Source organism: Cucumis sativus, chromosome 7 (genome assembly GCF_000004075.3).
Source record: "Cucumis sativus cultivar 9930 chromosome 7, Cucumber_9930_V3, whole genome shotgun sequence".
In the NCBI taxonomy this organism is placed as follows: domain Eukaryota; kingdom Viridiplantae; phylum Streptophyta; class Magnoliopsida; order Cucurbitales; family Cucurbitaceae; genus Cucumis; species Cucumis sativus.
This window is the reverse complement of record NC_026661.2, coordinates 17,547,507-17,610,224: the sequence shown is the minus strand read 5'-3', so window position 1 is coordinate 17,610,224 and position 62,718 is coordinate 17,547,507. Positions and strand designations below refer to the sequence as shown.

The window sequence follows — 62,718 nt, the reverse complement described above, 5'->3', positions numbered from 1 at the left end:
TATTATTTTAGATTTAGACATTGTTTTTTATAAAGATTATTGAGTCTTTAATTGCTCTATTTATGCAAGAAATCTCGTTAAAATTTCACTAATTAAGAACTAAATTGTTACAAAATTAAAAGTTTAGAAACTAAATTGTTTAAAACAATAAAGTGTTCTAGATTATGGGTGAGCAAACTGAAGTGAATTGGTTTGGAAAACAAGAAAGATGTTAGTTTCGAAAATTTTCAAATTCAGAATTTCTAGAAAATATTTCTAAGTGTTAAATCGACCTAACTAGACAAAAACCAATTGACCGACCTTGTTGATGTTGAGATTGGTTTGAACATTTACTAAATCGACTATGGTTGGTTCAGAGTCAGGTTTGTCCAAAAGAAAAATCGACTTCAATCGATCGCCGACTATAACCCTATTTTTTACAAAACAACCACAATTTTTTGGAAACATTAAAAAATATATTTATAAGTGTTAAATCGACCTAATCGGACAAAAATCAACCGACCGACCTCGTTGATGTCGAGGTTGGTTTGAACGAGGTCAGTCAGTTGATTTGAACATTTATGTTCAAATTGAATGTGGTCGGCCTAGGGTCAGGTTTGTCCAAAAGAAAAATCGATTTCAATCGACCCCGACCAACAATAACCCCTATTTTTTACAAAAACAACCAAATAGTTGTTCAAAATGAATAAGTTTAATTGAATTTTTGGAAACGTTAAAAAATATATAAGTTTATATGACCAAAACTCAATAAATACACTATTTCTATTAAAAAGTGAAAGGATTAATAATCTCACGTCTCACCAACTATTCCTATAAAAAAATGTTAGCATATAGGTCACAAAAATTTCCATGATTGACATATCAACATCTCATTATTCAATTTTTTACTGTGTTCATTATATTATAGGCAAAATTTGAATATGAATTAGTTTATATTGAGGGAGTAAAAAGTCACAAATCCAATCTTCATATGATGGACCAATTCACCAAATTTATATATTTTTTTCCATTGGCTTTAAAAGGTTAGACTTTACACCAATAAATATATCCATATATATTCCATTTAATTGAACTATTGCATCAGCAGAGAAAAAAAAAAAAAAAAACTCTTCTGCATGAAGCTATATGAATATTATTATTAAACTTTTAGTTGAAATTTCACATCTTTTGTAGCTTGAAACACAAGAATAAACCTAAGTAAAAGAAACATTCTTCATCATATATTTCAAAATGAAATGTTTTACTTTGTTCTTTTTTTTTTTTCTTTTTTGTTACCGTGTTAAATCGATCCATAAATATAAATTATTAGATTTGAATGAACTATAACGACCTTAACGACTTAAATTTATTTATTATGTTATCAAATATGATCAAATATAGATGTCAACATAAATGTTGAAAATTTCAAGAACATATTGATGAATTTATTTTAAGAAAAATATTATATCAACAACTCAAATTAAACAACAATGTATCTTATTCATTAAACTCTATTGACCACCTTTCGTGATGAATACTTTAAATTTATGTTCATATCAATAACATTTTTGTCATCAATCTTTTTAATATAGATTGAAGATATCGATTAATCTCTAACGTTTGATGTTTGTCAATCCCTCCATTCATAAAACATGATTAAAAGAAAGTTGATGAATATTATATTTTGGATTGAAGTACATTATAGTAGAGATATGTATATATAGACAATAGATGGCTTGATGACTTAGATAAATAAATTGATTTCTTTAGTATATTGATAAATTGATTAAACAAATGAAGCTTGTAAGAGACTATTAGAAAGAAAATCCAAAGTTTTTTTGGATATTTTATTATACTGTACTATATATGGTGTGTTGTGCTATCTATACCCATTTGTTTTTCTACAAAATTAGGTTAGATATATATATATATATATATACACACACATACAATCTTTGATGAAGACACAAGACCAAAATTATTTGCTCGTTTTCTTGCAAGAATAATGCATGAAATTGTTAGAAAGAAAAATCATTGTTAAGAGTACAAGCTTCAAATAGAGCCATTTTGGTAAAATGTTACTATCTATTCAAAACATTAGTAAAAATTTAGGTATTTTTTGTAAGTAAAAATACTTTCTTCGGTTGATTCGACGATAGAAAATCTTGAGCTCGGTTTGATTCGTGATTCAAAAATAGTTTTAGAAAACAAAAACAAATTCTTCTTTTTTTCTATATGTATTAGGTTCCAAAGTAAAACTTTAAAATGGTACTTTTTAAAAATCAATTACACTGAACATGTTTTATTTGTTTTTCTTGTATTTTTTTTTTTTTGAAAACACAAAACCGAAAATGAATCAAGAATCAAACACGATCAGTAAAGCTTTTTTTTAAAACTCTTGTGGTAATATATTTCTCCAAGCAAACATGATAATTTTAATTATGGAAACTTTCTAATTTTATATTGAATAAAGTGTTGTGTAAATTTAGTGCCATTTTTGTAAAATGATGCTTCTAATTTTATTTTATTTTCTTCTATTCTTAATAGAGGGAATGAGAATTATAAAAATATAGCCATTTCTTGTTTTATCTTTTTAATAATGTTCCTTTTAATCTCTCTTGTTAATTACTAAAGAAAAGAGCTAAAATTATCCATTAATTCTCTAAAAACTTAAAAAACAAAGTCAAAGTTAACTTTGAATTTTTAGATATCAATTAATGGATATAATTTCATGTTTTTTTCTTTAAACCTTTTATTCTTAATATTAGTTTGCATGTTAAATAATTTAAAACATTATAAGAAATAGGGTAAAGTTTATTGGTGTTCTAGAAGAGATTAGGATAACAAGAAACCTAATTTATTATATTAAAATGTTGATATCCATATAAAATTTTATGGACAGATATTCTTATCAACATGAAAAGATTTTTTAAAAAATTAACTAAATTAATAATTAGATTAATTTAACAATCAAATTTAAGTTACAGAGATCTTCATTATTAATGTTCATATATCTCTCTATTTTGAAATTTATAATAGATATTTATTTGTAAAAGATACAAATTGATCTTTAATATAAAAATTGAATCCCACTGTATAACATTTCAACATATAATAGTATACGTTTTTTATCTTAGAAAAATTTTAAACCCAAAATCTTAACGTATAAACATAAAAATATTCCTTAAATAATTCGCACTATTTGAATTACAAAATAAAATATTGGTTTTGAAAAATAGATTTTAGATTGTTTTATGACATAAAAACATGATCCAAATTTACAACCAAAATTACTATTCTTCAATTATTAACTCATATTATTACTATTAAATATAGAAAAAAGAATTAATTGTGAGAAATGTTAAAGTAGAAAAAGAAAAATGAAAATAGAAACATAGCACCCGTTATTGCTACGAAAATATAAAAGTAGGGGATGGATCTTAATTACCACAAATATATTAAATTGTGTAGTGCAATTATATTAATCAATAGATACCATTTTGGTTGTATCTAAATCTAATGCAATAATAATAATACACACATCCTTACACCCATTTAATAAATGAAATAAATTATTGGTACTATCATCCCCAAACTTCTCTTCACAAAATTTAATTGTCTCACGTGGTTCATTCTCCTACAACCAATTCCTTGTATGCTATTACATAGTTTAGATTTAAATTGATGCTAATTTTAATATAATTGATCATATGATCATATCATTTTAATTATAATAATGTAACCGACAATTTTACCTTGTTTATTATATGTTTTAGGAAAAATGACTTGATACTCGATTTAAATCATATCCTTCTGTTGTTGATATGTGCATTTGTTTCTAAGTTTTCAAAATGTATCTTTTTAGTTCTCGATTTTAGGTTTGTAAAATTAGGGTTAATATTTATTTAGAGTTCTAAATTAATAAACTAATAAGTTAATTTGATATTAATATTTTTATAAAATACAAAGTCTAAATTATCATAAAATAATATTTATTAAATTTGACATATGATTTTTTTAAGTTAGGGGCTAAGTAGGTCACAAATTCAAGAATATTGTGACACACTAAAGTTCAAAGACTAAATTGCTACAAAATTGAAACTACATTGACCAAATCATTGCAACACAAAGTTCAGAGATTAAATTATTACTTTTATGAAAGCGTATCGAGATAAAGTGCTTTTTCAACCTAATTTTTATTGTTTTAAATTATGATTTCATAAAATTTTAAAATAGACCTTCTGAAAGTTGAAGGATGAAAAATATAAATTTTTATTAATTTAGAGACTAAAAATATACAATTTGAAAGCGGAAAAACAAGGAGTTATAAAGAAAGATAAATTTTCTAATATTTAAATGCTCAACAATTGGTCATTGAAGACTCCACATAATACATATAAAACGTCCCATTTAATAATTGAATTAGGGCATCATACATAATTTCCTCATAATCATTATATATCAATAATATCTCTTGCACAAAAAGTCATTTTGAATTTAGTTCCCCCATTCAAAGGACTAAAGATACGAGTTTTCTAATATTTATGTTAAAATATTTGTAAGATTCTTTTGAAGACTAAAAATAGTATAGCATAAAATAGGTGTGTATCACGATCAATCCTTTAAACAACCATAAACAATTTTGTTGATATAGGTTTTATCAACGATATATTACCTTTAATAGATTTTATATATATTTGAAAATTTTTAATAATGGTGCAATACACTTGAGTATTTTTCTTAAACGTGATGCATGTTGTGATTACCTTTTCTTTTTTTAGTATATAATAGAAATAGGTAGAAGATTCAAACCACATTTCTCTCCATTGTTAACACATTTGTAGATCAATTAAAATATGCTCATTTTGACATATGATCTCGACCAGATAAATTAGATTATTCCAGTTCCAACTCTTCACTCGTGGAACTAAAAAGGAAAATAAAATAGTGTACATTTATCCAACAAATTTTTGTTTTAAACTTGTCAAGTTAGATGTATTTATATATTTTAATAAGGGTAAATTTGTTAATTTTACAAAATAGGGAAGAAATGAAAGAAGACATTCCAAATGTTATTTATCATATAAAATCTTTAATTTAAGATAAACTAAAAGAAGGGAAGAAGAAATAAAAAAAAAAAAAAGCAATTGTACTCTTTCTTCTAATTTCTTGATTATCCCTAATTAGTATATACCTCCAAACAAAACTTTCATAGACTTCTTTTTTTTTTCATACAACTTTTCTCGTCATGAATATAAATTCATATAAATATTTAAAATAACAGTAATGATTGATATTTTAGATATTTAGAACCAATTGTTACAAACTATTAAATCGATACATTTTGAAAACTTAAAGACCATGTATATCTAATCTTCCAAACTTAAAACTAAAAAAAAAATATCTTTTCTATTTTTTTGAAATTTTTTTCTCTTTCCTCTTTTATAGGTCAAACCTCTTGATATATACATGCATATATATACTCAATAATAAAAGTTAAAATGTCCCAATTTCTTGATACTACTTTTGTTACATTGATTTAAAATGCCACCATATTATTGGACATGGAGATTAAAAAATGTGAATAATGAAAATCATGTGTCCTTATAATATATATATATATATGGATTACATTAAAGCTAAATCCTAAGCCCCTAAGCAAACTCTCACCATACATTAGTAGTTTTGAAGCTCTTTTTTTTTTCTTTCTAAAACCTCTTTCTCTTTGTTTTTCTTTTCCTTTAATTTTCTCATCTTCTTCACCAACCATGAACCAAACCTAATTGCTAGCTTTCAGAGATTCATATCCCACAGCCCCAAATCTCTTGTTCTCTTCCTCAAATGGGATGGTTCAAATCCTTCCTCATTTCACCTTTCAAGAAGCTTTGGGATCGTCTTCACTCCCCTCACAAATCAAACCGTAATCGTCTACTTTGACCCCTAATTCATCATCTGCATCAGTTTTTGTTCTATATTTTTTTGTCATCGACATTGATTGATTCAAACCTAACTATTTTGTGATGATTTCTTTTTCAATAATGTAATGCTTCGGAGGTCGTTGTTCGTATTTGTTGGTTGAGTTGAACTTTTATTTTCTTTCAAAGACACAACTTGGTATGAATAATTTGTTTTAGTTGGATTTATTTCGAGAGCTTAAAAATAAAATCTTTTCTTTTTCATTTCAATACTTTTTAAGCGTAGAAATTCAATCCAAACAAAATCCTACATTGTTAGTTATGGGAAGTTATTCCTCCCAAAGTCTTGTGTTCATATGTGTAATGTGTTTTGCTTTTTATTTTTATTCTCGTCTCTTTATCAATTCAAATAATTGGCAATTTAGCCATTCCATAGTTTGCTTTTTTTTAGAAAAATTAAATCTATTTATTCTCCAATTTTTACCATAATTTCTATTTTTTTTCTTTAAATATAAAAATAAGTTGTTCTCGAGCCAACTTATAAAAAAAAAAAAAAAAATTAAAAGCTACTTGTTTTTCTTCAAAACTTGCTATGATTTTTAAGATCGTAAAGTTTAAGTTGATAAAGGAGAAAGAAACTAAGAGCTAAAATGAATGTTTATAGGTGCGATTTTTTGTTTTTTTAGTAAATAACACTTAAAATTGTGTATTGTTGGTGAAGATTTTGATTTTTACAGTGACATTGCTTAAATTACGCAAAAAAAAATCTATTTTTCCAAATGTTAGGTAAACTACTTGTGATTAACTAGCCACATTTATAAATGATTTCTAGCCACAGTGGTAATAGAATCAATTTAACATAAATTAAAACATGGGAGAATACTAAATTTGAAACTTTTGAAATAATAGAAGTTTAATCTTCAAAAATACCCTAATTACGTATTTGATTGACAAACAAATTAGAGAAAGAATGTTCAAATTTTATCTAATCTCAATGCAAACTCACCATGAATTGAAGTTTTGGTAATCTTTTTGTTATTTATTTACGTAGGAAAAGGAATCTACATTTTGTATAAAGATGTGAAGTCTTGCCCTTGTGAAGATGTTCAAATGCTTTGGTCCATTCTCGTGCAGTCTGCCTCTCCTCCTAATTCACCATTACCATCATGAAGTCGAGCTTTTCTCCGTTGCCAAAAGATGGCGATCCTTCGTATAGAGAACACCGATCGACTTATCATACTACGTATGCTTTGATGCATTTTGTAAATTCTTTCAACTTCTTTTCTGCTTCTTCTTCTCTTCCCCTTTCTATTAACCATATGGAAATATACATAATTTTACAATTCACACCAGAAAAATGGTGGATTAATCGATACAAACCAAGCGTTAAAGAGTCTAAATTGATATTTTTCCTTAAAAGTTATTATACGTAAGAAAAATACAATTTTATCTTATGTCTTATTTTTAAACTATAAATTAAATATATAAGTATATGGATCTTCAAAAAAATGTTGAAAGTGCTAGTATTGCTATTGAAAAAATTGACCTTTTCAATTTAGTGTAATGTCACTCTTTGATATGTGTGGTCATCACAAATGGTTATATACAATATGTATATAAGGCAATAATCTAATTGATATCTTAGACTTTATTTTTTGGCTACCAATTAGGGATGCAATCTAACAAAATTACGTAGGATTCAAGAATGAATCAATAGGAGGGGAGCATTCTAAACTTAAGGACTGATCGAGCACTTGTCCTACTACTTTTCAAGCGGATTAATAATCTAATTAATTAAGATAATTATTTGATTTGTTAAAATTAAGCAAGTAAATAATATCGTCCTCATAAATTTCTTTCGTTTATCGACTACCTCTAACGATGTCTTCAAAATTCATACCATTTTTTATATAAAAAATATTTTTAAAAGATCGTAAATATAGCAAAAGATTTTGTTATATTTACGACTTTCTTTAAAATATTAATGTATCATTAATTATAGTTTCTAAAATTGTTATTTATTTTAGTACGTTGAATAAAATAGTTTAGTCCAATTTGGTATTAATAATTGGACTCAAGTTTAATTAAGCGTAAAAAAGGACTTAATTTAGGCCCGACGTCAATCAAACCCAATATTCAATTAATTGGGCCCATGATTCAACCCACAAAGTCCACATGAAAATTTAAAGAATAGAGCACCTTTTCTCATTAAGCTTAATCATATTGCTTGAGCTCTTCTATTTTGTTGAGGTGTTATTTGATTGTGTATTAAAAAAAAAATTAAAAATTCATTTAGATTTAATAAACGATCCATATAAATAGTGTAGCCAAATCGAGCAGTGGACAAAGAATCTAAATTATACAAATAATTTAAATGATCGTGTCCAAAAAATCTTTTAAAATAATCGTTCAAATATAAACAATCGTCTACCGAAAAAATATTTTATTTGGGCACTCAAATCTAAACCATATTCTCCAAATATATTATGTGACCAATTAATGACAGATCTTTTTTTTGTATTTTTCGTTTTCAAAATTGTTCTACATATTTTGTCGATTTATTATATTGAAAAACTTATAGATTAAATTGAGACAATCCCAAAAGTTTATAATTTAAACTAATACAATTATTAGTTTTAAGTCTAAATTAGATGTTTTTAAAAAAAATAAAAAATGCAGATAAAACCACTAAAAACAAAATCTATTATAACTGGTCGTAAATATAAATATTTTGTAAAGTTTCTTTAAACGGATATAATCTCATAATTTAGTTGTTAAAGTGATATTTGCCTTAAAAATTTTAAAACTTCCATGTTTACAAGAAACAAATGAAAGTCATACAAAATTAAAACTATATATAACAAAAACACTATTGAGCTATTTTCTTATAAAAAGCAATATTGACGTATTTTGGAATTATTTTTTGGCAAAGTCAAAAACTTTTTTATGGCTGGAAAACCATTCCTTAAAGTTTCATAGTTTAGAAATGCTATACATAGAACGTTTTGATAAAGGTCAAAATAACCATTATTTTTTTAGGAAGTTTTTGTATGGAAATTAAATACTTTCTTAAATTTAATGCTTTATGGAGAAGCATTTCAAGCATTTCAAGAGTCATACTTTTAAAAAATGTAAGAATCAAAATGTCAAAGTGATTTAGTATGAAGCATATTTTTACTACAACTCAAGGACATTCTCAAAAAAGTAATTTACTTATTTCACTTCCTATATTGTTTAAATTTGGCCAAAATAATCATAAACAAAGTCTAATTAGCAGTTATTGTCTAATTTGTGATATGAGTCATATGAGTAAGGCAACAAATAATTTGATAGAGACCAAATTGGAACACTTTTACTCGTGACTTTCTTTGTTTGTGTTAACGTCATAAATGAAAAAGTTGATTTTTTCAGCTTCTAAATTTACAAATAAAACTACATTATTTGATATCCATCAACTTTTGAATTATAAAATTTAATCAAATATTTACATCTTATAGAACAAACCTGATTTTTTTAAAAATGATTTTTCATGGGCTTTTTCATTTTGTTAGCCGAGTCGTAAATATTTTGCCGTTTTGTTAAATTTATCAAAACTACGCTATTTGATATCCGATCAACTTTTGAATTATAAAATTTAATCATATAATTTTTTAATAGACATTTTAAAATGTTTACAAAATACAGTAAAAATTTATATTACACGTAAATAAGTGATTATTAAAAACTTAAGTAAGTTTTTATTATTTTTAGAATCTATCATTTTGTTATATTTTTTAAACACTTCTACCCATTTTTCACCATTTTTAAAATACGATAATATACAATTATTTATTTTAACCTAGTTGAATAAGAACTCGTTTTTGTTTTCAATGTTTTGAAGTTATGATTGTTGCAATATCATTTTTGTTTCTCTTTTAAATAAAAAAGTTATATTATTAGTGGAATTTCCAAAACAAAAATCACATTTTCTTATCTATAGATTTTAAAAGATACTCAATAAAATTTCAAACAAAATTAAAATCTCATATAGTTATGGAAGAGTAGGAGTTCATCAAAACTGGTTTAAAACATTATTTTTTTAAAAAAGTGAAAATTATGAGAGAGGAAACACAATAAAAACGATGGAGTAGACATCCACATGGGTTTAAGAGTAGAATAATCCCAACATTCCCACTTATCCATTACCCATTGAAAAAATATAATTCTCAAAAGGCTTTAAAGTTCATTTGGCCTTTAAATTCTTTTTTTTTTCCTTAATAAAAAAAGCTCCCTTTATAGAAAATATGTCAAAGCATTGATCATGTACATTCTCCTAAAAAGAAAAAAAAAAAGAACTACTAAAAGGTTGTTAAAATAGAGCTACTGATTAAATTTGGTTCTAGTTATAAATTTGTTGTTAATTATTTTAGATGGGGTTTACGTTTGATTTGAATGACAAAAGAAGAGGTTAAAATGAACTTAAAATTAATTTTATAAAAAATGAAGAGAGAAAAAAGAAGAAAGAAAAGTATTTTTATTTGTGAAAGTAAAAAAACAAAAAAGGAAGGGTAAAAGTAAAATAGTAAATGTGTCGAATTTGGAAATGTGAGGCAATAATTAAAAGAGAAAAAGAAAGAAAAGAAGAAGCCCTAATTGAATTGATGTCCCCCAAATTGTTGGGGGGTTATACGTACATAATTTTTTAATTTGGAAATACTTTGTGGAGGGAAAATTAGAAATCGTAAATAGAAAAATCACTATTTTAGCCCTCCTTGCCTCAAATAATTACGTACCAACCTACCCTTGTATGAACTGATTTTAATAAAAAAGGCACTCAACGACTCTGCCCCTTTCTTTCTTCCTACACACTAAAACCCGTCTTCTTTCTTTCTCATTTTAAACCCAAATTTACAAATATCAATTTCTTTTCCTTCCAAAATATGAAGAGTTTTGTTACCCAATCACACACCTGTTGACCTCTATACCCTTCTTCAACTTCCACGATTTTCTAATTTCTTGGAATTTGCTGCATTGGAACCTTGTTCTTCGGTGTTGCCACACTCGGGGTTTGATCTGTTCTTTTCTTTTTTTCCTTTTCTTTCTCTGTAATTTTTCTCTGTGTTTTTTTTCTTCTTGTTTCTAAGTGGTTTTTTGATCTGGCTTTGGATCATTTTGCGTTTTGGAGTTTTGGCTTCGGTTGGAGGAGTCGAAGTTGTTTTTTGTGTTATGGGTGTTGTGTGGTGGGAGTTTTGGTTAGGTTCAGGGGGTTCTGTTTGAGCATTTTGGTATTTTGTGTGTTTTTGGGGTTATGGAAGAGGAAGCGGGTGCTGAGAAATTGTTGAGTAAGGGGAAAGAGGAAAATTTTGATGTTGATCGAGTTTTGGATGGGGAGGGCACTCAAGGGTTGGGGAATCTTCATGTAGGTGGTGAGGAAAATCTGAATTCGGTTTCAGTTAGTTGTGATTTTGGGAGAGAGTTGCCGGAGTTAGAAATCCAGAAGGGATGTGAGGCGAGAGTTGAGGAAGTTGTGGTGGATGTCTTTAAGGGTAGTGGGCAAAATGCTGAAGTGGAAAATAGGAGTAGCAAAAGGAGAAAGGTGGATGATGGCCACATTGAAGGTGGAAGTAAAAACGCAGTGGACAAAGTGAAAAGAAAATTTATGGCTAATAAACTACAGGGTAGTGATCGAATTTTGCGGTCGAGTTTTGTAGAAAAGGTAGAGTGCGATAGTGTAGCTGCTAGTGAAGAGAATAACAATAATATGGAGGTGCAGAACTGTAGGAGCACTAGGTATGGCAAGAAATTAATGAAGTTAGAGAGGCGAAGTGAAGAACAAGGAAGTGAACAACAATTGTTCTCTGGAGATCAGAAGGTAAAAAGAAAGCGTGGGAGACCACGAAAGACTGAAAAGGAAGTTGAGGAAGTAGTTGTTAGTCCTAAAATAGTTGTTAGCCCTATGAAGAAGTTGAAACGTAAGCGTGGAAGACCACCCAAGTTGGAGAGTGAAAAGAACCATCAATTTGTTTGTGAGTTGAGGAATAAGAAGTTAAAAAGGAAGCGTGGAAGGCCACGCAAGATTGATAAGGAAAATGACAATTCATTGTTTGATGAATTGAATAGTGAATTAAATACCTTAAAACCCAAGCGTGGAAGAGGAAGACCACCAAAGTTGCAAAAAAGCAATGGAGCGTTGAAGAATGAGCACACTGAAGGAAGAAAGGTTAGGTTAGCGAGAAAATTAAGTATGAAGTTGAGAAACAAGGTGAGAAGTAATGTGCCAACTGATCGGTTATCCTCAGATAAGAGGCATATTAGGAAAGAAATACACATGAAGAAAACTTTGCAGGCTGGAAATGATTTATCTCAGGAAATTTTGGAACCAGAAGCAACACTGACAGCGAGTTCAAAGGTAATTTCTTGTGGTGAGAAGACTAAGAAAGTGAAGAAAGTAAAAAAGCCCAAGATCGAAGTTGATGAATGCAAGAGATCAATAGCAAAGAATTTATTGAGAGAGAGGATTACTGAAATATTAAAAACTGCTGGTTGGACAGTTCAGTATAGACCCAGATTTAATCGGGAGTACAAGGATGCAGTTTATGTAAGTCCAGAGGGACGAACTCACTGGTCAATCACCCTGGCTTATAATGTACTTAAAAGGCACTATGAAGAAGGTGATGGCGATTCCACAGTTTATAAGACTGGTTTTATATTTACTCCAATACCAGATGAAGAAATCATGACACTAACAAGGGTTAGAAGAGCAGGGGGGGAGAAGGATGGAGAATTGAAGAAACAAAGGAGAAATAAAAAATTTAAAATGAGAGGGATCATTGAAAATATGAAGTGTAATGAGAAAGCAAGTTATTCAAGAAGTCCAGTTTCCAAGTCCACTAAGAGAAAGAGGAAAAAAGCTATGTTGCATCAGGACGTTCATAATTCTGATTGTAATAATAGCCTAGAAAAGGGGTTTCCTAGTTCATTTCGGACACAAAATAGACAGCGATGTGCTTTATTAGTTCGAAATACAGAGGAAACTGCAGATTCTTCCAATGATGGATATTTGCTATATAATGGGAAGCGGACACTACTTGCTTGGATGATAGATTTGGGGATTTTGTCACTTGATGAGAAGGTACAGTACATGAACCAAAGAAAGACGCGGGTGAAGCTTGAGGGTAGGCTTACAAGAGATGGAATTCATTGCAGCTGCTGTGATGAAGTTATTACAATCTCAAAATTTGAAATGCATGCAGGAAGCAGAGTTGGTCAGCCACTTGAAAATATATATGTACATACTGGTTCTTCCCTCCTCCAATGCCTGTTGGAATCATGGAATAAACAAAATGAACCACAATGTAAAGGGTACAATTTTGTAGATGTTGACGTCGAAGATCCTAATGATGATACTTGTGGAATTTGTGGAGATGGTGGAGACTTGATTTGTTGTGATAGTTGCCCATCTACGTTTCATCAAAGTTGCCTGGATATTAAGGTAAGGGCTCATCAATTATTGGTGTGTGTGAGTTACATTCAAATGCAATCAAGCAATCCTTTTGGGTCCATGCTCTTCCTCTGGGATACTCTAACTCTGTTTAAGTTAGTTTTTTTTTTCTTTCGGTCCTATAACTAAACGATAAAATCATGTGTAAGCCGTTGATATGTTGAGGTACTTCTGTTTACTCCTTTTTACATAAAGAATTAGGTGAAGAGGTAATACTTTTGGATGTCTGGATTAGTTTTCAGTCTTGCATATTGTATCAATTACATGTGATAATTTTGTAAGAAAGCCCCTAAAACTCTTTGGGACTTGATTTTACTTTTTAACAAATGGGACATGCTTTTTGTTGCCATAATTAATTGGTGTTTTTTTTTTTTTTTTTGATGTACCAAAGTTTATAATAGTTTGCTTTAAAATCTTGAGCCATTAACTGTTTTGTTTTTTTGTATAACTTTCAGAAGTTTCCTTCTGGTCCCTGGCACTGTTTGTATTGTTCATGCAAAGTATGTGGACAAGTCACGATAGGGTTACATCCTATGGATGATCATCATGAGGCAGCTGCAGATGTGTTATGTAAATGCGATCTCTGTGAGGAAAAATGTAATGAATCGTAGATATATTTTTCCCGTGGATCCTTCGTTTTATTCTTTTGGAATGCTTATGTTGTTATATTATTGTAAACAGAATTGTGAATGAGCAATTATTATTTGCAGATCATCCCATATGTGTCCAGATGAATAATGCTTCTGGTGATGACGTGAATAACCCATTGTTTTGCGGGAAGAAATGTCAAATGGTAATATTTCAGTTATTTGTTATGTTATGATAATCAGAGTTGGAAATATTAAACTTTTTTTGAGTTCACAGTTCGGAGTTGGAATTGGATGTTTGTCCCTGGCACTACAAATACTGAAAAACCTCTCGTATTCTTAATTTTGGTAAAGTGGCTGTGCCACTTGTAGCAGTTCATCAGTTATCTATCTACAGCTTTAAGTTAAATTATACCTTGGTATGGTTGTATTTTCTTTGAATAGGAACAAGGCCAAGTTTCTTGGTCATGTATCATGGCTTCTTTCTTTGGAATGCAAATTATTTGAATTCCTTCCTTACAAATATGTAAAAAAAAACCTTTTTTTTACTCATTATTTTTATTTGGTTTTATGGTGCTTTCACTTACTCAGTTGAACTATTTAATGTCGTTCCAGTTACATGAAAGGCTACAGAGGCTTCTTGGGGTTAGGCAGGATATGAAAGAAGGATTTTCATGGACTCTTATACGTAGAAGTGATGTTGACTCAGATGTTAGTCTCTGCAATGAAGTAGCTCAGAAGATTAAATGTAATTCTGAGCTTGCAGTTGCCTTGTTTGTTATGGATGAGTGCTTTTTGCCTGTCATTGACCACAGAAGTGGCATTAATTTGATTCATAACATTCTCTATAACTGTGGGTAAGTACCTTTCAACTCTAAGTAACTTATTACTTGTTTACATTTTTTTTTCTGTATACAAAATATGCGCTAGTTGTTTAGTTTCTTCATACCGGACATAGTTTTCCACCCAGCAACTAATCCTTGAGGTTGTAGGATACATAAGTGGACACACTTTCATCAATTACTTGGTTTCTATTTTAATTTATGTGGAAAAACGTCAACTTATTAGAATGATGAATGTCCATGGAATTTTTTCGTTCTTCACAAGTTTATTCATTAAAAAGTTTATTCACTGAGGAGTTGCTGGTCCCTTGACTATTGAATGTAGAATTCTAGTTGAGCAGTAACTTAATTTTACATTTAAGCTTTTCCAAACTTATTCTATTAAACATCTGTTACTAGTAGTTAGTTCTTCTGATGCACACATTGAGATGCTTAAAATGATGGGAATATATGTACTTTTATGATAAGAAACTGAGTAATGCATTTATGTGAAGATAAATAAGTAGGGAAGCTTATATAAGAGCTTGTGAGTTGGTTAGAAGTAAAGTGAAGGGATAAATACGAAGTGCTTTAGATTTGATATCCCACAAAGAAATAAAGCAAGACAAAGCAATAAAGCAACTGACATCACTTTCCAGGATGATAGTTTTTGTTTAAGGGGTTGAAAATTGAAACTGTATTCCAAAAGCATCACTTTTGTTGCTAGAGATCTTGGCTCTGAAGTCTTAAATGGCCTAAAGGTTCACCTTAAGGATGAGGGTTTTGTAATAGGAGAGGAGTTCTTGCAGATAGCGAATAGCATAATATTTAGGACTGGAATGTCTTATGTTGGTAGGACCTTAATTTTGTCTGCTTAAAACATCTATCTTTTATCAGAGAAGTCGTTTTTTCTTCTTTCATAATGACATATATGGATGTAAATATGGTGAACTGAGATAAAATGACTGGCTTCAAAAGCATTAAAAATTACTTGTAAAATTTTCATGGTTAAACCCAATTTTAAGTACAATAACCAGTAGTTTTTTTTACATGTATTTTAGCCTCTGAATACCTTCAATTCTTTCGATTTCTGTGCTTGCTGTACTAATTACTAAAGCAATGGAAGCAAGGCATGTGTACTTAGAAGTGATAAATTCCTTTTCCAGGTCAAATTTTACTCGTCTAAATTTTAGTGGCTTTTACACTGCAATTCTTGAAAAGGATGATGAGGTTATATGTGCTGCATCCTTAAGGTATGTTTGGGTTTATCTTGTGTTTAAATCTCATTTGAATTCATTGCAAATACTATTCGTTTAATCAAGAAGAAAGAAGATGTAGTAAGGATAAAAGCCAGAACACCTTTGTATTTGTGGCTTTTTGTTTGATCTTATATTGTCGCTTTTTGGATGTGATGAGGGCGCTAAGGGGATGTCAACCTAGATGAGATGCTTGGGTGCGCCTGCTGATCCTTCCTCCCTCCTATTGCTCTTTGTATAACACTCATGTACTTTGAGCTTTGTCTCTTTATTTATATTAATAATAGCGAGACTCGTATCCTTTTGAAAAAAGATGTCATTGAAGTAAACCACCCTGAATTGTCTGAAATACAGTTGGTGCATTTTGTTTAAGATGCAAACTTTACTTGAAGCGTGATTACTAAGGTCAAGGAGACCACCGACTATTTGAACAAGCACTTATGAGCACAACTAAGAAATGGAAGCTCCTTTGGATTTATTCTAGGGTAGGACAGTATTCTTTCCTGATCAAGTGAATGCAAAATCGTTGGCCCTACCCTATGGAAAGTTCATAATTATACTTCATGTGTATTCATGTTAATTATGTTGTGTACCACTTGTTATTTGCAATCCTTCAAATGTTTATAAAGGAACAATGCATAATCACTCACCTTTTTTTTTTTTTTGGTTTTGGTTGTTGGTTCTTTTCTACAAAAGGCCAGGCTTTGTACAGTGCTTTGGATGAGATACATAGCTCTCACCGTCCTCTAAAATATTGTGAACCTCAACCTTATTTTATTATTTAATAAATCCAACATCATCATGTTTTTTTTATATATATATTTTTAGGGGCATTTTCAAAGATTGTAAAATATTGAAACTAACAAAATATAGCAAAATCTACCAAACACTCTATAGCACAATTAAGTTTTTTGCTATATTTTGTAAATAGTTTTATTTTTTTTGCTACCCATAACATTACAACTCCCCTATTTTTCTTTATTTATTTTTTAATTTTCAAACCCATTTTGCAAGCGGGGCAAGAGGGCATTAAGAAGTCTTATGTCATCCCCACAATTACTCTAGTTGATCTGTACACTAGACTAGTTTGTTCAGTATACCTATATTGAATCCTAAAGGGAGGGGCAAAGGGCTTTTCTGTATCTTTTACCGCTTGATGTTCCTAAGTTAGCTGCATGGCTTTAAATTAGCCCTCAGTTTCAGGCTGTTTGCTAGTTTTGTCAACTATTTGGTGGTTGAGGAAGTACTTGGGAACCTATCAAAAGGGCTGAGACTTGACTTTTAAAAAGTTTTATGGAAGAGTATGAACTCACTATACATGTTTTCTAGTCGTGGAAGGGAATGCTGTTTTTATTTGTTCATTTTTATTTCTCCCATAAATTTCTAACACTAACATTGAAATTCTTTCCTGGTTGATGAAATAGGATCCATGGAAATGAATTAGCGGAGATGCCATTCATTGGAACTCGTTATATGTATAGGCGTCAGGGAATGTGCCGTCGCTTTCTCAGTGCAATTGAATCAGTAGGTTATTGTGCATTCTATATCTTATCGAATCGTCATGTCATTGTGTATTCTTTGTGCTACAATAAATTACTAGTATTAATTAATCTTCTAGATTTCATTTGGTTGTTTCTTGTTTTCCTACTAGGGTGCAGCATAGACAGAGATGCATAGCGGTAATAGGTTTAGACTTAGCTTTTCGGCTATGAGTCAAAATTTGTTGCGAGCTAACTGAATATGAAAACGTGTTAGGTTGGAACTTGGTGAACACTGAAGGTTTTCAAAACTTTTAGCTATCAAATAGAATTCTAAAATGTGTTTGGTTGGAACTTGAGCTTTGAAGCTTTGAACATTTTACGTATTAAATACATTTTTGGACTTGGGTAATATCAGTGAAGGATCTTGTATATTGTCTTCTCAGTTACTGGCTGTAGTAGTCATCTTGATCAAAGATTCAAAATAATAGTGCTTTAACATATACTACGGCATAAAGGAATTCTCAAGTGACTGTGCCCCTTGTTGACAGTAACTTATATTAGTTCTAGACTGTCTCATTTAATCTGTGATTCTGTTCTAGTTGAATGTAAATAGTTCCTTGTGTTAGTAGTTTCCTCTCCTGAAGGAGAGGCTTGATGACATCCAGTAATTTTACTTCAAAGGTACTAATATATTATTGTGCGAAAGTCAATATCAAATGTGTGCGTTAACAGATATCTGACTTTTTTGGGTCCTAGCTGACTTATACGAAGTTCATTTAAAATTCATATCATTGTGCTATTTGATTTACTGATACGTGCCTGTTTTTCTTCTGTTACCCCTTTATCTGTCAGGTTTTGTCCTCTCTAAATGTGGAAAAGTTGGTCATTCCTGCAATATCTGAGGTAAGAGATACATGGATTTCTGTCTTCGGTTTCAAACCCCTTGATGAGACTACCAAACAAAGGATGAGGAAAATGAGTCTGTTGGTCTTTCCCGGTGTTGAAATGCTACAGAAATTGCTATTGAAGGATCATCTTCCAATGGAGTGTACAACTCTTGGAGAAGGTATCTAATTATTAGAGATTGTGCTCATTGTGCACTCATCGAATTCATATGGCTACAGATTAATTTTTTTTTTCTTGTAGGATCCATATCCAAGTCTCCTGAACTTTCAGAACATCAAACGTTGGAGGTCGTTGCAAACTCCCCTGAAGAGAGAGGTTCTCCTTGTTCTTGTTTAAATTCATGCAGTGAGGGCACTGCACAAGATGGAATGGGGATTTCTGGTGATCCTGCAGTTATTGAATCCAGTGTCAAACCAAATGATAAGATTTCGAATGGTGATATTGATAATCCTACTAATGATGTCAAAGCCAATAATGAAGATTTTGCTGGTAATAATTTGGGGAAAAGGAACCAAAAGTTTGAGAATTCATTGAACTCTACATGCCTTTCATGTAAGGAAGATAAAGAGGCTGGCCAACACCAGACAACGTCTCTTGGTTCTACCATTTCAGACCCTGAAGATCGGAAGTCTGAACTAAATGGACAATTGGATGGAAGCAAAGCAATCAATCAAAAGTCTAGTCTGGAATTTCCCAAAGGTACTCCAAGTGTTGATTACCAGGAAATTGCAGCAGAAATTGGTATTCGAAGTGACAAACTCAAGTCTACTCAGGACGAGCATGTAAATCAGCCGAAGACAATCAGCTTTAGTGACCTCCCAGAGACTAATCCGGTACATGAGGGACACAAGTCTACTGAGGACGAGCATGTAAATCAGCCCAAGACAATCTGCTCTAGTAACCTCCCAAAGACTAATCCGGTACATGAGGGACACAAGTCTACTGAGGACGAGCATGTAAATCAGCCCAAGACAATCTGCTCTAGTAACCTCCCAAAGACTAATCCGGTACATGAGGGACACAAGTCTACTGAAGACGAGCATGTAAATCAGCCCAAGACAATCTGCTCTAGTAACCTCCCAAAGACTAATCCGGTACATGAGGGACACAAGTCTACTGAGGACGAGCATGTAAATCAGCCCAAGACAATCTGCTCTAGTAACCTCCCAAAGACTAATCCGGTACATGAGGGACACAAGTCTACTGAGGACGAGCATGTAAATCAGCCCAAGACAATCTGCTCTAGTAACCTCCCAAAGACTAATCCGGTACATGAGGGACAGACAGTTATCTTTGACTTGGAAATTGCAAATGGTTGCGACGCCACTTTACATATGGAGGATAAAACTAGTTCTCCCTCTGAAGGTGATAGGGATAATGCACATGCTGTATCTGCTAAAATTTCATCTAATTGCCATCCAACGGAGGATGTCTTGTCGTAGGCAGATGTCCTACGGATCACTGGGATTTCAGCAAGTACCTGGGAGGATGATAAGAATGATGATTGGAGCATCATCAAATCTTCACCTCTGAAGCAGGAGAATTGAGATGAACTGTTTACCAAATCAACAGGAGTCTGCTTCACAGATTAACACATGCCACACTGTATAATAGATCACTCTTCTACTAAAACTTAGCTTCTGCTTTGGTTTTTCTTTGCGCCATTGCGCAACTGAATGTAGTTTTGTTGCAGTAACCTTCAGGTATGATTCTGTCAAACCAAGCTACTAATATCCTTTTGGTCTCGAACCTTTGCATCTTCATTGGCTACCACTACAGGAATGCGTGTTGCAGAACTCTTTTTGCTGGCCTTACTAACCAGTGCCATTTTTGGGATGGATGATGATATCCACGGCCGCCTGATTCCCCCCAAAAGAAATATTTTCTAGATTTCTTTATGGTGCATTTTGAGTAAGTGTTTAGGGACAGGTTGATCTTATGTTCATGTCATTTAACCTTGGGGGTAAAACGGTTTGTACATCCCGTTTTTGTTTCTGGCATACAGTTCTGGAGAGCGCTGTAAGTTTTCTTCTTACGTTAGCAAAATTGCCCAAAAGGGCTGTTCATTTTGAAACCTCCTTGTTTACTGTAAATTAAAAGTTTAATTGCTCTATTATGGAAATGCTATTGCCTTTGTACATCCTTTCTTCTTTTGTGTATTCATCTTTATGTTTTGTTGTGGCAGATAAGACTTGGAATCAGTTTAATTTTACAAGGTGACCCTGGAATAGCTTATTTTAAAAATTATAAACATGATTTTCTGGTTTTAAACATAATCATTTCATAGTTAATATATAAATAAAGGAGTGGCTGCAACTCCAGGCACTTCTTACCAAAAGGGTTTTAATGTAAGTATTTGAACTATGAGCTCTGTACAATAACTTTCTCAAGGCATTGTGTATTCTATTCTTATTGTTCTTTTATTCCAACTAATCCTAATAGATCACAGTTATTGGTTCTCTTCTTCTTTGTGCTAAGCCAAATTTCTCACATTGATGAGAAATTTGGGTTAAATAGGTAGATGAATTTTAGATCATTGGAATGTTGGTAAATTTGAAGATTGTGCAATTTCCTACATTTTCTTTTCTATAGGTGCTGTTGAACAATATTATGAGCGAAAGGAGTTACTGTGTAATTAGTGTGTGCCTGCTAGGTTGATAAGATAACTTTTGGTAAAATTACAGATTTATTGCCTTAATTTTCAAATTTTTATCTATTTAGTCTCTAAATTTTTCAATAGTACAAATTTAGTCTCAAGGTAAAAAATGTAGTTGATGAGATTACTGTGATGGTGAGGAGGTTAGGAAATGTTTCTCATTTTGTCCTTGTGTGGGAAAATCGGATTGCTCGCTTTCTAGCTCTCAAATGCAGTTGGGTTTAAGTCTTACTGATTTTGGAAAGGCTTGAGACTCTTGTGTTCCTTGGTTGGTTTTTGGATGAAATTAACCTTGATTTGTGCCCTCCTTTTGCCCCTCGAGCTTGAGATTTTTATGAAGTATTGTTTCAATTTTTTCATATTTGTTGATCTACTAGGTCCAAGTAAAAAATTGTGGATTTTATTACACATACAATTCTATTTTTTATTAAATAGATCAATTAATTTTAGTAAAAATGTTGAATCTGTGAAGACTTATTAGACATAAAAAAAAAGTTGAGGTTTTATTCAACAAAATTCAACGTTTTAGAACCTATTAGATACATATAATTGAACGGGAAGAATAACAATCCAATAAACTCATGATAATAGTAGTAATAACAACCGTTAATCATAGTCTAACTTTTAAAACCATAGGATTCCAACTTCAAGTCAGTGAAGTGCTTACTCGGTATTTGAGCTTCCAAATGTAATAGTTGGTGTTTTCAACCATTTGAAATTTCTTTTTGGTATAGTATTTACTATTTCTATTTTTTTTTCCTTTTTCTTTTGTTATTCTATTAACTATTTTATACCTAAACTAAAATAGTTTCAAACACCAACTATAATAATTCAACCATTAACTATAATAACTAACACAAATACAAACACAGTTTCTGAAAATTAGTAGCCCTCAATTAAGTTTCCACCAAAATTGTAAATTGAGGTTACTCAAATTACACTATGATCAAGAAATCCACCACATGAAAAAGAAAAAGAGTGGAAAATAGAATTTAAGTAAGAAGTACTCAACATAAAGCTTTAAAGTATTCCACTTGGTTAAAGGAAAATTCACTGAATCTCATGAGTGCATATGAATCCACCCACCCACCCACCCACTTCTAGTTTTGAAGTTTTCCCTCCCATTCAAACTTAGAACAAATAAAACTCAAATAAATAAATAAATAAATAAAAGAAGACAAAATAATAAAGATTCCCCCAATTTGGCAGCATTGATAAATTAAAAAAATTTACAATCCAAAGATTCCCATTTGGCCTCCAAATGTAATGTTATTAAGTACAACCATCATCTGTCTCCACAACATTGGACAACCTATCTCAAAGAAATATTACAATATTGTTGTTGTTATTATTATTATTTGTTTTCTCTAAATTGTCCTTTAATGACAGTAACTTATCATTATTGTTTTTAACTGTCTTTTTTCATGGGAGTGAGAGAAGGGCTGTTTTGGAATATGGTTCCATGTGGCCCATTCAAATTAGGGTTTCTTTCTTATAAGATCAGCATGTGTTTTGCAGAAGGAGATATGGTTTTTTGTGTGTACCCCATGTGGTTTATTTTTTATTTATAAAAAAAAATATTATGGAAATTGGGTTTTGTTTGGTTATGAGAAAGGAGGAGAAAAGTGAGAGAAAAAAGAAGAAGAGACGAAGGCATTATCTCTTCTTATGATTTGCTTTATGTTGATCTATATGACAGTACTGTGAGTGCTTTTCATGTGTTGCTTCACATCAAATTTCACAGAAATGTTTTGGGCTCTTACATTTTTATCTTTACGTTTGCTTCCTAACTGCCAATTTGTATTTTTCATCTTTATATACTGTCTTTATTATCAAAATTTTCAATGCATATATATATATATATATATATATATATATATATATATATATATGTTTATTAAACCATAATATCTAGCTAGTTTGGAGAATTTTAGAGTTTAGTTATTATGATTTATAATTAAGATTTAGTCAATTATGGTTTGATTTAGTCTCTATAAGAAAAACTATTTAGGATGGTTTTATCAAAGCATAAGAACAAAATTCTACTTTTAACCACACCATACAGACCAAATTTGGATCAAAATTACAAATGCCTTCTCTATATGTGAGTATTATCTTAAGAATATTTCTAGTACCACGAAAGAACTATCATATTTTTTTTATTCACACTATAAATTTATATTCATAAATAATATTTATTGACTTTGTATTTATGTCAATGAATCTCATTTTATTTTTAAAAGTGTGTTGACGTGACATACAATTCGTAGGAAAATTTTCACTAACAATTTTGGAAACTTCTTCTCGTTGTAAATTCATCCATTATTATTTATTTTTATTATTTAAATAATAATTCAATCACATTCTTTGAATTATTACTTTGAGATTACATGTACAAAGCTTAATTAACATATGACATTGAATCAATATTTGCATATTACACAGTAGAAAAATCCACAAAACATGAAAAATAAACCTCGACTATAATTAAACACGTGGCAAAATATTATTTATCACTTTAAATTTATTTTAAAAATTTTTAATTTTAAAATATTTTCAAAAACATTTCTTATCGATATTTCCATTGAATTTTTCGTAAAATTAAGACATCGACATATTCATTGACATTGATGTTTTAAACTTTGGTATATAACGAGAATTATATGATGTATGTAGATAAAGTGTATTTTGAGATGCATCTCAATATTCCTCTATATATTTAATACATCGTCGATTTGTCGTCTTTTCACTTTTTTTTTTTGTCTGATCTATTCTTTTTTTTTTCCACCATTTAATTACTAGGTCATGTCAAATTATACCATCTAGATAAAAGGTGTTAAAAAAAACTACAGAAAAAACCAACAAAGCCTCAATCAGAAGGATCCATAACAATTGAATAAGAAATCTGTCTTTAGCCTTTATGTTAAATTATCAATACACTCCACAACTTTGACTAGTACATAATTATTCCATTAAATTTTGTCTCATGTTATATTATATATTAAACTTAAAGTGGATAACTTAATGTACTCTCTTCACCATTTCATTTTTATTTTATTCACTTTTTAAAATCAGGATTTAATTTAAGATAAATGAACACAATTAATATTTAAACTTTTACATGTCCCTATTAGTTTTTCAATTGTCTAAGCTTCTCATCTATGACGTTTGTGAACTAATTATTTAAAGACTACGATAAATTACAAGTAGTCTTTAACCTATTTGAAAAGTTATCAAAGATTTTATAGAAAGAAGATGGTAGACCTTTATAGTTTATGAATGTAAATGAATGAAAAATGGAATTAATGTAACATGTAAAAGGCCATGTTAGATTAAAATTGTGATAAGCTCATGCTTGAAATTAGATAATAATAACACTGTTTGATCCTGTGGCAACAAAAAGATATACAAAATGTAAAAGAAGATGTGAGCAAAAAATGTTATGGAAACAAAAAGTAAAGAGAAAAAGGGTTTTGATGTAATAATTAATTAAGGTGAGAAAGACGAAAACCAAAGTCATGTGGGACCCACCTCTTCTTCTTCTTCTTCTTCTTCTTCTTCACTCCCCCCTACACCACATTATATTATAATCATATTATATATTGATATTCATAAAACTCAAAATCATATCAAAAACTTATAATTAATCTAATCAATATTTTCCTGCAACCCCACATTTAATAATTAATCATTATTATATGTATGCATCAATCTCTATCGTTTTGTTGGCCGGACATCTCACACTCACAGCCACCGCCGCCCGCCCCTCTGTCGTCCACCATTGACTCACCTTTTTCCCGATCCACATTCTCCTCTTCCTCCGTTTCCTTCATCGCCAATGGCGGTTTTATTACTGTCGCAATGTCCGCGAAAGCCTTGAGGATATGTTTATGAGTGGTTTTAGGGTTGAGTGCTAGATAGCATAAAAGAAGTTCATGCAAGAATTCCCAACTTGACTTTTTCATCGTTGTTGTCGTTGCCACCGCCGTCGTCATTTTCTCACGCGCTTCCATCATCTCTTGCATTGACCGTCGGAAGTCCATGTATGGGTCTGGTGAGTACGTGGGGATCACATGGCTATTGTTGAAGATCATCAAATCGTCGTCGTTGCCTTCGTACCTGGCGGAGTACTCGGACGACAGTGACATGGTGGTTGTGGATTCGGTAGTAGTGGTAGTGGTGGATTCTATGATGGAGTTGGAGCTGCCAGGAGAGGAGAAGAAGAAACGATGGGAGGTGAAGGCGGTAATGAAATCGACTGCAACATAGGCGTCCGGATCGGCGACACCAATGTCATTGGTGAGCCCGAAAAGGGGTGTGGAGGGGGAATTGGAGTCGGAGTTTGTGGTGGTGGTGGTGGTGATCTCGTAGAGAGAGTTGTAGTTTGTGATGAAGGCGGCAGCAGTGGAGGAGAAGGAACGGGTGGTTTGACGGCGGCGATCTGCGGTGTGGGTGATGGGGGGAGAGGATTGAGCGGTGGAGAGAGGATTTTTGATCTTTGTAAAACAAAGGTTCAAATAGTTTCTTCCAAGTTTGGTTGGCATTGTTTTTTCTTTTGTGTGTGTGTGAATTTCAAAAATGGCCAATGAGAGGACTTCCTCTCTTTATATTATTGGAAGAGAGAGAGAGAGAGAGAGTGAAAATGATAAGGTAAGTGATAAGAGATTTATATGTTTGGTTTCACTTACATTATTTGTTTTGTTTTTTTAGGCAAAAGACAGGCAATCAAGAGCAACACCATAACCAAATTAAACTCTCTCAAGCTCCCAATCAAATCAAGAGGAACTGAACACATCTCGGATACATCTTCTCAGATTAAAGAACACTTCGTTAAAAGGAAGGCTAAAGTCTACAGTAGAATGAATAACTTTGTTCATCTTTCCAGAGATATAACAAAAATCAACAACATTAGTAACATTATTCTCAACAAAAAAGAAATATCTTCCATGAAAATTCCAATCTCATTTAAAGAAGTGACCTTCGGGAGTTTAATTAACAATATATATCCAACACATCAAAGACTCAAGTTTAATAATGGAGGTAATTACTAGATCAACACATTTTTTTATGCTTAATTGCTGATTCCAATTACATTATCTATCTATATTCTTCTCAAATAAGAGATAACGAACAATCGACCACTTATCTCTATGCAATACTATATTTTCTCTACTTATCCCTATGGTAGTAATATCATCAACTTCAAATGTTGCTTTTTTTAAAGTACGTATTTTTAGTTGGTTAAATTTCAAATTAAGTCATTAAACATTTAAATATGATTTGTGATCTATTTAGTTTTTTTTTTTTTAAACTTAAAATAATGTTTAATAGATGTTTAACCTAAATCGACTAGAACAATAAAGGTTTTATTATAATTATGTACTTTGTTGAAACTTATATGGAACAAAATTTATAATTTATGAATACTTTCAACATTATTTTTTTGAAAAAAAAAAATAAAGAAGGTGATCGGTGTAATTGAGAATTGGAAAGTATGATTACAACAAAATTTATAGTTTAGAGGTAGTTTTTTATGCAACACTTTTGATTTACAGTTTAGAAAACAGCTTGGTGATGTCAATTTAAGAAGTATGCCATTAGATCATCAATATTAAATCTTTTTTTCAAGTGTTTTTCATGTGAGATTCTCAAGTATATATATAACACATATAATAGTATGTTAAAATTAAACCACTTGATTCACTTTTAAAATTGCATTAAAATATATATATGAGTTTTTAATGTTTTTCTTATTTTTTAATTTTGTTCAAGAAAAAAAAAAAAAAAACCCCAATCAAAGTAGGTAACTGAATGTACCATATAATTCATTTTGAAATAATGATAAGTGATGCCTAATTTAAATTAGACTAATCCACAATAAAAAGATGTAATATTAAATCAAGTTTAACTCATTTAACACACTGTTACAAGTCATTAACAAATTAATTAAGTTTTAAATTTTATATGGTGAGTTGGATATATCTATATTTTATAAAGAAACTAAAACATAAAGTTTTGTATTTTGACTTTCCAGACACATAAAAATTTGAGCTAATTACACAATGTTCTTTAGAGGTAAAAACTTAATTACATTTAGAAAAAAAAAACCATTCCATTATAAAATGCTTATAAAAATACATTGAAAAGAACTAAAATGTTAGAGAGATTACGACAGTTGAAAACAAAAATATAATTTCGATTATTGGACAAACCCATGAATCTCAAAAATATAAAACATAATTTAAATTACCTACTAAATACAACTTTAATTTTTTCTCCTTAATTTGGTTTAAAGAAAAAAACCTCAAATTTGGGAAGGAGAACTCACCTAACTTGCACAATGACTTAGGTATACGAAAACAATAACCAACTGGCGAAGGAAAAAAAAAGTTCCATATATAACCGTTATACAATCCTTGTTAAAGACTTTTTTTTTTTCTTTGTTAACTCCTCATATTAAAATGACTTATCAAACTTATGTTAGCTCATAAGTCTCCAATTTGCAAACTCTTCATCAACAAAGTGCATCATAGTCTAGTAAGCCAGAGTCGAAACAAGTGAATTAACATACATTTGAGATGTTTGTGAGGTCTTTTATTGGATGTCTAGTTAGGTGTTGAACAAAATAAGATAGGATGAATCAGGTCAGTAACTGAAATTAGGATTGAGATGATGTGAAGTGAAGTGTAAGTTAGTAGTTTAGGGTAGAGAGTGTTGAGGAAACAGGGGTGTGAGCGTCAAACCCCATCATTTAATAATACCTTCTTCAACAAAAGTTCGTCTCTATAAGTGTAACTCTCCACGCGCACTCATATGCATATCCACCACCAGCTTTGGTTTCAAATCGTGTATCTGCGAATTTAATAGTAATACACGCGGCAGTATGCTCGTGGGGTGAAGTGAAAAGTTTAGAATGGAAGCAAGGCGCCGCACATGCAAAGACTTGGTGGTTGGACCTATTCTTTTTCTTTCTAATTAATTTCTTGCCTTTCTCCACAATCCCATTTTATACCCTTTTGCTTGTTTTGATTAAATTATAAAATTACTTATCATTTGTTTAAAAGGTATCCTTACTACTTTCAAAAGTAGTAAGTTATTAGATGTTTCAAAATTTTCTTTAATTAACTCATGAAATGGTGTCATAGCCATTTAAGATGGAATTGTATCACCACGTACTAATTAGTCTCCATTTTTATTTTAAATTTTTAATAAATTTTATTTTAATAATAGTTTAAAAATATTTATGAAAGTTTTCTTAAAACTGTGAACTTAAATATTTATATGAAAGTACCTCTACATACAAAAGTTTTTGCCGTCGTTTTCTAACTATACTCTCGTGTATTTTGGATCGATCTTGTTTTATTTATGTATCATATTAAATTATATATTTGAGCAAATATTTAGATTAAATTGTTATAAAAAATTTAAAATGAAAATGAGGAACTAGTAAAATTTAAAATCACTAAATTTTTATTGCTATGAACTAGAAGAGAGTATATATATATTTTTTTCGTTCTAATACATCACATGTGTTTAAATAAAGAACAAAAACACCATTGCTCAATTCAATGTTATTGCTCTCTCTTTTTACCCAACAACTAATTTTGACTACCAAAGTTATCTTTTTCACACCATCCTAATTTTGAAGTTTGAAAGTAGATTTTATTTTCTACCACAGTCTAACCAACACTTGAAATAATTATTACTTCATAAAATTTATACTACAAAGGCATGCATATAATTTAAATTTAAGATTAATTAGCCACATATTTCACAGCTTCTTTCATTTCCAAGAACTAAAAACAAAAAAATGAAATGATTATTAAATAGATATAAGTTATTTTATATCATAAGATCGTGAATTCGATGTCAACAATCATTGATATCTAGTTACCTATATATTTTGTTTTTTTGTTGAGTTGTGTGATGTATGAGGTAGAAATGATGAGACTTGAAAAAGGGATTGTACTAAAAAATACTGTATAAACAGAATTGATGTGAGAAATGAGAGGGAAAGGGAACAACAAAAAAGTTTTGGTGTTTTGAAATTAATCAAATGTCACCTTACTACATCTCTCCCATTATTGTACTTTCACTCCACTTTTATTTTCAAGTTATTATATCATATACCATTCTTTTCTATACAATATTTCATCAAAGTCAATATTTACCATAAATATCACTTTTAGCACCCTCCATACTTCCCTACTTATTTCTTCCACTATTACCCTCTATCTTTCGATATAATTCTCTTCTTACATTTTTCTTAATGAACTTTATCATTAATAGTCTTATCAACCTCATATTTATGTCATACCAATGTTATATTGCTCCAAATTTTTGTTATATTTTCTATTTTTTTTGCTATATATAAATATGTTTTTAATAAATATTATATTGTATCTTCTTTGGATCTCTTTTAATTTATCCATATTTTCTATTTCTATTTTTTCCCATTTTAATCAATTTTCTTATGCATCATTGTACTATCATGTTTTTTTTATAAATATTTTAGTATTGATTTTGAAAAGAGTATATATATATATATATATATATATATAAACACGATAGACCATACAAAATTACAAATATTAAAACCTTTAATATATACCTGCACTTTATATGGAAGGAAAAAAAAAATTTATTTTAATATATTGATTCTTAAAATTGAATGATGGAAATCTTTTTATTTAATGAAGATGTGTACATGACTTAACCAATTACCAAAAGATTACCAAAAGATTGTGTAATTTGAATCCATCTATCTCTAGAAATTTGGACCAAAAATGTTGAACTTAGGTAGAGTAAGATTCAATTTGAACTCATCCACATATGGGTTCAAATACTCTTATGCTAATTTTATTAAATTGAAAAACTATACAGTTGTTATTTTTCTTTTTAGCAAAAACAAAGTTATAAATAGATCATATCCCATTCCATAATTGAGAGTGCCTAAGTGAAACATCCATTTGATATGCCACCTCAGAGTTTTGTCAAATATATATTATAAAATTTTGTCAAATAATTGAAGGGTATATATATTATTTGAAACTCTAATTTTAAAGAAAAAAAATATTAATAAATAAAACAAGAAAAGGGAAGTCTTTTCTCTCCTAATTATAGGGACTGTCTTCCATTGTTTTTATTGATAAGCAACACCTTACAAAATTATGCTTCAATATATATATATATATATATATATATATATATATATAATGTTTATTTATTTTAATTATCTAATTACTAAAGAACATAATCTAATATGTCCAAAGAAAAAAAAAAGACAGAAAAAGGAGAACAAAATCAGTATGTTGACATCCATAAAATAAATTGTGAATTATAATTAAAAAAAATTAGATAAGGAAGATCACCTAATTTAGAATTGCATCGTTAGAATTGCTTTAAATTGATATGTTTATTTAATTATCCTTATTTCTACACCATGATTTGAATGATTTTCATGTTAGTTAAACTATACTAGTAGTTTATCTGTTATTAAATTCTTAATCAAACTTCCTAAGAAAAACTTTTTTTTTTTTTGTTTGTGTAATTTTGACTTTTTCTCATAATTTTATTGAAAAATTAACTTGAATTTTAATCAGTTAATCACTTCTATAATGTTGACAACAAAATAGAATGCAAAATATTGTATTTATAATAGATTTATTTACAAACACTACTTTTCCACACATTTTGTTTTCCTTGCGTTTACATTATTGTATCATTATTGAACTTATTATTATTATCATTATGTGAGCTAGCGTTATTCGTGAATAACCTAATTGGAGATAAAAGACATGACTAAAACATTTATATTATGTTGTCTATAAGTTTTATGGGCAAATATACAAACATATAATAATAATAATTTAATTAATTTAAAAAAGAACATGTATGACCAAATCTGATAATGCATTTGCCAAAACCTAAATGATTAAGATTCATATTAGCTAAGCTAAAGCCCCTAAGAGAATAATATATATGTATATATACAAACACAACAAAACTAAGAAGTTTCCAAGGAGCCAGAAAGAACAGTTTTTTTTAATAGAATTTATAAAAGCACAGAAAAAGATAGTGAGAATATTATATGAAATCAAGATCTTAGATGTTAGCTGTAAGTTATTTGTTTTTCTCTCCATGGAAACAAGAAACAACAAAGCACACTTTGCAAACGCACTCATAATTTGACTCTACAATTTTTGTGTCTTTTGAAATGGGAATCTACAAAAAGGTTATGTCAATTATATTATACTTTAATTATTATATATTTTGTGTACTTTGTTAAAATTAGCTCCCCACTCTTAAATCTCACTCCCAATAACATTCACTCCACTTTTGATCTCTTGTATATCACAATTTTTTTAAAGAAAATATGTTTGGATATGTAATATAGTCAAGTTGAAAACACGAAAATATTTATATGTATAGTGAAGTGTAAAAAATTCTCCACTAATATGATTAATATGAATATGAGGACGAATGGTCATCATCAAAATCATCAAATATGGATCTCCACTAAATTAGCCCAGCAATAAGCCTACAGTCCAATCACACATTATACGTATGCCAAAATTTTATTTCAAGTCCTTTTTTATTAATGTATATCATTTTCTTCATGGAAAATTATTTCTGGCCAATTTGAAATGATTCCTTTTTTATTAATGTATATCATTTTCTTCATGGAAAATTATTTCTGGCCAATTTGAAATGACTAAGGAGAATCAAAAGTACATTCTCATTTAAACGCCTTAATTAAAAAAAAAAAGTAAATAAACTCCTTATAAACACTCATGTACATATTTTTAAAAAAAAATTATCTATTTTTGTTTCCGGAGAAAGAAAAAATTAAATGAGCTAAATTGAGGGTTTGGTGGATTTCACTCTTTTTTTTAGAATACTTATATTCTCATACAAATTAAAATTTGCTTACATGGTTAAGATTAACTTTAAAAAAATATTTTTAACTTTTAGCAGTTGCCAAATAACTTTTTTTTTTAAAAAAAAACAACTCATTTTTAAATTAAAAATTTGAGAATGCATTCTAAGTACACTCAATTTATAGTTGTCAGTTAATTAATCCCATGCATCTTTTTTAAGCTTATTTGGAATAATCTTAGATGTACAATAACTTGGTTCCAACAAAAAGATATATATATATATATATATATATCCTCTCAAAACCACTACTAAAAGTCTAATTATAAAATATAACCCTACACACTAGAAATTAAACACACACCTCCTAAACAAAAAAGATAACAACACAGTACTCCTAACAACTACTTGAAAACTTCTTGACATCCATAAAATAAAGCAGAGAAGAAGAACTTGCTACTATATGATCAAAATACACTATGCTACCCCTGTTGTTGGTTAAGCCTTGCCGCGGCTGCCACTGACGCTGCCACCCCTCCCGGGGTAGTAGCCATTTTTAGGTCGTTCCTTATCTCCGCACTTATCACCCTCTCTGCGTCTTCCTTTGTCACCGTCTTATCTCCTGGCAACTTTCGTGTCGCATCCTATCAAATTTATCAAACATACTTCAATACTACGTTAAGGCATTAATCGCCTAAAAACAAGCAGGTTTGAATTGGTAACAAGTTCTCTTACGGTTAGAATGTCGCCAAGTGTTGTCTTATTCTCGTTCAGCATGACTCGAGTGTTGAGGGTGGCAGCCGATTGTGCCTCCGCCCCAATGCCACCTGGGATTATATTGTTTTCCCCGGTCGCACGAACCTCGGCCGCTTGGATTGCGGCCGCGTCGCTTTGATTAATCGGCTTGTCTCCCGCACTGACTGCGCTGGCTTCTAAAGCTTCTCCAATGCTGATTGAATCATTGTCGAGTGTTGCTCCTGGAGATCTCATTGGAACGTTTGGTTGGACAAAACGTCCCACAATCTTAAGGGGAAAAAGGTATCACTATCAATCGATGAACTTGATTTCTTTTCATCACTAGCTCAAAATTTAAAACATTTTGGCCAATTTTCTCTCTTTGACAATTAATCTCATCATAAACTTCCATTTTCCTTTTTTTTTTTTTTTAATATTTTGCCCATAACACTGCAAACCATATCCAATTAAATTTCTTCAGAAAATAATCGTATCAATATGTTAATACACATAATTAAAATCACGTTAATCAAATATTTAAAATTAAAATCAAAACCTAAAATTTACCTGTCCGCCCACCGACTCAACCACGAATCGTTGACCGTCGACCACAGTTTCAGTCACGTTCACACCTTCGTTTAGAGCAACATCGGTCACGTCGGAGTGACCAACAAGCCCAGCACGTTCGTTGAGATTGGCAGCGGACTGCATAACCGCAGCAGGGCCGCCACGAGGAGTCTGGCCGAGAATTATATTCTCAGCGGCCTGCAAGCTGGCAGCATCACGAGGGGCAATGGGCTTGGAGGCCAACTCGCCGGAGACGTCAAAAACGTCGCCATATTTGACTGGATCCTTGTAATTATCTCCGGCAGGCCTTTGAGGCTGTCCTTGACTCATTTCTTTTTTTTTCTTTTCTTTTGTTGTTGGAAGTAATAATTAATTTAATGTGTTTGTGTATAATATATATATACACACATGAGATTGTGAGAGAAGAAAGGGATTTACAAGTGTTGAGAGGAGAATGAGAAGCTTTTAGAGAATGGATGGAGGAATATACATGTGGATATGAAAACTAATAAATGGCCATGCAATATGCTTAACTGACACTTGGAACTGATGAAGAGGTTAAGCCATGAAATAATGTACATGTGTTCGTGTGATTCTTTTAAATACAAAATCTTCAATTCATTTCAATTCTATTAATTTTGAAAGATTAGTTTAACATGATTGTTAATTACTCAGTTATTAATAATTATAAATACGAACGTTATATAATCTATAGAAGAGAGTTTAAAGAACAGTTCATTCTTTAAATGAATCCATATTGGTAATTACAGATTCTTTTTACTTTCTTTTCTGTGAGATGTCACTTTACTAAGAAACGCGAAAGCGAAGATGAAAAAAAAGTCATTTGAACTCTTAATTTATTTTTCAATATTTTACATCTTAACAAAGGTATTTAGGTTGTGAACTAATAAGTGATATAGCTCTTCTTATGATAATATTATTTGTCACATTATTCAAAAAGTTTCTGTTTGTTTGTTGTCTGCTATGAGAAATTAACGCCTTGGTTTTGCAAAATCAAAATCAACGATATGTTATGAAACAAGCTATATAAAGAATTAGAACAACGCCTTGATTAAAAACAAATATCAACATAAAAATTAGTTCAATTAAGATATTAAAAATGTTTGAAAGATTTTTATTAGCAAAAGTGTTATATAACTAATAAGTATAGAAAGTAATACAAAGAAGGATGCTATTACTATTCCATAAGAAGAAAATTAGTTTGTTTTGGAGAAATTATTAATTTATATATTTTTAATCTTGCTTAGTTAATTAGCAAGGTTAGATTAACAAAGATATAATCAATTATATTCCTAATAAAGTTTTGCTTCATCTCTAAGATTTCACAAAATTTTCCACATTTTTTTAGATACTAACCCCACCAAAATTCTGCTATATGAGTTATAACTAGTGATATCTTCTCTTTTTTTGGAGTGTGGCATAGGGCATTGAAACCTTGGAATCATACATATAATAAGTTTTATATAATCTATCTTAATCATAATCTTATTTCTTGATCATATCAATTAATTTTATATCACTTTGAGCTAATTAAATATGTTGGTTAACAATATCTTTATTGGATATTGGTCTTTTATTTTATTATTTTCATTTTTTTATGTTTCTTGACCTAGAAATTAAGAGCTAAGAATTATTTTTTATAGTCAATGTACATCGATAAATAAAAATTTTATATGTGTGCAACTCGAGCTAGCTAGGGTTTAATTGTCTTAGTTTTTTTGTAGTGTATAATTTTGTTGGGTTAAATAATTAAAAAGAAATAGTTTTAGTCCTTTTTAATTTCTCTCATCAAATAAATTAAATGTATATTTAAGATTTTATTGCACTTTGTACATTTGATGATCTTTATGGTGGAGACAAACACTCATTTATAGTAAGGTAATAGCCAGATTTACAACTATAGTCTTTTACATTTAAAGAACAGAAAAATCTAACAAAGATATATGATTTGAGAAGTTACACCAACTTTTACTAAATTATCTAAATACTATTCTCACCTGTACATTCATGGTAAACAAAAATTTGGTGTATTTATACGAATGACAAAAAAAAAAAATATCTCTCTCATATTTCATTCATCCTCTTTTGAAATAAGACTCGTATAATTCAACAAGGTTAGCAACTGGAATAAGAAAAGGACAATCGACAAATTTTATATGATCAAAATCAATCTCACTATTTAAAGCAATATTCTTTGCACCTAACTATGGGCTCAAAGATCCATGAAAAACCAAGCTCCATATGAGTGTCCATTAGAGGCTTTGGCTTTCATCCATGGTTCCGCGAATGAGCTATAAGACCGTTGGCCTAACTTTCAACTCTTTTTCCTTGGCTCCTTTGCTTCTCGATTGGACTTCTTTCGATCGAGAAATCAGCCAATTCGTGCCTTGGAGAATGAATGAGGATCCGATATCTTCGCTCGATGACCCAACTTCCTCCAAGAAAAATGGGGATGAAACTCCTATGTCATGCCACTACTTTCAATTATTATCTGAATTACATTGATTTTGCACTATGAATCAACGGAAAATTACCATGGTTATACGGAAAGAAAGAAATACTCCAAAACCTGAACAAAGCGAAAAAGCGGATGTAATTTTAAATTCTAGATTGTTTGATCGTCGGTGATCATGTGATTGTGTGATCATCTGTTATAACTACTCGAGTTGTTAATAGTTGATTGTGTGATTGTAAACAATTATTGTGGATGATTGTGTGACTTTTAACGATAGATTGTCGTAAAACAATAAGCAACCATGAAAACTAGTGATTTTGATCAACAACGACAAACTATTGACTAGCTATAATCATTAATCGTTAGTGCTTCTTTCCGTTCTCTTCATTGCTCATTAGTCAGCGATGATCACGGATCACCACAAGCAATCACCAATGACTAATTTATTTTTGTTTCCTCTCTTCCTTTCAGCTTATCTTCCCCCTTTACTTTTCTTTTCATTTTCACTGTACCAAACAGAAATATGGACTAAGAATGTTATTTAATTGCACATGTTCGAAGGCAAAATTCATTTCATGAAAACCAAATGAGATAAATAGGAATTTAAAACAAAACAAATTTTATTTTAGATATGTGAGTGTGATCTAATTAAATAAATTATGAACAAAAATATTTTTAAACATTCAAACTTCATTCTTATCACAATTGAAAGAAAAATTGATCACACGTTAATTAGACACCATAGAAAATGTTATGAATCATTTGAATGTCACACGCTTATAACTTAAAAGAATGAAACGATAAGTATAAAATTGAAATAATAATAATCAATTTAAAAACAATATTTTAAATATGATTTAAGGCATAAAGTTATGTAAGAGTTAAGCTACATAATTACAATATTTTCCCACCATTGATGCAAATCAAATAACATTACAAATGAAATAACTTAACCAAGAAATTTACTATTACAAACAAACTTCCCATTCAAATTTCAAAATCTCCAAACTGCAAATCAAAAAATAGGAAAAGACAAATATACCCTTCAAATCCTGCCACCTATAATGAATAAATTCAGTCAAAAGAAGGACAAATGCCGTAAACTTCATAAAAAGCCGTGCCCGGTTACTGCTTCTTTAAATTCCGACGACTATGAAGAAGATGAAGAGCAAACCCCCCCCCCCGATTTATTCAACTTCCCACTTCAATTGCTCCTAGAAACACCATTTTATCCATGAAACCCACAAACCCCATTACCACTTTCAGGTCAGTTCATGTTTTATCACTTCCATTTTCCTTTTCTACTATTCAGTTATGAACCATTTCTGTGTTGTAATTTCTTTCTTCTTGTTTTTGTTGTTTCTTTAGATAGATTAAGGATTTGTCGAGCTCATCGTTGAGATTACAGTTGAATGCTTTTGGAGTTTGGTTCTGCTATGGAAACATTGGTGATTATAGAACAGTACAGAGATGAGTTTTGTCATCGGATCAAACCTCTAGAATCGGGTCGATTTGGGAATTTGACGATTAAAGATCATAATCGATTTAGATTTCGCCCTACCCCATTGGAGATTTCTTCAATTCCTGTTTATTGTTTTTCTTCCCCCAAAACACCACCCTCTTGTGCTCCGATTCCGATTAATGAAAAAAATTGTGTTAACGAGAGCATTGATTTTGATGCACATTGCTGTTATAAGAGACTATCTTTTCCTGAACTTTGGGCTGGACCAACTTACTCAAATTCACCCCCTGCAAGTTCATTGCCAATCCCCAAATTTTCAATCCGAGGAAATAGAACAGTATCACTCGAATTACCCACAAATTCAGTTGAAAAAATTCACCCAATTGTGAAATCTGCACCACCATCCCCAACTAGGGGCCATACTCATCCTTCTTCAAGAGAGCCATGTCATGGTGCTGATTGTGCTACAAGAACACTTAGACGAATCCTTAACCTCGATGTTAACTCTGAATGAGTGATGTTTTTAGTGAGTATCAAGCTCACTTGTGTGTTCTGATGTGGGGGGTTTTAGTGTATGTCTGTAAAAATATAATGAAGAATCATGGTTGATATGGGTAGGATTTAGAATTTTGATTCTCTTTTTTAGTTTTTGAGAAGTGGGATTTGTAGCTGAGAAGTGATTAATATTCTCAGCTTTATTCAATCTCAAGCTTCTTAAAGCCTGCGTATGGTTGCTTAGATATGGAGGTTGACTCAAGCGCTGAAGAAGAGTAAAGCAGCAAGGCATCCAGCTATACCTTAAACTTGTTAGAAAAAGAAGATAGAGAGAAAGAGAGAATGTAAATTCTGTACTCTTATCTTCTCACTTATTCTTCTTGTTCATCATACAACTTTAGAGCTCTGATTTAGGCTTGTAAACTTAGATACTACTACTCAAAATTAAATGAAATGTAGCTTACAAGAATTATCGAGGTTTCATTTCGACTCCTTCAACTTTAATGATGATCTTTGTTCATCTCCATCTTGTTCTAAGGATAGTCTATATCTAACTATGCATCAGTCTAATTTTTCTTTCACAATTTCTATATTTGATTATATGCTTGTCCCAAAATCTCACCCATTTGAAGAGAAGTAAATGGCAAGAGAAATTATAACATGTCATTGCATTCTACTCTGTTTGCTTTACCATGCTAGATTCCCTTTGCACTGTTTGTTTAGACTTTAAACTGATAAAGTTCATCTGCTTGGAGTCGGTTGATTCCATTGAACCTTTTGGTAAGGTAAAATATACTCTTGAATTCCAACTTTTATGAGTGTTGTCAAATTCCTTCCCCCTTTGAATTATTGTATTTTAAAATGAATTTTCTCACACCCATGTAATAAAATTTGTGGTTGGTTTAGGTTTGGTTTAAATATAGTTATGGCCTCAATAGTAAAGTCCATCAAACTTAGCCTTATTGTGAGAGCTTTATATGAAAATTCAACTGGGGTTCATTCCTGTTTCATTTGACATTGCCAAAATGCTTTAGTCAGATTTTCTTTCATTTCTATTTTCCTCTTTTGTTTTTCCCCTTTTATTTAACTAATCTTATCATATGTTCACTCTGTTTTTCTTTTGAAAAAAATGTAAACCCAGTGATGTGTAATGAATAAATAATGTTACGATTTGCAAGTTTGGTTTACTGTTATTATAACATAAATAAATAACAATTCGTTAGTATTAAATTTTTATCGACATTTTTTTATTGATATTTTCACATATATATAATGATCAAGAACAGTGTACAAAATTGAAAATATTACTTAACGTGAATATAATATTGTAAGGAGAATTTATTAATTTAGGTATGTTTCTAAAACATTTTCGAGAAATAGCTACCAATCTCAACATTTTATTAATATGAAAATTGAAAATTTGACATTTTTGTTCACATCATATTAATGTTTCTTCATTCTATATCCAGTGAATTTAACCTTTAAATTCTACGCTTCAAATTTTAAATTTGAAAAGATCGTGAATTTGAATAATATGTAAAATTTACTTAATTTATTAACTCATAATCAAAATTAGTGTAATTATAATAACTCTTGATGTATGAATTGTAATAGAACTTATACTTTTGACTATGTTTACTTAGTTTTTTTTGTAAAGTTAATTTGATTTTGAATGAGGTTGTTTACCCTACTATTATTAATGCACTTTTATTGTTTCCATTTAAGATCGTTTGGCTTTATTATTAATGCATTCTTTATTGTGTTTGTTTAATTCGGTTGTAGGATGGCATTTCATTATATTTACAAAACATAGAGAAACAATAACAAAACACAATCAAATGGGGAGCCCATTAATTTTGAGGTTCTAATTGATTAATTACATTTAGGAGAAAATAAATATGACCTTACATATTTTGTTTGTCTAAAATTTAAGTAATCAAATAACACTTCATTTTTTTAATTGTAAAACACGAGGGGAGAGATAATTCAAATCTTCCACTATTTAATGGAAAGCTAAACGAGTTGAGTTATATTTATATTTAACATATTTTATATTTAGGTTGACAAATTTAAACTTTATGATTAAAATTGGATACTTGGTAAAACAAGAGTTGTCCAAACATTCAATATGATTGTAAATTGGGATAAGCATCAGCCTAACAACAAACCTAATTGACAACTTGAGGTTGTATTTAAGTTTTTACTATCTTTTTCAATCTAATGGATATTTTCCCCCTAATATATTACAACTCATCATATGAAAAATTGAAGCATAATTAAAGACTCCATAACTATTCTAACTTAATAAAATGCATTCATGTTTAATTAAGATTCTATTTTTATTTTACATAACAACTTAAAGTCACAAACTGTGGTAAGTTTCGTTTGTTTTGAAGGTATTTTTTGTACAAATTATGTAGGAGGTAAGATCTAAGCAATGAACATTTTGATTCTCGTACACTAATATCAATTGAGCTAAACTCTTATTAACTTGAAGACTTGAATAGTATTCATTCTTCCTACTTATATTACATTAGGTCAAAATTAGAATCAAACAAAAAGTGGAGGAAGCTAACTTTAGGTGAGGAAAGCATCTACATATACATATATGCATGACCTTGAGCTTCTTTATTTATAGAATCATTAATAGATAATTAATTTATCATTACTACAATGTCTAACTTCACAAGAAAATCATAATATCTAAGAAACGTGTGTCATTCTTTTCCTATACTTGTCAAGATGTTAATCTTCGAAGTTATATCGATAAAGAATGGTCAATCCATCATAAGTACCTAATCGAGTCGTTAGTTAATGAAGCTTTAGCTAGCCCTCCTCGAGTACGACTATTGTATATGAGTTACATTACACACTACTAGAATATGTTTTTTCTTCTACTTTTGTCAAGTCTAGCGGCTAGTTGTGTGTTCTAACTTTTATTCTTGTGTAGTGGTGTATAACTAACTCTACAATCGAACAACCCATACTACTCATGCTGAAGTTGTAAATGTTGGATTGGGTTAGTTCTAATTTCGAGTTAAGTCGAGTTGGATTGAATTTTTTTATCTTTTTTCTAGTTAAATTGAGTTTTTTTTACACTTTTGAAATTTTGGGTTGGGTTAACCCAACCTAAATTTCTAATACTATTAAAATATTTATATATATATATTATAATTTATATATATCGTTTATGACGTTGGTTTAAAGTTTAGATATATTGAATTTTGAAATTTAACATTTGAGTTTTATGAAATTTAATTACTAGATTGTGTTCTAAAATCATAAAAGAAATTAAGCGCTGTGAGTTAATAAAATTTTGTAATTAAATATAAATAAATAACCGAGCATCATAACTTAATCCAACTCCAACCTAAATTTTAAGAATTGAATTGACTCAAAAGATAATTCGTCAAATATAATCTATGTACAAACCTAATTGTATGAACGAGCTAGATGAAGAACACTTATTACATAAAATGAGTTTAGTTATGCAGTACAAACTATATCTTAATCATGAAAATGACAATTCTTAGGCAAACAAAAAATGAAGATAAAATGTAAAGTTTGGAATTTGGATGAAGATAATTGAAGGATGAATATGATGAGGAAAATTTAAAAGTGGAGGTTGAGAAATTTGGATTTTATAAGTTTGGTTTTGGAATAAAAAGGGAAGAAAGAGAAAAGGAATCGACAATTGCTAGTGGGAGACCCCTTCATTCCTCTTTTCCCTTTTTTGCTCATTTCCAAAATGATTTCGAATCCCACATTTCAATCATTATTTTCTCTTTTCTCTTTTCTTTTTTATTATTTTACTTTCTCCATTGTTATTTTAGGTTTATACATATCTACCCATTCATGTATAATCAAATTTGACGTAGTCCTAACCAAATTCTATTAATACATCACTAATAAGAAATCACAATTATCAACATAATTGGATTACTTTTGATCACATTTCCTTAAGCATTCTGCAAACATAATCAACCATAATAACTATGAAAATGTCAAAAATATTATAGAATTGCCAAAAGTTTTAAAAATACTCCACTTTAAAAAAAATAGTTTGTTTTAATACTTTTATTATTAATCTTAGATGGAAACTGACTTAACTTTAATTTGTTTAAAAAATACTACCTTTCAACTTTCAAAATTCAAAATAGTTTAGCTTTCAAAATTTTAAAAAATATTGTAACTTCAAAAAAAATTATTAATGTAAGTTTTTTTTACCATAGGTACGATAATCTCCTTCTTTCATTTTGTCTCTTCTATACTTCAATCTATTGTCTAACACTTCTCTAAAATTGATTTTTTTTTTTAGTTTATCAATAACATCATTATTGGTGTGAAAACATGGAACAACTGGAATAAAAAATCGAAAAAAATACTATATTAAAATAATATGATATATAAATAAATAAAAGAAATAAGAAAATCTTAAAATTTCTCCACTTTCCACATGGTTCATAGTTACAAACCCACCAAATGTCACAAGGCAACTTAACAAGTAGAATGTGTCATTAGATAAACCACTAAGATACCATGTTTGTTTGACACATGACGTACACTAAGGGTGTGTTTCGAGGTGAGGAATATGGGGGATTAGGATTGGGTCAAAAGTTCAATCCTTGTTTGGGTCTCGGTTTACCGTAAGTGGGGATTAGGTATCTTAATCCCGCATATTCTCTCTCTTCTCCACCGTAATCGCCAATTTTTTTTGCATCGAGGTAAATTGTTATTAGATACAAATCGCCAATTTCATTATTTTCGTATTTAAATTTCATAAGCAGCTTTACTTGTGTAGAAAATTTTAAAAATATATGTACACTTTAGAAAATAACAATGTTTTCATACCACATCTTGTCTCTAAACTCAACACTTCAAATTTTTGTAAACATCATATTTGGAAAATTCTAACAATCTTTCGATTTCGTTGCAAATTTCAAGTAGAATAATAAATTAAAAAAAAAAAAGTAAGTCAGTAAAACTGTAAAACGTCAATGTAGGTCTAAGACGCACATTAGGTTGGTACAATAAAAAAAAAACTTTATAAGAAAAAAATCATATTACACGCACATTACTGCGATATAGATTATAAAAAGGTGTAATTAGTTCAATAGTATAATGTATAGGAAAATACGTTCACAAGTTCTTACATACACAATCAGTTTTACAAACTTCTCCTATCATAAGGTATTAAAGAGAACCATAAATGACCCACCCTAACCGCGTTGTATCTTTATTACGATTTTTTTTGCAAGGAGGCTTCGAAAAATTTACTTAGGAAAATTATGGTTTGAATAAATTTTCAAGATCCATCAACCAAAATTCAAAGTTTGTGATTAGGTTAACCAATTTCATTTTTAACACTTTCCTAAGCTTTTTTTTCCAACAAAGTGTTGATCTAGAATTTCTAAGGGACGAAACACGAATTTGCATCTCTACTAAATGCGTTCATAACATTCTATCGTTAGTTGCTACTAATGGCACTGATATGATTGCATTCATTTCATAATATAGTTTTAATTACATATATTAATACTGTTTATTTTTAAAAAAATTATATGATTTACCATAAATACATATATTAATATTGTTTATTTTATATATATAAAAAATCACAAATCTTTTAATGTAATCCTCCCCTCCAAATGCTTATTATTATCAAAATACTACATTAATAACTCTTCCCTTAAACACATGTTATAATAACACTACAATCAAAACCCAGAAAATACATATTACAATAATATTACAATAGTAATCTCTCCTTCAAATACATACTATCATAACACTATCATTCTTCATATTCCTTCTTCCAAACACATATTATTATAACACTAGGGTTATGGATTATCGTAATCCTTGAATTATCATAATTATTTTCTCCCATGACTCTTTTCCTCTCCAAATGCATCCTATGAATCTACAATCATAAGACACATGACATGGTGAAATAATAGGTATTTATATATTCATGGTATTTATAATAACTATTATTTATTTGTTTGACGTTTGTTTATCTCATTAAAAAATATCCATTAAAAAGAAAGAGAAACTAAAATTGGTTTTTTTTTTCTTTTCCTCGTGGAATTTAGTGAGATTTTATGCTTTTAAGTTGTAACATGAAGTTGTTGTGTGAGAAAATTGTTGTATATTACGTTCTTGCAAAGTCTAAACTTTAAACAAATTGATCATTATATACTAAGTTAGAATGTTTTTGTACCTAAACTTTTAGAATATTAGTGCACAATTTAAAAGTTTGATGATATTTTTTAATGATTATTATCGATTGTTATTCGTATACTCAAAAAAAACATTTCTACTTTTTAGTAGTTCAAAATATTTATATATAGTATACCAAGTTTAGAAGTATTTTGCATAATATAACCTAAATTGTTCATACTACCTTCTTTGGTCGATTGTCAAAAAATAAACATTTAAGAACTATAAGGGACTTATAAAATAAAATAATTTATCAATAAATGATGTATTTCAAATTTTTGAATAATAATTCTAAGAAAATTAAACATGAAGTTAACCATGACTTTTCCTTTTTTCAACAAAAAAAAGAAAATATATATGTTTCCTTTTAACACAATAGATATATATTCCTTATCAATATATGTAAGCATTAGTTCTAAAGGCAATGCCTTTGAGGAAAGAAACTCAATATCATTCTTTGACACATCATTAAAGATGATGATGAAGAAGAAAAAGTACTTAACCTCTCCCTTTTGTCATATTCATGAAGTCCAAAATTTTTATTAAGAAATACCAACCCTTCCACAAATTTTATCATTATGTAGGGGCAGAACGTCCCCTCCTACTATTATCATATTTTATTGATATACCCTAATTTTCGTTACATTTATGATGATTATCGTTTAACTAAACTTATTTTTAATAACATTTTCATATTTGAAGATTCATTGAAAACTTAATTTTGATTGAGAGAAAATTATTACAAATGATATAATTAATATAATTGACTTTGAATTAATTAGTTTTAAGTGTGTGTTTTAAAATACATTTTCAAGTGTTTTAATTTGAAAGATAAGTCAGTTTATATATTAATCAAGTCCATTCATAAAAATGAGTTTATAAAATAAGTTGGTGGATAGGAAAGGAACACTTAAATCAAACTTTTTGAATAATTAATTTTGAATACTTTAATTATTGGTCTCTCCCTAAATTGTATGTGAAACCTTGGCCACCATTATTGAGAAACTTTGTCCACCATCTTTGGTGAACTCCATTCGTCGAACCTTCGACCACCACTTTTAGTGACGGCCAATTTAAAAACCACTTCGTATGATCAACTTTGACAACCATTATTTTAATTTATATTAGCTCATAGTATTTCATTCGATCCTTTTGAGTAATTTCATGTCAAATAGTAAATGTTTTTACAAAATAACTATGAGTGTTTAAATGAAAATAATTATTTTCAATTTTATATTTAATATGTCTGTTTTGGACAATTTTTTTGTCAAAAAAATTATGTATATATGAAACTTAAAATTTAATATAAGTAAAATTCAATTTTATATCTAATAATAAATCAATCACCAATTAATTTTTACAAAATTTAATACATTAAACGTTCTATTGGATACAAAATTTAATGTTTAAAGAATTGTTAGATATAAAATTATAACTTTTAGTTCATCGAGTTATTACAACATTAATTGTTTAATTTTTAAAATTCTTTTAAAATTTTTACTAATAATTAAAATATTTTTTAAAGTAAATCATGTGTTTGTGTAATATACTTATCCAAAATCCAAAGTATGGTATTTGAAAACAGAAAATGAGGAATAGAATTATATTGTATCATATTAGCTCTCTAACAAAATATAATTATAATGATGCAATATGTTGAAAAACTTGTGAGAAAGGAAATTTAAATAGTTTTTTCTTTTCTTTCTTTGTTTTTTCCTTTGGAATTAAATGAATTGTATAGATTTTGACAAATGAAAAAGATGGGTTGAAATTAGGGATGAAACTAAGGGAAAAAAAGAATGAAAAGAACCATTACTATCCTCTCAATTTGTCTTACTTTAAATTTGTTTTTATTTTTCTCTAAGTTACCTCTTTTGCCCTCTTTTCTTTTCTCAAATTACAAAGATTAATTAAACCTTGAAAAAAAATGAAGTTATATGTTCTTAATCTCCAAAGTTGTTTTCAATTGTAAAATCTTGTACTAATCCCAAGGAAGATTTTAAAATGATTTGCTTATCAAAATTAATACATTTACAAGACTTCATTAGAGTAATCATATTGGGTTTAAAATATGAAGTTTCAAATTTTATCCATTTAGTCTGTATAATTATTTGGATTATTTTAGCTTCAATTTATGGTGTGTATTTGAAATATAATTTTAAAAAATAAATGATTTAAATGTTAATAACTTTCTAAATTGTTTTTTATAGCACTAACTACTCGTCATATTTACAATATACAAAAAAATTATTGCAAAAATGATGCAATATGTAGTTTTTTAAAAATATTTTTATCATCTAGGCAATTGTCTTTAAATACAACTCAAATTCGGATGTAATTGATAATAAAATTGAATAACCCAAATATAAGTTTAAAAAACTTTATAAGTAATATCATCTCTTCGAGGTGAAGTCCTCATGCAACCTGGAGAAGGTAAGAAAATTTATCAACTAAACTAATTCAATTGAAACTAGACCCCACCCAATTAGTCATTAAACTCCAAGAGTAATCTTTGTTAAGGTGTAATTAATTGGTAATTAATTAAAATTAAACTTAAACCAATTAAACAGAAAGAGAAAAAAATAAAAAGAGAAAAGGAAAGGATAAGTCATCAAGATATGAAAAATAGGAATCTTATTCCCCCAATGTAATAAAATACAAATGGTCCAAAAAGGTGTGTGTATATATATATATATATATATGTATGTGTATGCATATAATCATTAAAGTGAAAGTAGACAAAAATAAAAAATAAAAAAGTTAGGGTTTGCTTTCAATTACACATTATCAAATAATATTTAAATAATAATAATAATAATAACTCAAATATTTGTTTAGTAAAAGCCAAAGCAAGCAATCATATTAGTCAAAATATTGAACATATTTTTTTAATCATAGTTTATCTCTCTCTCTACAAACACCTTTCCCTCTTTATCTCTATCTGCATGAGAGGAAAAAGAAAAAAAACAAAACCCAAAAGAAAGAGAAAAAAATTCATGAATTTTGTGAAAATTATGTAATGGAAGAAGAAAATGATTATAATCAAGATCAATCTTCATCTTCATCTTCTTCATCCAAAAGCATCTCTTGGTTGCGACATTCATGGCTACAAAAAGCTTTCTCACCTCTGCAAATTCACAACAATGGCTGATTAATATATTATATAATTCACAACCATGTGTATTTTTTCTTCTTAGTACTACAAAAGTTTGCTGTTTTTAGTAACCATAATTGGTAAAAACAAATCCAACTTTATGTTCAAACAAAGATTCAACTTATATCATACATATATCTTGTTATTTTTTTTTTTTCGTATGTATAAGCTAACTTTTTTACTTTCTCATCTAATTTTTTTTTTTAATTTTACCAAAAAAATTCATAATAAATGTAAAAGAAAAAAAGAAACTTTGAATAAATGTTATTTGAAATTTATTTCCATGTACAAAGAAGTAAAATAATAAAACAAATTATAGTACTACTCAACATAATTATACTTGCAACTAAAAAATATTGTCAATTCAAAATTATACTAATTTTCTCACCATTTTTAATTACAATACTTTTCAAATCTTTCTTGCTTTAAAAAATACAACTTAATTCTCTAAACTTTATTGCTTTAAAAAGGGTGTTTTAAGATCTAACAAGAACGAAAACAAATAACGAAATAGATAAGTTGTATGTTTACCTGTAAATATAGATATCATTGGTGAGTTGAAGATCATTCTTCCAAGTATAACAAAACCTAAGAAAGCTGTTATTGTTGTTGTTGTTCATCTTCTTCTTCTTCTTTCTCCAATCCGCCGTAGAAAAATTACGTGAAGAACCATAATGATAATAATCATCAACCATGGTTTTAACCACAAAATTATCAAAAATATGAGTGATTTTAGCATTAGGCCCATGTCTTTTAACACAAGTATACTCTTCACAAACCTCCATCTCCTTCACTGTCATCAACGACCCATTATTATTATGATTACCGCCACCGTCCACGGCGGAACCTGGTGGAGGGATTTGTACACGAAGTTTAGCACCAAAAATAACACTCTTAGTGGGCTTGGAATCATCGTTTTTGTCCTCAATTAAAGCAAGCCCAATGGGCTTTTTCGGGCCTGAAATTATTTCTGGGGAAACTCTGGTAGTTTTTGCAATAATTTTGGGATTTGGTAATTTGATGAAGGGATTTTGTAAAGAGAAAAATGGTTTATTGTTGGAATCAAGAACAGAAGTTGGGCTAATAACAGAATTATGATCATCAATTCCTCTTTTTGTTGGTGAAAAGGCTTTGTATTTTGGTGATCCAAACAAGGAATTTTCAAGTGGTTTTGTATATGAATAAGAAGAAAATCTTGAAACTTGATTTTCTGCCATTAATGCTTGTTTTCCACTTACAGCTCTAGATCTATTCCTCAACATCTTCCCTTTTTTCCCACCCTATTTTTCAAAAACCTCCCACCTGAAAAAAAATAACAAAAAAATCAGATCTCATAACAAATTAAACAAAACCAAACCCAGAAAAAATTCAGTACAAAAATACCTGAAAAAATCCAAGCTTTCTGGGTTTTGGATATGGGAAGTGGGCAATCAATTTTGTATTTTTTTTTCAGAAGAAAATCTTTAAAAAGATAAACAGATGTTGAATTAAACTTCAGTGGCTTCCATGGCTGTTTTTGGTAAAGAGGTAGAAGAAAAAGAACAAGAAAGAACTAATTGCCACCGTTGATCAAAACAAATCCAACGGTGTGTGGAAGCATTGGAATGATGGACATGGAAATTGAGAAAATAGACAGAGTTTTTTTTTTTCTTTTTTTTTCTTCAGAGAATTATATTTTACAAGAAGAAGAAGAAGAAGAAGAAGAAGAAGAAAAAGAAGAGTTGAAAATGGGAGAGAAAAAAAAAGTGGATTTAGAGTGAAATAAATAAAAGAAGAGAGACAGTCCCACAAAAAAAGACAACTCCAAAAATGGCTCCTTTTTTCACTCCAAAAGTTGGGTAATTAATTTGATATAATTAGTGGAATTATTAAGACTAATTCAAATATAAAAACAAACCTTATCTCTTTTCTTTCATACCATTCTCTCTCTCTCTCTGTCTAACTTCTTTTTTTTTTCTAAATCAATTACTTTCTGACTTGGTTATTAATCTATTTATATAATATCACAATGACCCAGAAAGCAAAACAAAGCAAAACAAAACAAAACTCACTAACCAATCTTATCTTTCTTGTTGAGGTTAATAACATAGTGTTCATTAACTTTGAAAGCTTAGTGTCTATTTTAGAATTTGTAAAACCGTGATTACTAAGTTAATGCGTTGGATAGTTTGTTTTGAAGTATATCTCATTTGACACATAAACACATGGATGAGGGGTTCAATAGGATTGAAGTTGGATTCTTAATAGTAATTGGTTGTCGTGTAGTAGAAATAGTAGTGTGAGAGTTTATTCTAATACTTATATCACGTGAACTTTTGTCCTCACTCTCTCACTTTTTAGATTACCCCTTCTTTTGGTGGGGACATTTCTTAATATATTTGTTCAAATTCTACAAAAGTTGCCCCCTCTATTTTTCTAATTTTCCAAACACATCTCTATATTTTTTAAATATTACACTATTACCCTTTTGACTTTTTTACTTTTTAATTAGGTTCTAAAATTATATATTACATTCCTATATTTGTTTTATCTCATTGTTCCAATACTACAAACAAACTTGGATTATTACAAAATTCTACTCAACAAATAACAAAATTCTACTCAACAAATAACAAATTTTAAAGGTGTTTTTATGAATAATATTCTTTAATAGATATATCCACCATATTTCCTGTTCCATGAACAACATCTTCACACACATTATCTCTAGCAGACAAGCAGTCATTTTGGCGATACATGGCCTATATTTCTTGGTTTTTATCCCAACTTACAAAAATGTTTTTAAAAAGATTATAACAAATAGGTATATATATATATATATATATATATATATATATAAAGAAATAAAGATAATAAAAAGAAAAGAAAAAAAAGAAGTGAACAATAATGTTGGAATCTTTGAAGTAAACATAAGAAGTTGTGAGCTTCTGACACAGCTCGTGCAAACACACTGAAACGTAGAAATGAATAAAAGGCACGCACTTATAGGTTTACATAATTCCCATTCCTTTTCTTTTCTTTTATAAATATTATCTATTCATTCTTCATTACAATTTTACCCAACACTTCTTTTTTAATTTTAATTATTATAACATTTTAATCTTAATTTTAACCCTAAATTTTAATATTTTTCTTTATTAAGGTCGATTTACTCGGATTCTATTGTGTATGTGTTTATTAATTAAATTTAGTATAATGATTAAGTGAAATTTTAAAATTAATAAATAAATAATCTATTCATATTTTATATATCTATATATGCAATTATTTTATTCTTGTACTATATATATTTTATCATTTTCTTTTTACTTAAATATCATTTATGCATGTGGATAAATTTTAATAGTATATTCAAATTTTTCAATTTTAGTTTTAAACTTAGTTTATTAAGTTTTAAAGTGGTATCTTAAAAACTTGCTAAATGAAAGTGGGTTGAAATTTATCCCATTCTACCATCTTGACTTTTGGTAACGTTTACATGATTTAGATTCATCTTATCAGTGTTCTTCATAATTTTTATCGGTCATAATACAATGGTGAACTCTTTTTAGTACAAAAATTACACGGATAATCCAATCGCCTACCATTACTAGCTAAATATAAGAAGACCACGTAGATGGGGAGAGTAGTTTGGTGTTACGTGAAGAAGTAGATATATGTGTTATTAAATTGTTTGAGAAAGGATAAATAAACAAAAGGAAGATTGCTTGCTTGTCCTTTTCTCATTCAATTTCACCCACTCTTATGTTTTAATATTTCCTCAATTATTGACATTTGATGTAGATGGAATTTCAAATCCAGCTAAACTCCATAATTAATTGCTCTAAATCATTACAAAAAATTGTGTTAATTATTGCTTACCTGCCCCCTTCAAATTGGTATCCTTTTGCCAGCTGAGATTCAAGTCCTCTAAACTTATAATTTAACAAAAAAGAAGGAAAAAAAATTAGTTTTCATCCATTGAGGACTATTTTGGTAGTTGAACATAATCTCCTTCAAAATCAAACTTAATTTCCTATTGGGTATTACTGATATGGCTTTGACAAAGAAAACTGCGGCTAAAGCACGTCAAGTTACTTTTGGAGAATAAATTAAAAAACATTATCACAATATAATCTAAGAACTAAAAGGCTTCTGTTAAGCCAAAAAAAAAGTTGAATAAAGAGCAAATTTTACATGAAACAGGATGGCTGTTGTTGATGTGTTGGAACACTGTTGAATACTCATATCATTGTTTAAGCTTCCTATCATTTCTTGTTCTCTTTCTGAAGTCACGCTTCTCGATGGAGTATTGTTTCTTAGTCAACAAATTACTCATTGCAGTTTTGACAGCTTCAGCAGCTGCCAAGAACACTTTTTCGTCGAATGTTATGCCTCCCTGCAATTTTTCAAGTAGCTTTGTTCCCCCTGGTATTGCATCATCTTCTACCACGGATACGTCATTTGCAGTGGAATTGTCCTTGTTGAAACCACTCATGACCTTAACATGGGCTAGAGAGGAGTGCCCCAAATTGTGCAAACTGGATACACCAGTTACCATCCATAGGTACCCAGTCGAGCAACTGGTCGATAGGCTAGTCGGAATGAATGTCTCCTCACTTATAGAAACCACCTGAAATATCAAAATTGTCACAAATCAATTTCATCTGGATACATGGACTAAATAAATTATGCTATGTGCCTGTCTTGAGATAAGGCGTAGAATTCGTGAAACCCAAAGAGTTGTGAAGTCTTGGAGTCTAAGAGTCTAAGAAGTTAATAGAAGATAAAACTAATGTTTTGTAATCATCAGGCCCATGAACTCCTCGGACCAAACAAGGATAAAGTTCCACTTCCACTCCCCCAACTCCAACTACTTCCCCCCCCCAAAAAAAAAAAAAAGTCTTTAGGGAGGGGAAAAGGCAAAAAATCAGTGTAGATCGTCCACAAGTTTGTAAAATACTAATCTGGAGAACCCCAATCACAATAAGCATAAAGATTGCCCCGCTTCCCATGAGTTACCTTGACTACGGATAGAGTATGATTTGACAGGTCACAGTTCAGTAGAATTATTCCATGCAAGCTACAAAGAAAAATAATAATTAGGACAGAAATTCAATGGTAGACTCCACCAAAGAAGAAAAAAGAGCATAGAGGAGGAAGATTGCCTTTGAACCGCCACTGCAACAAGGGCACCATCGGCTATCGTGCAGAGACTTGTGACAGCTGAATGGCATCCCTCTCTTTCTTTAGAATCTAATAATTCTACCTTCAGTAATTTGGTGAGAGAAATCAAGTTGTGAAGAAGGAAGTCAAAAACCATACAACAAAGGCACAAAAGAGAAGGATGCACACTTTTTTCTAGAGAGTCACGGAAGAGAGAAACCCCAAACAATCCAAAGTTAATATTTCACATCAATCTTAATATAGAATACAATAATCTCTTGTCTAAGAGTGTGTTTGGAATACATTTTCAAGTGCTTAATTTTAAAAAATAAGTCATCTAAGAAAATAATTGAGTGTTTGGCAATCAATTAAAATAGCTTTTGAAGTGTGTTTTAAATAATTTTTATCAAAAGAATTTAACTAAAAATGAGTTTTTTTAAAAAACATTTTTTTCCTCGAGTCAATCCAAATAGGCCCTAAGTTAACAAGTATCTTGTCAATCAAGGTAATAACTCCCAGAGAAACCTAGTATTATTAAATGTCAAATTCATCAAACTCGATTTAAAAAAACTATCGAAGTGAGAGTTAAGGTTCAGAATAAGCTCATGACAACGGAAACACCTTATCTCCAATCTCGCAAGTGTCAAGGAGTGATCCAGAGAGAATATCCCACAAGCGTACCTGAGAAAGCCACAAAATATGATTATATTTCACATATTGCACCAAGAGCACATTAGGAGTTCATATGAGACTGTCTTACAGTTGAATCACCACTTCCAGAGATAAGAAACCCATGTGAGCACTGCAGGTTGGAAACGAAGGCTATGCAGGATACGAAACTTGAAAAGGCAAATGGAATAAACATATGAATCAAAATCAAAGGAAATGTCACTTAAAAATGACACCACTACTGACCATCCACCTTTATTTTGTAATAATATTAGATTTAGATCATAGAAACTCACTCAGTGTGGCCTAGACAGAAACTTTGAATCTCATGAGCTTCATTCACCGGTTTTGTGGGAAACATTGTAACCTTCAAAGAAAGCAACACCGTTTTCAAAAACCCGAACTTCAATGAGTTACTGTCATAATTCATGATAGAGTACGATTACCCGAATTTTAAAATCACGGTCCGCACTGACTAAGAACCGACCATCCAGTGAGAATTTCTGCAAAAATAAAGACATTATTTATGAGTGTAATTGCATGAAAACCGTACAAACAGCAAAACAGCAGAAACATTTCCCACCATTATAAATATCTCATGGCATGATAGCATCGTATGCAAAAACCTCATCACACTTTAGTTTTTTGGCTTTTGAATAGGAAAAGGAAATTTCACAAAAAGGAATTTTAAAATGCAAGTACAAACAAGAACTATATGCATATGTGAACCTTCTGATACCTTGCACCCATAAACAACTATGTAACATAATATCCTCCAGTTATGCGCAATCATATGTATCAAAGAGAATCAAAGCCCTAGTTCTCCACAAATCACTCCTTCAACGTTAAAATGTAAAAATTCAATGTAATTTCAAAATAACCCCACCACATTGTTGGCTGGCCATGAAGCTTTATATGTGCAACCTGACCATAAATCAAGAAAGAGTGATGGTCCTCTGAAGCTACTTTGCAGCAAATGCCCCACCCCACTAGCAAAGAACCTACAAGGACGCATTACTCCTCTAGAAGAACCAATCCCCTTGTAAGCCATATAAAGATATCTCATTTATTTTTCCTTTGGATCTTTTAGATAAAACCTCCTCGACATGAAATATATGATGGTGTTTGGATACTCATGTCCTCCAATTGCCCCATATTGGTATTTGGTGTACGAATATTTTGCACTACATGCATAACCCCATATAAATTTGCTTTAAGACAATCCAGAAAGTCTCGTGCGAAGGAAAATATTATTCACATAAACTGCCCTTTCTTGCTTCTTACAAATAAGTGAAATTGATCACATCAATCACAATCCTCTAAATTTTCTTCCAAAAGTGAACTATCAAGATTCTCTTTAAATAGTCATTTTGTTAAACCTCCGATTATATCAAATATAGTAGAAGAGAGAAAAATGTGAAGACACATGCGAGTGAGGAAAGAAACCAAAGGAAAAGGGACCACACTGGTGGGCCCACAGTTAGTTTGGAAAAAAGGATTGAAATAGGAAGTACGGGGAGGGAGAGAGGTGAGCTTTTTGTGAGTAAGAATTCTGTGGAATTCCTTGAAAGAAAGGAAAGCAGAAAGGGTGGGGATTGAGTTCGTCCTTGATTGGGCAAGTTCTTGGTCTGTTTATTTCTGGTTATTTTTCTTGTTGTTCAAGAATTGGTTTCATCAGTTCTTTTTGCTTCTGTAATTGTTTACTTCCTATCAATATATACGAGCACTACTGTGGTGCTCTATCACATTTACTTGCCCACTCTCTAAGCAATGAATTTTTGTAATCCAAGTCCACAACTTTTTTTGTACAATGCAATTCATTGGATAAAGCTCAAAACATTTAGTGGGATGACCAACCACGAGCTGCCCAACTTTATTACACCCTTAACAATTCAACTCTCGGAAAAGGAAAATTGAGTCTCTCCAAAAACGAAAAATATAGAGGGAAATGATGAAAACCAACATTTCAGGTTAAAAGTTCATTTCTCCGTGTATATAAGTATGAAGGCCTTTACATAAGAATATGACAATTAATATTCTAGAAGTCAGAGTATTAAGCATTGAAAGAAAACATAAAGACAAGTCAGCGAAATGGGTTGCAGGAGCGAAGAAAAGTGACAGATGCACCATCGCGAAAGTTGAAATAATCAAGACAAAATAGTTCCCTCATTTCGCCGGAGATGCCAAGAAAACAAACATGACTAGATACAGAAACCGGGTTGGGGTAACAGAGAACTGCTTACCAAGCTAGTTATTATACTGCAATAATGTGATAGCAATGACACTGCCTTCTTATTGACGAGAGGTTGATTCCCATCAACTCCTCCATCAAGATCCACAACCCAGATAACCCCAAACTTGTCGGCAAAACAAACGTGCAGACCATTAGGGCTAATTGCAGCGGCACTCACCCGTTTTTCAGAAACCCTGTCAGGAGTATTACGAAAATTCCAGTATTACACAAGGAAAAACAAATCGAGAAAGCATGCAGCTGCTGTTACAATCCAGATAATCCAGAAGCTACCATACGTATTATAATAACAAAAAAGAATGAAATTTGCCCAATATATAAGCCACAGTCAATGAACATCCCCGCAATAAATCACCCAGAAAAAAGAGGCAGCACCGAAGAGGAAAAAAAACTTACACATTATAAATACAGCGCCAAGACTCAGTAGACCAAATCTTAACAGTCTTATCATCACCAGCAGATATAAAAAGCTGCCCTTTCGAACCATAACAAATCGTTCTAATGGAGTCTTTATGATACGGTGGCCCAGATTCATCAACCAAAGAAACCGCACAATTACCTCTGCAGTTAACGAGAAAGTAATTCAACAGGGCTACAATGGCAAGTACAGTTCGATTTTAATTTTAAATTAAAGTAGTGTAAAGAGAGTGAATATAATCGTATTGTACCAGGAATCCAAGTTTTTTTAGAAGATAAAACTAATGGAGCCGGAAAAGAAACTCACACAAGATCGAATACACGCAGGTCGGAGCCAACGGCGACGGCAACAGAATTCTCGGATGGGTGAAGTGCAATTAAAGCCGGAGCAACTTCAACATCTTTATTGGTATCTCCTTCATCTACCGGCGTTTCTTCCATTCTTCCGGTGAACTGAAAGTAAAATTAGGGCGTTTTGGAGAATTGTAAATTAGGGTTTTTCTTAGAAAATTGGGGGGAATTGTTTGTATTTCAAACAACGAATTTACTAAAACACCCTTGCATTACACATCATGGGGTTGTGGTTAATGTTTTGTTTAGAATACATCGATACATAGTAGCTTCAAAACTAGAAAGGAGTGTGTTTGTATTTAATTTAGAAAATAAGTTATTTTTAAAATAAGTTTATAGTGTTGGAAAGAAAGTTTATTTTGATTAAGTTTTATGCAAAATAATTATATATTGACAATAATTTCAAGTACTATTTATGGTATCGGTATGATTACAACTATAAAATAAGAGCATTTTAAATTAAACAAATATTTTGAATGAAATAATTTATTAAAAAAATATTAAGTGTCCAATCTTTAAATTTAAACTAAATTTTAAGGGAATGTTTGAGGTAAGGAGTGAGTTACTCTAGTCATGTGGATTATTTTAGTTGTATATATTTGGTGCATAAACTATTTTGTTTGGTAAATAAATAGTAAACAATGTTGCAAATAATAAAATAAAATAAAAAAGAGGTTTTACCATTGTATTTAAGGTAACTAATTGAAAACTTTTAAATAATATTTATTGTTACAAAATTTAGTCATGTTACAATGTTAGGTAGTTCTTGTCTCAAACGTCCCTAAAAGATTACAAATTTAACCTTTTATTTAGTTTTATTCTGAAATCCACTATAGAAATTGTATCATGAGTTGTATACTATTAATTTTCAGATTACAAGTTTGGTCTCTCACTTTATGTTGAACTAAAAAATAGTCCTAAAATACATATATATAAAATTTAACTGATCTGAGTGTAGTACAAAAATAGTTTTTGTTTTTTTAGTTGTGTGTAAAGTAAGTAACAAAGTTGAAGAATTAAATTTAAAAGGCAGAAAAGTTAATAGATTAGATAGAGACAAAGTTTTTTAAAAAAAATACCTGGATTAATTTTGTAATCAAGAAATAGATAGATATTTCTTCGAAAAGTAACCTTGAAATATTTCTTCTTTAGAAAAACAAAGAAATAATGGTAATTTCAAAACTAATCCAAGCTAGTAATGGGTGCTTATCCTTAACATGGCTTCTTCTCACTATTTTTATCTTGGTAATTTCTTATAAGATCATAAAAATGGGGGATGGATTCAAGAAAATAAATGTATGCTCCATAAAATTTGTAATTGAACTCTTTTTTTTTTTTTTTTTTTAGTTTAAAATGCTTTTGTACTTAGTTATGAGTTTATTGGAGACTTTTTATTTTCCTATGAAACAAAGTTTAAATATTTAGAGCCCTTTTATTAAATTGAAAAATAACCATTTTAAAAAAATTATTTAGAAAAAACTATTAAAATACATTTCAATTGATGATTGCTTTTAAAAATGATTTGTTTTTAAATTAAATACTAGAAAATGTATTTCAAAAATAAATTTAGGTAACTTTCCAAGTTTTTATCTTTGCCTACCACTTACAGTCAACTTTAGAAAAATGGCACTTAAGAGTTAATATCTCCCTAATTTGTATAATAATGCCAATATTTAAAATAATTTTATTTAAAAAAGTTAAATAAAAATGACTTTTTGAAAACTTTTTTTTCTTTCAAGTAAATCAGGAAAAGAAATTAATAATAATATTATTATTAAAATTAATTTTTAATTATTTAAAAAAAGAAACGGTTCATTTCAAGTTAACCCTTCAATCAAACTGCCTATAGTACTGTTGTTCATAATTTTGAAAAACAGTCACAAAGCTTTTAGAAAAGAAAACCCCCTCCAAAGCATAACAACAATATATACCAAATTTGTAATTCTGAATTTGCTTCAAATTAAGTAGTACCAATAAAATTCTATTAGTGCCATACTTTTCAAAGTGAAATCCTTCTAAACAAGCCTCCCATCCCCCCTCAAGTTATTTTCCATCTATGCAACCATACATAATAATTCTAGTGACAACAACATACAAAATCCCACTGAGTCATAAAATCACTAGGAAACACAGACAAAGGCATACAAATCTTAAACCCTCAAGGCTGCACAACCAAGAACACTTCCATATCCTCGACTCATTGGAGCAATAGTAATCCAGCATGTTCTGAAATCACTGCTCAGTGTAAGAACGTGCACGTCTGACAGATATTCATAATCGCGGTCGGTGTAAAGTGTTCCTCCAATCACATACAGTTCTCCTCTGAAACAAATCATCCCCATCCCATCATTCAGATTAAACTGATCTGCTGAAATAACAACTTTGCTGTCTTGTCCAATTTGCAGGAAGATATATCCTTGGCTCATGATGTAGATTCTATCTCTATCAGCAGTCATCAACCAGATGTGGGAAAACCAATTGTAATCCTCAATTGTCCACCTCCACTCCACAGTGTCAAATGTTTGAACTATGGGCAATCCTTTGTATATGAAGTGCATTTTTCTCCCAACTACTACTCCCATACAAATGCCCGAATCACAGATTCGAGGCAGGTCAGGCAATTGAATCCAAACATCCTTCACAGGGTCATACATTTCTGCCTTGGGAGTTGATTCAAATTTTTTATTCATGCCACCTACAACAATGATCATTCCATCCAAAATACCACAAGCAAACAATGAACGTGCCTCGTGCATTGGTGCTTGTATTGACCATTTTCGAGTCATAGGGTTGAAGGACCATACCTCATTGCATGAAAAATCTTCATCGATTGATGGATCAATAGCATTTATCAAGAGACCACCAAGAATAAACAGCTTTTGATGAGTGGAGACAACACCAAAATAATGCTTTCTTCCCCCTGGAAGTTCAGGGAGGGTGACCCAAAAGTTTTCAATAGGATCATAAAACTGCCATTTATTTTCTTCATCATGACAGCATACGAATAGCAAATCCTCCGCCGTACCACACTCAGATCGAACTTTATAAATTTCGCCACTACAAATGGCATCTCTCCACGAATGGCAAACTTGCTCCAACGTGGCGTGGAGGTAAAATGGAACAAAAGCAAGGCATCTGAGGGCAACGTCATGAGGAAGACCTTCAATCAGGCTAGACATGATATTCAGTTCCAGACTATCTTCTGTACGTACTGATCAGTCTCCAATCTACACACAGTAGCTAGCTAGCTACCAAGCCCAAACATCAACAAAAATACAAAAATATGGTATGAATAAAGGTAAATCAGCACCCTCTTCTAGTCTCAAAAAGGACATATAAATTATGGAGGAATCGAGATTATATAAGATATCATAAAGAGTAAGCAGAATCTTCATTGCTGAATGTTGACCAATGACAGATAATTATTTTGTTCAGTGTATAGAATGAAACTAAGTGAACTATGGGAAGCCCTGTAACAATTGGTCATCTCTTTATTTATAAAGCTTTCAAATGGGAAAACTTAGGGCGGGATAGTATGGATTGATTTTCTAAGTGGTTATAAAAGTAGTTTTAAGTGGAAAAAAAATTGTATATAAGCACTCGAAAACAAACAAGGCCCCTTAATTTGCATGTGAGAAAAGATTGTGTTTCTTTAGATGAAATCTTTGCCCATTTAATAAGTTATTTCTTTCTTTTCATAACAACTTTCATTGAAATAAAAACGAAAGAATACATGAAAATACAAAAAAACCAGCGTACAAAAACAAGGGCCCAAGTAGAAGAAGCTAGAACCTGTAAAATAGTAACAAAAAATCCTCAAAAATATAAATTATTTCGATGAATAGAGTATTGCATGCAAGGACTTTCCAGGTGTTTTGAAAGGGCCTATTATGAGAAACCAACCAATACATTAGGGGGGGAAAAAAGGTAAACAGAATGTCTTTTAGATCCTCTCCACAAATCTCTGATCCCCTTTTAGCACTAAAAAACAGAAAATAGTTTCTAAGCCTTCAATGTGTTTAACAAAATTGACAAGCAAAATAAGAAAAACAGTGTCAATATTTTCATGCACTTGATGGGCAAATAAGAAAATGGAATAACATAATATAATCCATTTCCAGAATATTAGAACATGCATAAGCCTCTTATAGTTCAACGTCAGCGCAAGTCTGGAGTCTAAAAGATAGATTTTTAAAATATTGAGTATATCTAATGCTTTATCAAAGAATTGAGGCAAAGCCCAGGACATTCAAAATTTCAATATACAAACATAAACACGTAAATAAATGATATAATGAAAACCCCACAATCCATTCAGGTCATAAACAAAAACAAACGAGTTGATGGGGGAAAGTCACGGGCATTCCAAATTTAAAGCAGAAAATGAGTAATCCGTAAGATTAAAAATGAATGAAGTATAAAGAATAATGGTTTTGGTGGGAGGGATGTAATATAGGCAAATATGATTTGAAAATGAAATGAAGGAGAAAAAGAGAAACAGAGTGATTAGGAATTCACCCGAAAAACAAAACCATGGAAGGGAAGTGGTTGAGAATGTTGAGGAAGAAGAAAGAATTCTCTGAAGTTCACACTGATCCAGAGAAAGACGATGATCAAGTTGAACAGTGAGGTTAAGGAAATATTAAAGCAATTCCACCCTTTTTATGTCAATTTCACAAATTGAAATTACCATATAAATACATCCTTCTTTTAGGGCATGTTTGTTTCGTAGGCAATTTTGTCATGAATTTTATACATATATTTAGGCTGATTTGGCAAGATTGTAATGAAAATTTGTGTATTTCAAATGAGATTTTATGAATGTTGCATGAATGAATTTTAATAGAATAAATATAATTTGAGTATCTAATAATAATAATAATAAAGTACACATTTCTAAAAACTTTATTGTCATTCAACTTTTTGTTAGGTAAAATGTCATAACTACCCTCAATTGTAAATGAATATCGTTTTTCATATACCGTTGTTCTGTTTCTCTTGTGCAATTGTATCTCTTATTCTCTTGTTGTCTCTCTTCTTGGACCTTTGTCCTAACTTTACACCACCGTTTCATCACTTGTTTCTACACATTTTTCATTGTTCTTGTGCCTGAAATGTATCTGTTTTGCTCCTATTCTTTAGTGCATGTTGATTTTTTTTTTCGTTGAGTTTAGTTTGTCAAAATGCATCGCCTAACTTTTACTGAAAAATCACCCAACTTTTATTAAACGATTGTCTATATCTATTAAGTCACCTCTCACATTTTACTACATGGTCTTCCACACTTTACTACTTTACTGAGGTATCTTCCAAAATTCATTGAACAACCTCCCCACAGTTGATTACATAATCTCCTAAGTTTTCCATTACATATCGTGTAGCTTTGATGAACATGTACAAAGTGTCATTGGTGTCTGTTTGCATGTTTTCTTGTATATCAAACATGGTGGATTGATATTCAATCGTTGGTGCAAGATACTCACTAATTCACTATATGTTATATCATTTATGACATTTGACCTTTCATATGACCTCAAACATAATTGTTTTCGAAATATCCCCTTCTCCACAAAATCGTACAAAGGTTTGTAAATGATTAATTGTTTCATAAATCGAACATCGTAGGAGCTCACTCGATAAACTATGGGATATCACGTGGTAAAATGTGAGAGATTTTGTAGTAAAATGTAGGAGATTGCTTAGTCGTAAAATGTGGAGGATCACTTAATAAATTATTGATGATCGTTTAATAACAGTTGGGTGATCATTCAAGAAAAGTTAGACGATACACCTTGACGAACTCAACAAACTCTAGACTCCTGCTTAGTGGGACGAATAAATGAACATGTATTAGAGGATAAATGCAACATACTTTCATGACACTAGGATAATGGAACATGCATATAAAAGGTCATCAAAATGGTGGCGAAAAGTTGGAATGAATAACGAATAAAAGAGACAATAAAAGAAGAAGAGATACGATCACAACAAAAATAATAAAAAGAAGGGGAACAACTAAGATAGGAATCACTTTTTAAAATCAAGGATAAATGTGGTATTTCACATAGCAATAAAGTATTTAAGAATGAATCGGTCATGAATTTTTTTTTTATTATCGAGTTATTTCGTGAAATTTTCATTCAAGGAAAGACGATGATCAACATGCGTGAACCGTATAAAGCAATTCCACCTTTTTCGATTAACTTTGCAAATACCATATAAATACATCCTTCTTTTAGGGTATGTACGTTTCGTATACGGTTTTGTCATAAAATTTTAAACAAATATTCGAACAACTTTTGCCAGAAATGGATGAAAATTAGTGTGATTGAAATGAGATTTTATGGACATGGATGAATCCTAATAGACCAAATATTGTTTGACTATCTAAAAATTAAATTACGAATTTGTCATATTTTATTGTTACCATTGTCATTGCTTTATGACTTGAGGATAACAACAATGATAAAGATAATGAGTTTCATGTGATTTTCAATATAATTACATTGAACACCCTACATTCCTCAATTATATTACAAATTTTGAGATGAGCATATAACTTGTTACGATCACGAAACTCACGTAAAGCAACAAAAGTAATTATATAGGGCCGACTTTTAAAATTTAGCATTGATGGATTACTTCACTTGGTGTAAAGTGGCCTAGTATCATTTTTATTTACAAAACAACATTTCTATATAAGGAACAAGATCATGTCATGTTTAACATAAAATAAATAAAATTTGCTATTCAAACAAACTTTTGATTTAGAAGATAACCTTTGGCTATTGTTTTTTTTGAAATAAATTGATATA

General features: G+C 30.3%; 7 protein-coding genes and 1 long non-coding RNA gene across 10 annotated transcripts; 3 read left to right on the top strand and 5 right to left on the bottom strand.

Annotated features, from left to right (window-relative positions):
* The first annotated feature begins 5,612 nt into the window (after positions 1–5,612).
* On the top strand, positions 5,613–7,313 carry LOC105436160. Its single transcript, XR_970099.2, has 2 exons — positions 5,613–5,899; positions 6,946–7,313. It is a non-coding gene; the product is annotated as an uncharacterized LOC105436160 (long non-coding RNA).
* A 3,413-nt stretch (positions 7,314–10,726) lies between these two features.
* LOC101209468 lies at positions 10,727–20,565 on the top strand. Of its 2 annotated transcripts, XM_031888642.1 has the most exons (9): positions 10,727–13,365; positions 13,830–13,971; positions 14,085–14,167; positions 14,577–14,818; positions 15,949–16,035; positions 17,463–17,562; positions 18,372–18,585; positions 18,666–19,610; positions 19,698–20,565. In XM_031888642.1, the coding sequence occupies exons 1-9, from the start codon at positions 11,182–11,184 to the stop codon at positions 19,865–19,867; spliced, it is 4,167 nt and encodes a 1,388-aa protein (XP_031744502.1). In that variant the 5' UTR covers positions 10,727–11,181; the 3' UTR covers positions 19,868–20,565. The 2 variants fall into 2 exon arrangements, with proteins under 2 accessions (XP_031744502.1, XP_011659296.2); XM_011660994.2 differs by having other exon boundaries at positions 10,728–13,365; positions 18,666–20,565.
* A 3,824-nt stretch (positions 20,566–24,389) lies between these two features.
* On the bottom strand, positions 24,390–25,722 carry LOC101209224 (transcription repressor OFP12). Its single transcript, XM_004146952.3, has 2 exons — positions 24,872–25,722; positions 24,390–24,650 (listed from the first exon to the last, which is right to left on the bottom strand). Exons 1-2 carry the CDS (start codon positions 25,623–25,625, stop codon positions 24,598–24,600), a joined length of 807 nt encoding a protein of 268 aa, XP_004147000.2. The 5' UTR covers positions 25,626–25,722; the 3' UTR covers positions 24,390–24,597.
* A 6,424-nt stretch (positions 25,723–32,146) lies between these two features.
* On the bottom strand, positions 32,147–33,738 carry LOC101208980 (late embryogenesis abundant protein D-34). The gene is made up of 3 exons (XM_004146951.2): positions 33,262–33,738; positions 32,695–32,982; positions 32,147–32,603 (listed from the first exon to the last, which is right to left on the bottom strand). The coding sequence occupies exons 1-3, from the start codon at positions 33,589–33,591 to the stop codon at positions 32,442–32,444; spliced, it is 780 nt and encodes a 259-aa protein (XP_004146999.1). The 5' UTR covers positions 33,592–33,738; the 3' UTR covers positions 32,147–32,441.
* Positions 33,739–36,838: 3,100 nt separating this feature from the next.
* On the top strand, positions 36,839–38,198 carry LOC105436159. 2 transcript variants are annotated; one of them, XM_011660992.2, is made up of 2 exons: positions 36,839–37,003; positions 37,106–38,198. In XM_011660992.2, the coding sequence occupies exon 2, from the start codon at positions 37,150–37,152 to the stop codon at positions 37,711–37,713; it is 564 nt and encodes a 187-aa protein (XP_011659294.1). In that variant the 5' UTR covers positions 36,839–37,003; positions 37,106–37,149; the 3' UTR covers positions 37,714–38,198. The 2 variants fall into 2 exon arrangements, with proteins under 2 accessions (XP_011659294.1, XP_011659295.1); XM_011660993.2 differs by having other exon boundaries at positions 36,845–37,003; positions 37,110–38,198.
* An 8,547-nt stretch (positions 38,199–46,745) lies between these two features.
* LOC101203170 (FCS-Like Zinc finger 8) lies at positions 46,746–48,825 on the bottom strand. The gene is made up of 3 exons (XM_004146929.3): positions 48,454–48,825; positions 47,602–48,372; positions 46,746–47,043 (listed from the first exon to the last, which is right to left on the bottom strand). Exons 2-3 carry the CDS (start codon positions 48,330–48,332, stop codon positions 46,965–46,967), a joined length of 810 nt encoding a protein of 269 aa, XP_004146977.1. The 5' UTR covers positions 48,333–48,372; positions 48,454–48,825; the 3' UTR covers positions 46,746–46,964.
* Positions 48,826–51,007: 2,182 nt separating this feature from the next.
* Positions 51,008–56,056, bottom strand: LOC101202938 (tRNA (guanine-N(7)-)-methyltransferase non-catalytic subunit wdr4). Its single transcript, XM_004146928.3, has 10 exons — positions 55,860–56,056; positions 55,532–55,696; positions 55,128–55,311; positions 53,331–53,387; positions 53,181–53,251; positions 52,976–53,054; positions 52,837–52,896; positions 52,218–52,318; positions 52,072–52,132; positions 51,008–51,682 (listed from the first exon to the last, which is right to left on the bottom strand). The coding sequence occupies exons 1-10, from the start codon at positions 55,991–55,993 to the stop codon at positions 51,299–51,301; spliced, it is 1,296 nt and encodes a 431-aa protein (XP_004146976.1). The 5' UTR covers positions 55,994–56,056; the 3' UTR covers positions 51,008–51,298.
* Positions 56,057–57,829: 1,773 nt separating this feature from the next.
* Positions 57,830–59,298, bottom strand: LOC101208736 (F-box/kelch-repeat protein SKIP30). The gene is made up of 2 exons (XM_011661471.2): positions 59,214–59,298; positions 57,830–59,114 (listed from the first exon to the last, which is right to left on the bottom strand). The coding sequence occupies exons 1-2, from the start codon at positions 59,296–59,298 to the stop codon at positions 58,054–58,056; spliced, it is 1,146 nt and encodes a 381-aa protein (XP_011659773.1). The 3' UTR covers positions 57,830–58,053.
* Positions 59,299–62,718: the final 3,420 nt, after the last annotated feature.

Coding starts and splice junctions, on each gene's coding strand:
- LOC101209468 (XM_011660994.2), top strand. CDS start 11,182: ATGGAAGAGGAAGCGGGTGCTGAGAAATTGTTGAGTAAGGGGAAAGAG. Junction 13,366..13,829: donor AAAGTTGCCTGGATATTAAG/GTAAGGGCTCAT, acceptor TATAACTTTCAG/AAGTTTCCTTCTGGTCCCTG. Junction 18,586..18,665: donor GTGTACAACTCTTGGAGAAG/GTATCTAATTAT, acceptor TTTTTCTTGTAG/GATCCATATCCAAGTCTCCT.
- LOC101209224 (XM_004146952.3), bottom strand. CDS start 25,625: ATGCCAACCAAACTTGGAAGAAACTATTTGAACCTTTGTTTTACAAAG. Junction 24,651..24,871: donor GAATGTGGATCGGGAAAAAG/GTGAGTCAATGG, acceptor AATGTGGTGTAG/GGGGGAGTGAAGAAGAAGAA.
- LOC101208980 (XM_004146951.2), bottom strand. CDS start 33,591: ATGAGTCAAGGACAGCCTCAAAGGCCTGCCGGAGATAATTACAAGGAT. Junction 32,983..33,261: donor TTGAGTCGGTGGGCGGACAG/GTAAATTTTAGG, acceptor TTTCCCCTTAAG/ATTGTGGGACGTTTTGTCCA. Junction 32,604..32,694: donor CACTTGGCGACATTCTAACC/GTAAGAGAACTT, acceptor TAAATTTGATAG/GATGCGACACGAAAGTTGCC.
- LOC105436159 (XM_011660992.2), top strand. CDS start 37,150: ATGCTTTTGGAGTTTGGTTCTGCTATGGAAACATTGGTGATTATAGAA.
- LOC101203170 (XM_004146929.3), bottom strand. CDS start 48,332: ATGTTGAGGAATAGATCTAGAGCTGTAAGTGGAAAACAAGCATTAATG. Junction 47,044..47,601: donor AATGATATCTATATTTACAG/GTAAACATACAA, acceptor GTGAATTTGCAG/AGGTGAGAAAGCTTTTTGTA.
- LOC101202938 (XM_004146928.3), bottom strand. CDS start 55,993: ATGGAAGAAACGCCGGTAGATGAAGGAGATACCAATAAAGATGTTGAA. Junction 55,697..55,859: donor CTGCGTGTATTCGATCTTGT/GTGAGTTTCTTT, acceptor CGTTAACTGCAG/AGGTAATTGTGCGGTTTCTT. Junction 52,897..52,975: donor CTGGAAGTGGTGATTCAACT/GTAAGACAGTCT, acceptor TGGCTTTCTCAG/GTACGCTTGTGGGATATTCT.
- LOC101208736 (XM_011661471.2), bottom strand. CDS start 59,298: ATGAAGATTCTGCTTACTCTTTATGATATCTTATATAATCTCGATTCC. Junction 59,115..59,213: donor CTTTTTGAGACTAGAAGAGG/GTGCTGATTTAC, acceptor GAGACTGATCAG/TACGTACAGAAGATAGTCTG.